The 66,032-nt window shown below is 37.3% G+C and overlaps 1 protein-coding gene, 1 non-coding gene and 1 pseudogene across 7 annotated transcripts; 1 reads left to right on the plus strand and 2 right to left on the minus strand.

Annotated features, from left to right (window-relative positions):
- Positions 1 to 866: 866 nt before the first annotated feature.
- On the minus strand, positions 867 to 58,059 carry UBE2W (ubiquitin conjugating enzyme E2 W). Of its 6 annotated transcripts, none has more exons than XM_037150957.2 (7): positions 57,971 to 58,059; positions 32,010 to 32,101; positions 26,102 to 26,204; positions 16,448 to 16,603; positions 12,547 to 12,622; positions 5,795 to 5,815; positions 867 to 3,742 (listed from the first exon to the last, which is right to left on the minus strand). In XM_037150957.2, the coding sequence occupies exons 1-7, from the start codon at positions 57,983 to 57,985 to the stop codon at positions 3,729 to 3,731; spliced, it is 477 nt and encodes a 158-aa protein (XP_037006852.1). In that variant the 5' UTR covers positions 57,986 to 58,059; the 3' UTR covers positions 867 to 3,728. The 6 variants fall into 6 exon arrangements, with proteins under 6 accessions (XP_037006852.1, XP_037006851.1, XP_037006853.1 ...); XM_037150956.2 differs by having other exon boundaries at positions 5,771 to 5,815; XM_037150950.2 differs by lacking the exon at positions 867 to 3,742 and adding an exon at positions 3,751 to 5,675.
- On the minus strand, positions 40,945 to 41,919 carry LOC119053413 (beta-1,3-N-acetylglucosaminyltransferase manic fringe-like; annotated as a pseudogene).
- Positions 52,308 to 52,442, plus strand: LOC119053424 (U4 spliceosomal RNA). The gene has a single exon (XR_005083296.2). It is a non-coding gene; the product is annotated as a U4 spliceosomal RNA (small nuclear RNA).
- Positions 58,060 to 66,032: the final 7,973 nt, after the last annotated feature.

Raw genomic sequence — 66,032 nt, forward strand, 5'->3', positions numbered from 1 at the left:
AAGTAAAAACCAAACGAAACAAACAACAAACCCTGACTGCTAAGAGGACTAGGGCCAGTTGGTGCAGATTAAAAGACACCTTCTTCACAAAGCTTCATCATGCAACAGTATTAGCCAAACCGAACACTACAGCAGCTGACTTTGATAATAATGAATCCTCAGAAAAGAAACGTGATTAAGCCTCAGTTCTTGAAATATAAGCAGCAGTAACCATAGAGCCTTAGAACTAGTTACACTGGATTCTTTATTTTAAAAAAAGTTAATATAGTTCCTCCTCTTCTATTTTTAGGAAGAAGCTTCAACAAGTTTTAGATATGTCAATTCTCAAAAACAACAGGCTTTAAAAAAAATAAGACCTGATTACCAGAAACAAGTAATAGGTGGTTACATACCATTTTCATATCACTACTCACTTCTGTTATTTGTCAATTCATCTTTGATGCAATCTGGGAACAATCAAGCAGTCACTAGATACCTATTTTAGAACCTGAAAAAAATTATTACCCACTGCTGCAGGAATCTAACGATATATATATATTTAAAATTTCAGAAGGGAGTAATAAACTATTCTAGTTACTTTATATGAAATATCTGTATACCTAGGTTAATAAGAATTAGGATCTTTGTCCAGGTGAACTGTATAGAAAAACTATTTTTAGCATTTCCCCCATGGGGATTTAAAAAAAGCTTTATTTCCCTGCTAGCTAAAAGGAAGAATTTACACATTACAAGTAAAGTCCTTTAGAGGTGAATATTAAGTTCCTTAAGAGAACATCCATAAAATTTACCTTTAAAAATTTACGTTAAAAAAAAAACGAAAACCATTTCTCTTTAAAATCTATAGTATTAATACCTACTTGACATTATAGTTTTTTTCGAAAGGGCACCAAGTTCCTGATCTAAGCATGCAAAATAAAGAACTGAATGTATCACCTTCTTAACAAAATTTGGCAAATCAGAAGAATGGCCTTAAAATAAATAAATAAATAAAAAACAAGAAAGTACACGTTGCCTGTAAATGAAAATATAATTCTGCAGGCCCACACAGCAGACTGTGTCCACTCAGGGAAGCAGGGAAGAGAGAAATAGTATGTTCCCATGTACATTTTTCTAGGCATCCTGGTTGTCCTTCAACAATGTATCAGATATATTTATTTTATGATTACAAAGCCCTTTACAGGGCAATGCCTCAGGTAAACAAACATTTTTATGTCTTTCAATACTGTAACTTACATTTATAATTAACTTGTTAAATCTAAGTGCAAAGGACTATTCAATGATTCCTAAGTTCAAGGGAGAAATTAAATAAGGTGTTATCTGATTGCAAATTATGAATGGCTGGTGTGTCTGTATTTCAGTATATTTCATCTTAATTTCTTCTCTTTAAACCATAAAATGTACTGAAATTATTTGGTTTTCCTTTACTTTCCTCTGCTTCATTTCAATGTTTATGGTGTTTCTATGTAGAGAGAGGTATGTTAAAATACTGCTATTCATATTTAAAAATTCAACTGAGGCCATATATGACCTATTATCAATAGTATAGCACTGTTAATCTTTGACCTGGTATATCGATTATTTTGGTGAATAAATGTCACAGGTCATTTTTTAATAAAAGGATTTTAGTAAGAGGACCAGCAGAATGAAATCTCCCCTCCCCCAACCCTCAAAATGATCAAGTCAATCAGTAGTTTAGAGCAGTTATGTAAAATATGAAAAATACATAATGCACAGCTGCAATTTTCGTATTAAAACTCAGTTAAAAACTAAGAGTAGTTCAAAGCATCCCAGAAAACATTTTCTATCTTGGTTAAAACAGACCAACAAATAAGACTGATAGAGACTACTGTGAGAACTTACGTATGCCTAGTCAAGACAGAACAAAAAATATTTTTAATTTTAAAAAGTGGTAATTGCTAACTAGCAGTATAAACAGTGTCCACAATTTGGTGGCTGGCTATAGTTTTAATTTTTTTTCAAGTTACTTCTAAAGCAGACATATTTTTGAAGTCTACCCACCCCTGAGTTCAGCAATTATACTTTAGAGTGTAAAATTATATGCCCTTAATTAACGACATGTACAAAGCTACAAAATGTCATCTATACATAGATTAAAAACAAATTTTAAAATATTCTTTGCCAATTACTGATTGGATGGTTTTTCTGGGATACATTATTTCAAACTTTTCAGCCAACTGGCTTTTATTTTAAGCCCAAATCAATTAATAAATTCATTGTAGGATATGTCAAAAAGAGTGCAACAACAGGCATTAGTAAAAATAACATTGTAGTAGAAACAGATTTTGCATATGTGAAAAGGTAATTTATAAAATACATTAATCACTTTTTAAAAAAGAGAACCTACTTGCAGTATCATTAACTTACAGGGTTCTGAGAATTGGACCTTTCAACAATTTTCTCCTAGAAAAATTTTATCTAGCTGTAAGCAAAGTCTTTTAAACAAGAAAACAAAACAAATCTCTCCATGAATAACTGTATGGTTGTGTGAAACAAATAAGCAAACATACCATTCATTCTATAGTGCACCTTTGCCTAAATTTTAAAATAAAAAATGTCCACACTCTTTTGTTAAAACATTAAGCCTCTGTCAAAAATGTATTTCTTATTTTAGGGTACAGGATTAAAGGACAAAAAGATACTTACAAGTAAAGAAAATTTACATGAAAAACAACAGAACTTTTCCGATTAAATTTGTAACATTCAAACTTGACTTAAAACATAATGAAAGAAACAAAATTGCAAACAAAAATGTTTATGGATTTTCTGAACATAAATAAATGAAATAGTGTTTAGGCAGCAGGGCTCATGCTGATGGCTAGCACGAAACAACAACGTGTACTCTACTTGGAAAAATCATTAATGTACAAACAAGCCCAAATTACGGACTGCAGCAGTTTAATCACCACTGCCATTTTACTTCCAAAATAAAGCATTGATTAAATCACTCATACCCTATATTACTCATACCTTTACTTCAACAATTAAGGAACTATATACAATGAATGAATTTATTTTCACCATAGGGATAACATATTGTACCTCTCTGCCAATGTTACTTGAAAACCTTCCATGTCAAAACAATTTGACAGCAGATATAAACAATTCAATAAATATGCAATGATCTTTCATTACAGTCCTTTAAAGATGCATGTTAATTCATGCTGTTAACCTTAGGATCACAGTGCATAGAATCCAAATAGAAATGAGTTGGGGTGACTTTCAAAGTAATGTTGGATCCCTCACTTTATTTATAATCCCACTAGAACCATTAAGTTCATTTCATAGGCCCTATCATGCATTAATCACTGGGTGGCAGGAGTTAATTAAAATTTTTCCTGTTACGACATCCATTGCCGGCAATGAATGTCCCCAAACCGCCAAGGAAATCATTGTTATTGCACAATACATGAGGACCTGGAACTTTTCCAAAAGCTTAAAAAAATAAAAATAAAAAATGGAATTATATTTGACATTTCCTGACACCTGCATTAATACTGTATGACTAATAAAAGCATGTCAGTTGCCTGGACTGAACCAGCGATCAACATGCGCCCAGAATGCACACGAGTAAAAATGCAGTAAAAGGAAGTAGTCTTCATTGCCTATAGGTCACTTCCAGTCAAAGGTTAAAGTTCAAAGACTGAATGATCAAAGTGCTCATTTTCTCAGTAGGACTATCTTCTGCTAGGAGGATGATAATAGTGGCATCAACAGGTATCATCTTAAAGAAAAGGAGAAAAAATATAATTAAAAAAGTCATGCATGTGTTAGTAAAATCTGTAAGATAGTCTACCATAAAAATAATTTAAAGTAGCAAGAACAACATGGTTTACAGGTCTGACTTGCCTCCCCCAATCCCTGCAAATAAAAAGTCCAATTTGTGTTCAATTATACAGTTACAAACAAATCAAGTCCTATTCTTTCAGGGAACTAGTAGTTCACACAAATCTTAAAATGATGTATTATTAGTATGTTATTTTTATTTAAAAGTAAATTAATATATGTTAGCACATTTTCAGATTTATCAGTCTTAAAAGAATTCTTTTATGGGAAACAATTTAAAATGGTAATGAGATAGAAAGTAAACTCCTGAGCCACGGTGTCATGCTATTTAACACAGAATGACCCAAGTCATGCCTTTAATCTTTGGAAGGTAGTAACTTCACAAATGACATACAACCTCCAAATCAAATTGTTATTAATGTCTCTAATTTAGAAGATGTTCTTTAGCAAGTACAGATCATATGCAAAGAAGGTCATTAAAATAATCCTACCAAATTACTTAGCAACACCTTCTGGTAGCCTCAATGCATATTTAATGTAACATGTAATATAATCTTCTGTGTTCATGACTTATTTTACAAAACTTATTTCACAAAGCATACCTTAAGGATTTGTTTTGAAAACTGGTTATTGTTCAGAAAGAAGTTAGACTAGTGGCACCTACTCAGAAGTTGTTAAAGCTCTATAAAATTCTAAAAAACTTGCCAAAATATTTTACAAGCCATCCTATGTTGGGATCAACATATTGCTAATAACATTCCCACTCATAAAGACTCAATGAGAGCTAAAAACCAGTAAACTGATTTCTATGTTGGGCAAACTGATGGAATATTCGGTGATCCTGCAACTTAAGGATAACCTAAAGGGTAAAATAACCTAGATTTTTAAAGTAAATCATATTTAAATCATTAGAATCCACTAAATAAATAATCTTTAAGAAAGCAAGTCAATAGTTTATAGCCTCTAAGTGTCACATGAAACTGTTTCTTAAAATACCATGAAAATGAAAAAAGAGGGTATATTATTAGTAATGGATGTAGAACAAACTTAAGAATATGAATAAGTTCCTTAAAATATCACTTCTTCAGTACTACATTTCTTAACACTAGTGTCCTTGAAATCAGTATCAAAACTAATCACACCTAAATCTCCAAGCTAAGAGGTGGCACTAAACTCTACCTAACATGTCAAACTACTGAGGATAAACTTTAGTATCATGCCACATGACAATGTATACACTAGGTGACAGATAAAAGTCAACTCAAACATAAAGTTACCCAGCAATAAGCTTTTATCTAAAAAAATGTCATGTTTGACAGGTGGTACCATAAATATATCTTTATCAGGTTATTCATTATGGAAATTTTCCAGGACAGTAGGCTGTTGCAGAATGTGCTATGAACATCCCAAATGACTGAGATATCTATGTGAAGCTATTCTCCCTACCAATTCTCACTTCAGGTCAGATGTTAAAAGAAATTAGTACAATACTATCTTCCTTAAAGAAGTATTCTCACAAAATAAAGTTATGAAGATGGAGTTCAATTAAACATTACAAATGCATGACAGCTATATGTACTCAAGAGTCTATGAGCACACAGGTAAGTATGGAGATAGGTATGAGCAAAGCCATGGCCACCTTTTCCTTAAAAAAAAAGGCCATCACCAAGAAGCAAAAAAACTCATCTGTTTTCAGAAGGAACAGTTTCCTGGCTAAATGAAAGGATTATTAGATATCAGAACTGGCTTACCAAAAAAAGTTGTTACAGTAAATCCATCTTGGATCAAGACCAAAATAAGTTTACAAAAGGTCCTGAAAAAACTCAATGTATTTAATCTCCTGGCTAAAGTATTTGTGGCAAGATGATGGCCTGGAAAAAAAACAATCTATTAACCATTTAAACTTTTCCTGAAACTGCAGAAGCCCCTACTAAAATTATACCCTCAAACAGAATATAGAAATTACCAGTTCCAAAGAGGTGGCACCTACCATGGCTAACTTCACTGGGTTCTGGGAAAAGTGAATGAGAGAGAACTATATTAGAAGAAGGTCATTTAGTTTAACCCAGAGTATAAGAACCATCACATTATATTGGAAACCATCTCCCTGGATATTCCCAGGGACAGAAGACTAGAAGAAAAGGAACGCAGTATAAGGTCAGTAGGTATGAAGTGGAATGCTACCTAGAAGGACAAAAATCAATCTCTACAGTTAGATTTGTCTCTCAAAAGTTTAAGGAATTAAGGTTTTCCTTTAATGAACAGATTCAAGAAAGACTTCAGCACAGATAACAGAATTGTTATAAAAAGCAAAAGACTGTTAAACTGAGTATAAAAGTTAGGACTCATGAATTTAGAAAATGGTTTTATAACCCTAAAAGGTAGTACAAATAAAAAGGTTCACAACTAACGGAGATAAGGAGAAAAGAAGTTTGTTATCCTATACTAGTCTGAAATAATTTTAGGTTCCTATCCCCTTATAATCCCAGAGGGAATGTTTCGGCTGAACGAAACCTGAATGCAGTATTACAACTGCAGAAGATATTCCTCTACCCCTCCCCAAATTGCAAACTCATCAGTTTACTGAATATACATCTACATATATGAGAACTTAGTTCCTATAAGCCTAGTTTTTTGGAGCCAATACTCAAGAGTAGCCTTAGGCTAATTGTTGTTCAATTCTCTACCACCTTAAGAAAAATGCTTCAGGAACCAGAGAACTGTACTCTCATCTGTGGAAAGCAGTAACTTATGAAACTTAGTTGTAAATGTTTAATATTTACAGAAAATATGTGGATATTATTAATGCATTCTAGCTGGCTATGTTATTGAAATAGGCTTATAATCTCAAAGACTTAAAAAAATCTTTTTCAAGAGCAATCATGTCTGCTTTAAAATAGAACTCTGAGGCTCAGTCATTCATTCACTTGTGCACTGAACTGGACACAGATCTGTTTTCTAAGGAAGATTCTAGCTCTAAACCACAGGTAAATCCTGCAGCCCACCCAGTATGCTGAGATAAACTGTCTGTCCAAATACCTATTGTGGTTCCCTTTAGTTTTTGAACCCTACTCTCTCAACTCAATTGTTTTTTCAAAGCATATGGAACCCTGCTTTAACTGGCAACACAGAATATCTGCATCCCAATGCAGTTATGACCTTAGTCAACTTCAAGTAAGCAACAGTAAAATATGTATGTTCACATATTAATATTAATGACTTTTACAGTGCATACCTAGGCCATCTGGTATAGCTATTGCTCTGGGCTACAAACAAGTATGGCATGTTACAGTCTGAACACTGTAGGCAACTATAACATAAGGGTATTATCTAAACATAGAAAAAGTATACAGTAAAAATATGGTATTAAAGATTATAATCTTATGGGAACATGGTTGACTGAAACATCATTATGTGGCACAAAACCGTCTAAGATATAATGTGTACAAAAGATGAAACAGTAGGGTAGTAGTAGTGACTGGTCTAACTTTTAAGGTATATTAAAAAAGATCACAAATTTAAGCTGAGAGAGAGGCTTTATTTCCCCCAAGAACCCGACACTGGTAGGATCTGGCAGCTCAATTCTGGTGTGTCAGCTGAGACCTGTTTTTTTTAAATCAAGAGATAAACTAAATTTTCCTTAATAGTGCCTGCATCTTGCATCCAGAAACCCCCTTTGAAGTACACATATATTACCAACCTAAATCCAAAACCTCTCCTGCCTCTCTGATTACACTTGACAAACACTCTAACCCATGCTGGTCCACGATGCTGGTTAGTACTGCCAAGCAGGACTGTGGAGCTCCATACCCGAGGGCTACAATTCTGCATGGTTTCTAGAAACTGAAATGTTACGTGTTTCAGGGAGTTTATCCAATTCCAAGCAAGTCTTTATTCAGTCTTTGACCTTTTTGTTTAGTTTTGCAGGTCACACTTTGTAATCCTATCAAAATTAGATGATACTAAGAAATAAAAAGACCATTATTTCTTGGTAACTTGGTGTTACAAAAAGAATATGGTCAATGAAAATCTTTTGGAACTACAGCAGCTAAGCAGAAAAACAACAACTGCAAAACTCTAAAACCTCATGTGTTCTGCTTTACAAGTGAGTATGATTACCTTTTAGGTAAGATTTTTGAACTTCAACTACAGTGCCAGGATGGGCTATTTTTCACATTGCCTATAACTATTCTTCTGAAATGTATAAAGAAGACAATATATGCCATAAAGTTAAAGATGAAGAAAAAGTTCAAAGATTTTCTGCACATACCTACCCACATTTATGGCAAAGCAGTTGCTCTATCATCTCCAAGTAGACACTAACATTACCCTTCCTTGATTTTGTATCAGGCTCACTCGTGGAGCAAAACTGTTTATTTAAGGGAGAATGTGGGTAAAGAATAGTTTAAGCATGCAGGGTTCAAGCAGGAACAAAGAACATATTAAGGTAAAAATGGTCACTGTCGGTTAATGAACTGAGGATGTTTTAAAGAGAATTATCTGTATATGAAACAACATCTGGCCCTCACTGGTATGGGTAAGTGGATTGAGTACTGGCCCATGAACTGAATCAGCTACTTTGATTCCCAGTCAGGGAACATGCCTGTTTCTGGCCAGGTCCCTGGTGTGGGATGTGCGAGAGGAAGCCAATCAATTTACCTTTTGCACATTGATGTTTGTCTCCTTCACTTTCTCCCTCCCTTCCCCTTTCTCTAAAAATAAGTAAAATCTAAAAAAAGGGGAAAAAAAGTTCTGTACCTGGGGCCAGGTTACAGTCCCAGGACTGAAACTGGACAATTTGTATTTCGGGGGAAGGAGAGGAAGAATGTATATTTTTAATCTGTTTATTAGGAAAATTAATTCTTATACAAACCCTAGACTATTTTTACATTTAGTAAAAGGTCAATTTTGTTTGAAAAGCTCCTTTTCTTGGCACTTTTTGACTAAATTGGAGATGATCCATCCTTAAACTATCAACAGACTTTTCTGGTTTAGTCATGAAAGTATGGATTTCTCAGTAATAGATAAAAACTATTAACTATCAAAATAATTCCTACCATTAAGTGTATTTTGTTTTAAAGAATTAACTTTTATATTTCTATTATCACTACGTGACTTTTCTCCATCTCTTATTCAAAAAGGCAGGTAATACGGAACTCTGGAAGTTATCTTAGATAAAGTACTTCTCCTAAGTCCGTTCAACTATATAAGGCACCATTAGAGAGGTTAAAAGATGATTCTCTTTTTTTTCAATCCTTGCATAAGGATATGCCTACTGATTTTAGAGAGAGAAAAGGAGAGGGGGAGGCAGGGACAGAGAGAGAAACATTGATGTGAAAAAGAAACACTGATCAGTTGCCTTCTGTACTACCCCAACTGAGGATTGAACTTGCAATGTTTTGGTGCATGGGACAGTGATCCAACCAACTGAGCCACCAGCCAGAGTGAAAGATGATGCTCTTTTTGAAAATTCCCTGCCAGGGAGTAAGGATGATAAAAATAGAAATATACCATCTAACACTGGGATGGAATACAGTGGTAGAGAGAGTTACACTTTGAAAACAGATATATTTTTAAAATTCATCACTCTAATACAATTTCCTCTCAAATTTTAAAACTTAGTTTAAAACATTAGAAAAGACAATGGAATTCTTCTATTATTAGTGAGGATAAGTCTGAAATAAAGTGACCACTATCTTAGGAGCTTAGACACTTTAAAGGCACAGAAGAAAGTGGCAGCACAGTGTTTGGTCCTAAAAGGCAAGAGGATGTAAAAGAATGAGAGGTCAGCCATGTAAATTGAAGGGCTGTTTAATTAAAGTGGGGTCTTGTTAAAGTTTTAGTGGAACTTCAGTGCTCAGAAAGAATTCCTTAAGTCTGATTATCAGTCTATCTTATTTGAAAAGTTGTCCTTTTATAACTAAGAATCTCTGAAACAACTTCTCCAGTGACCTGCTGTATCAGAATGACCTGGGGCTATCTTAAAAACTAAAACAAAACCTGCATTCTAGTCTCAGTAATAAAGTTTATTAGATTCCTTAAAGGGGGAGCAATCAACAAGGCTCTGGTGAAGGAGTTCCCAAGAAGACAGGGGTGCGTGGAAGGGTTCATTCCCGGCAAATAGCACCTGTAGAGACAACAACGTGGAGGATACGGGACAAGGTGTATATTATAACTAATGCTCCACAGAACACTTCATGTATAAAATGTTTTCTTTGTATTAAAGATGATTGTCTTAGGAAGAAATCTCAGAGGTTCAGAAGCTTTGTAACAATGACTTTCCTGGGAAGAAATCTCAGAAGTATGTGAGACAAAAGGTTGATCTTAAACTTCAAGCTTGTTTAAAGTGCTGAACTATTTCCTTAAAGGACTACATTAAGTTGCTGTGCCACCAGCAAGTAAGAAAATACTATTTTATTCTACCCAATACTCTATTAGAGCACCGCACTCATTTACAAAACTGCCAATTCAACAAGTTTCAAATATTAAATTTGTAATTATTTCAGTGTGTTGAATTTATCCACCCATGCTTTTATTATATGTATGCTTAAGCAACTTTCATAAATCATCTTTATTTTTAACAATCTATGTTTAACTTTAACTACATTTAACAATTCTTTTAGCTCTATAGTAACTGTGACTTGAAGTTTTTTGGTGCTTTTATAAAAGGTTTTACATTTCAGACAACTAAATGTTTAATTTTATTATAATTCCCTTTAATTTCAGATATTTTTCCTCCCTCCAGAGATAATACCCAACTTAAAAAAAATACTTTTTCGCCCTGGCTGGTATAGCTCAGTGGATTGATTGAGCCTGGGCCTGCAAACCAGAGTATCGCAGTTCGATTCCCAGTCAGGGCACATGCCTGGGTTGCAGGCCAGTTCCCAGCAAGGGATGCATGAGAGGCAACCATACATTGATATTTCTCTCCCTCTCTCCTTCTCTTCCCCTCTAAAGATAAATACAGTATTAAAATACACACACACACACACACACACACACACACACACATACATACCCCCCTTTTCTACTGTTGCATTAAAAATTGCTTAATTTAATCCACAGGAAATATTCCATACATGAAATAAAAATGTAAGTCTTTCTTTCCCAAAATGATTACCAATTTTCTAACAAGGTTACTTACAAAACAATTTTTTCTCTTTTCACTGATTTGTGTGACACCTTATTCATCATATAAACACATATTATTACGTAAAAAGGCCTACAAAAGAGTAATTGCATTTCAATGTCTATTCTTGCACCAATATTTTGGTGTCTGGTAGATTAATTCTCCACTATCTTTTAGTGCAAAATTCAAGCTGATTTTTTCAAAACTTTTAAAACACCCATCCCATCATTCCACTGGATTTTCACTGACTTACATTAAACCTTTAATTTGTAAAGAATATACATTTTTTAGCCCTGGATGGTGCAGCTCAGTGGATTGAGCACGGGCCAGTGAAGCAAAGGGTCGCTGGTTCAATTCCCAGTCAGGGCACATGCCTGGGTTGCAGGCCAGGTCCCCAGTGGGGGACACATGAGAGGCATCCACACACTGATGTTTCTTTCCCACTCTTTCTCCTTCCCTTCCCCTCTCTCTAAAAATAAATAAATAAAATACTTGTTAAAATTTAAAAAAAAAAAGACTATACATTAAAAAAATAATACTGGTTTCTCATCAAAGTTTTTTTTTTTAAATATAGCTCTTAAAAGTTTTGTTAGTTATTTCTTCTTCTGGGTCACCTGCATTTCTCATTAACATTATCCCAAATATGCATATTTTGGCAGCTCTTGGGAATAGCTTTCTTCTTTCACAGTATTTACTAACTTGTGACTGCTGGAACAGTGCTATTCTATTGCACTGACTCCAGTCACGTTTCATCTCAACACCTAGAGAACTCCTATACTTTAAAGAAGTTTTTAATTGACTCACTAAGATAACAGGTTTCATAATAGAAAGAAAGATAAGAGGGAAAGGCTCCATTCCTATTAATTTGTTTTGTCAGTTTTAATTTCTTATTAAAATAATGTTTAAAAAAACAGAGGAAATGCTCTTATGTATACAAAATCACAGGGGGTGAGTTTTGTACAGCTGTTTTAAAAAGTACATAGAGGAATATAAACTTTTTGTTTTTAATATTAAACATCTCTTTGGTGATGTGGTAAGGTCAGTTAAGAAAAGATGCTAGCACCTTTATAAAAGTTACCATTCCCCTACCAACAAACAACAACAGAAATTTAAAATTATTTAGAGTACTGTTTATATAAACTACAATCAGCAGAACCTCAATTTTTTGAGGAATAACTATTAGAATAAGAAGAGCTTTCTTTAATGGGTCATCTGTAAACAATGGGGTTTCCCCCTCTGAAAGAACAGTATCAGAAATAAGTGAGTATGTTAAGGTATAAAAACTTCTATTTTAAACAATAGGTTATCCAATAACAAGCTCTAATTAGATCTAAAGACTATTATTAAGGACTTCTTTTTTGTAATAAAATGGTAGAGTCTCAAAATATTAAAGCAATTTCAGGTTTTTACTTGTATGATGATTATGGTTTTATATGCCCCATTAAGAAGCTATAACTTACCCATAAAATGTCTTAAAGTATTTTAAAGACTTTCTCCATATTACAAAAATTTAACATTAGTTATATTCCCTTCTTTTCCTCAAGCAAACAGATATATATAATCTTTCAAGCTAAAATGCTGAAAGTTTATTATTCTAAAATAAAACTGCTTACCATGATACCACCACTTTGTTTTCTTTGGATTCTTGTTACATGTTCGAACATAAAAAGAATTATCAGGTGGTCGTCTCTGAAACCAAAAAAAGTTTAAATAGATAAGTAGTTGTAAAATAGAAAAACATAAGGGAGAGATAGTTTTAATAAAAGCTTTAGTAAAACTATTATAACATGAATAAAAAAGCAATATAAATGATGATAGCATAACTAAAAGAAATTCTAGGGAACACAGATTCTTTTTCGAAAATATGTTTTATTGATTATGCTATTGGGAACACAGACTCTTGGCATTGAAACTGTTTTTAAAAAATAGGGGCAGGGTAGTTTGGGTTAGGCTCCAACAGGATTACTAGAAAATAACTATTAACCAAAAGTAGCAGCATTAGGTTATAAAAAAATTTGGTTTCATTTCTTATCTCACTAGAAATAATTTAATAATTTGTGAGCTAATTAAAACAGAAAAGTCTACCTAACTAGATTTGTCTAAGAAACTAATGCAACTCCACAAAGGATTATTGTTTTTCTGTAAGATAGTATCAGCAAGGACAGACCAAAGTATAAAAGTCCTGACTAGCACTATATTACAAATACATGGCAGCTCTGTAAGGGAGATACTCAGAAACAGTGATGCCAACACAGTAAAAGATAGATTATAGAATAGAATTTTTCCGAAAACTATTGTACATTTATGAGACACAAGAAACATGTGACACTACAAAGATCTGGAAACACATCGATCTGTAGTAAAGCCACTGACAGTAGGTTTGTAAATAATATGTTAGGTCCAACCAGAAAGCAGTGAGAAGAGAGCAGCACTACCTAGATAGCAGGAAGGAAAAACAGGCAGTCTACTTGGCATATCTAAAACTCACGTGACTATGAGGCTCTTAGTTGAGTCTCATAATGTCCCTCTGAGTTAGTTAGTAATTTAACAAAAGGGAAGAGAAGAGAGCATAAGATGTTCAACAATTATCCCAAGTTTACCCTGTTAATAACGTTTGAGGAAATTCCTGAAAAATTAGTATTATGAAATAGGATACCTGGCTACTTCAAAAAATAGATGATCTACTGTTGTTTATCCTGCAAAGTCATAAGCAGTGTTCATATGAAATAAACTGCTACTGTTTTGGCAAATAATTTCATAAATTACTTTTATGTGTGTATTTATTAGAACTCAATCAGGAAAAAACATTCTAAAAAGAAAAACACCACTTATATATACTTAAGTCAAGAATATAACCAAACTGGTAAGTGATCAAGGAGATAGGGTTCTTAGAAAAACTAAACTATATGATAAGGTAGATTATCAAAATTGACTGAAATGGAATATAGGCTGGGAATTTGGACTATCTATATTTTAAGGGCACTGAGAATAAAGGGTAGATTATTGAAAATTTTAAAACCTCTGGTCTCAATATCAGAAATTATCTTTAATCTACTGAAATATACTGACATAATATATTTAAATGCCTTTAGTTTAGGGAACCATTCTTGACTATGAAAAGGGAAACTGGAATAAAAGAATTATGACTAAGCCTTGGCTGGTGTAGCTCAGTGGATTGAGCGTGGGCCTGCGAACCACACAATTGAGGTTCAATTCCCAGTCAGGGCACATGCCTGGGTTGCAGGCCAGCTCCCAGCAGGGGACTCACGAGAGGCAACCATACATTGATGTTTCTTTCCTTCTCTCCTTCCCTTCCCCCCTCTAAAGATAAATAAATAAAATATTAAAAAAAAAAGAATTATGACTAAATCAAAGTTCTCAAATACCTATAGTAAAAATTAAAATGTATATTGAAAAAAGACTCTACTAGTAAAGTGACACTCATACAAACATGTCTACTATAGAATAAAATTTTGGTGAGAATATAAGACCTTTTAAAGTTTATTTGTAGCTAGGTCCCCTCAATGGGAAAGTTTCCTGTTTGTCTTTGTATCCTAGTACTTGACACAGTAAAAATAACCTAAATAATTACCAAAGAAATGTTTGCTGGATTTTATATTTCACAGAACTAATGCTGCCATAATTCTGACTTCCAGATAACTTATATTATACAATACAAATTATCAATAATTTAAATTAGTCATACTAAGTATGCAAGAAATAGCAAATAACTAGAATGTAAGGGAAATAGTAAAGCATAGAAAAGAATGAAGGAGGTAAAAAAGACAGTGATTTTCTAGTTTTTAAAAGTAAATCATTATATTTAAATGTAAACAAAGGTTAAAAACCATCAGGGCAATGCAAGAGCTATGTGCAGACTTCACTGTTATTCATCTCTTAACTTTTCCTATTCAATTCTGTTACTGCCTCACCTTTCTATAGACATTTAACATTAGCAGGGACATAGAAGCCCGTGTCACTGCAAACTGCTTTGCTCTACACTTGAAAGTTTAAAACTGGAATGTGTGCAGAGGGGCAGGGGGTTAAGGGGGGGGGAGGAGAAAATATGGAAGCAATAAATAAGACTTGTTTCCAAATTACTTGGAGTTAACAAAAACTCAAGTGTAGTCTTAAAATGCAGCTTAGAAAAGCCAACAGCAAAGAGGAAAGGGAAGTTAAAATGTGAGACTTACATTGGATATTACCACATTTCATCCCTTCTAAGATGTACATTTTTTCCTGAACATTTTAATGTTCCTGAATGGAGATATACACCTTTTTCATTTTTATTTTTAAAAAATATTTTATTGTTTATGCCATTACAGTTGTCCCAATTGTTCCCTTTGCCCCTTCTCCACCCAGTCTGCCCCTACTCTCCCCAGGAGACACATGTCTTTTAACTAATGGTGTGTCACAAGTTTAACTGTCAGCGTTACTTTCCTTTCTTATATGGTATGTAATACTGCATATTAAGGGCTCTTAACGTTATACTTTGAAAATATATAATTTAACCCATTATTTCCCATGACTAATTAAACAAAAACCACTCTCCCCCATTTTTAAAACTAACACCAAGAAACCTTTCACGAACTAATATTCTAAGAGACTTACTTTGCAAACAGTGATTTAAAGTATTTGAGTCTAGATAACCTACCATTTAAAAATAAGGTACTATATTAGAAGTTCTCTAAATACTAATTTAATAAAAAGGACAGTTCAATCTGGGGAATACAGAGGAAAAAAACCCTTCTAAAATAAGTAACTTCTCAGCTCTCTAATCTCAAAGGTCAGTTAGTTTCTTCTTTTAAAAAGAATTCAGAAGGAAATCCTTATGGAAAAGTGAGGCTTTAAAAAATGTAGAAAGAACTACATGAGCATTGTGTTACACTAAACCCTGAAGCAGGAATGACAAGAGGGTCAGGAATGCAGAGGATATAGGTACTTTTAAAAGGATATCCTAAATTTAACTCATGTGATTTTTCTTCTTGGTCTTTTTTTTCCTCTTCATCAGACAAAGAATCTGTGGATTTAGAAGGGAGAATAAGGAAATGCCCTAAAAATTGTACTAGTAATCTAGTCTTCCTTCTTCAACCTAACCATTATGATAGCAAAGCTCAGGTTCCCGGGAAATGCCCGGGAAGACAGTGACAGGGCGAGACTCAGCAGACAGGAAAGGGGAGGGGAAAAGGAAGAAACCCATGACTCTTGGTTTCTGGGACTTTCCACTGTGAAATCTAGAAACGAGAATTTCTTAAGACACTTTTATCCTGTGCATGTTTACAGAAATAAAATTCAGATTAATTAAGAACATCTGCAGAAATTTCCTGTTTAAGAAATATAAAATAATGACTTCTATTTGGAATGAAAACTTGTCAAAATAATTTCTTAATCTATTATTAAATAGATTGAGAAAAAGCACTGTGTTCTTCCTTTAAATAAAATGTACATTAAAATAGTTTGTCTACCTAAACTGAAAGAAGAGATATTACCTAGAATAAATCTGAAAAGTCCTACCTTTTCTTTGCAGCTGGAAAGCATGCTAATAATGCTAAGACAAACTGACTGGACAGAGAGCGCTGGGGACCAGTCTTCTGTTAGAATGGATAAACAGATATGACCATTGCTATAAACATGAGGATGAACGGGAATATTTTCACCAGTAAACATGACCTAAGAAAGAATAAAATTCCATTAACACTCAAATATTCTGTATTAACAAAAAAATAAAATATTCTCCATATAACTTAGTATTTTTAAAACCAAATACAAAACAAACATAATCAGTGCCACGAACAAGAAAAACAACTGCTTGTTTATTCTCATCAACTTATTAAGTATAGCTTTCACCGTACGGATGTGCGTGTTGTAGGAAAAAAATCCAAATCATCTGTTTTATATTTCAGCTATTTTTCACACATCCTTTAAAAAAATTTCCAAATTACCAAGCATTTTCAGACTAATAAAAAACAACTCTCCACTTACTAAAATGGTTTTTCAAATTCTACTCATTGCTCTCTATAGAAATCAAATACAATAAAATTCTAAACAGAAAGTACTCCATTTTGAGATGTGAGTTACAGCTGGTAGGAACACCCCTTCCACCTGTAACCACGTTATCACTCCAGGTGCTACATGCAAAAGGACATGATTGCTACGTATCCCACCTCCTCTACACTCACACATCCATTGTGATGGGCACAAATTACTAATTATTAATCAGTAAATAACTATGTGCCCAGTTGAATGAATCTCAATTTCTTGCTATTATCTCTGCCCTTCCTTTTACTAAATTCTTCTAACAGTTTTTCCTTTCTTCATCTTGCTTCAGCACTGTTTTAAAAGATAATAAATCTATTATTTCCATCCTTTGCCCTAATAATTCAACAAATATCCTAGTAGTAGTGTTTCTTATGTGTATGTACCTACATATCTGAATAGGTAGGAGAGTGAATTCACATATTATAAGGAATCTGTAAGCGTAGCCCAAAGTAGGTCATAGAAAGTATAAGTCTTATTTAAGAATATTTATTTCATAAAAATTATTTATTTTGATATAAAAATTAATTTACTGATCTTTAACCGAACTTTATATTGCGGTATAAAGTATTATTTTTATTGTTGTTTAGTATTAATTCCTAATTCCTGACCTTGTCCTAAAAAAATTACCTGAAGATCTGGCTAAAAATACAAATTCAAGGACCCCACTTTCAGATTCTGAATCAGTAGTTATAGTGGGATTTTTTATAAAACTCATCAAATACAAATCAGTGGTTCCCCAACACGACTTACAGTATCTTTCTCAATCCTGCAAAATGCCTCACACTTGAATATAACAGAATCTTAGAAAAATAAACTTTACCTTCAGTTAAAATAGAAATTGATGAAATATATATCACTCAAGACATACCTTTCCCTCTCTTAGTAAGAGAAGAGAGCCAAGTGAAGTTAACTGTGGCCAGAGTAAAGTATGCCATAGATTTAATATGGGACATGTTATGAAAAATGACCATAACCTAGGCTTTTGCTTTTATTTTTAAATAGCTACCTACATAGCTAATTTTATTACAATTTTACAAACCACTCTTTACATTTTAGTACATTAGTATCTACATTTTAACAAACCACTCTTTCATACAAGTAGGAGTTCTCTAATATTTCAAATACACTAACATATGGCACTCACTTTCTTCACCAAAGCTAATGTAAGACAGCAAAAAGGATTTTTTTCTCAAAGGAACGACTTCCTATACATTATTTTTTTCCATTAAATTCTAGCCATCCACCCTCTATTCACACTAAAGAGAACTAAAATAAAGCTAAAAAACAAACGTAAAGTCTCAAAATAAGACAGTCAATTATTTTCCTTGACTTGCCCTATTGCAGAAAACCCCTTTAAAGACTTTGGCGCACAGCTGTATTAGAAGCATGTCATTTATCTCAACAATATCTATCTAACAAAAAGGCTAATGCCTTTTTCATCACTTTTTAAACAATACTTAAAAAAACTGATTTTAGAGAAAGAGGAAGAGGGTGTGAAGGAAGGGGAAGGGGAGGGGGAGAGGGAGAACAATGAATATTAAACATTAACGTGTTGCTCTACTTATTTATGCATTCACTGGTTGATTCTTATATGTGTAAGATCAAATCTGCAACCTTAGCTCATCAGGACGACCCTCTACCCAAGTCCCAGGAGAGCCTTTTTCACCACTTTTTGCTAAAAGAAGTGCTGCTCTGCAAAAGGAAATGACTGCTTAAATGTTCTTACAGTTCCACACTTTGAGTTTATCCACAGTTAAGTTAAAATCTATTTTTATAAATATAAACTATAGTCTATTACCAAATGCATTTAACATTTCTACAATGTGTCATAGATGTTTACAGTGGATGTTAACAAACTTCACAAAATATGCTTCTGCTTTGGGGTATTCATTTTGCCAGAAAATGTCATTTGACCAGTAGGATATATTTATTAAGAACACAGCAATGCCCAAGAGTTTATTCCCTCTACCACAATTATTTTTTAAAGAATATTTCTTTTTCAGAAACATCTCTTTTTTAAGAAGTCAAATAAATAGTGCTCTTTAAGTAACAAAAAATGAAGAACTGCCAAATTACCTTCTTTGGTAAAAAAGAATCAATGCACTATCAACCATCAAGGAAAATACACAGATGGCCAAATACAATGGTTACCCTGGCATGCTTTGACCAGCTAATTCACAGAGCAGAAGGAAAGCAGTATTCCTAGAGAAATATGATGATCAAACTAAATCACTTGGCCTGGGAGCCAAGAAGAATGTACAAACCAAAAGGATATCAGAAGAGAAAGAAAAGGGACAAGTAGCAGTAGACACCTACAGCACAAGCAGCACACAGTCTACAAGCAGAGTCAGAAGTCAACAGAACAGCTTTGAAATCTGAGGGGACTGAAATAAAAAATCAGATTTCAATAACCCTATTTAAAGAAAAAAAAAAAGGCAGGGGGGCTTTTTAACATGCTACATGCAGGGCATATGCAGCCAGTCTGAAACTTTTAGCAACCATAAAAAAGGGGGAATGAATTAGTTGTACATAGTATAGGTAACTCTTTGGGTCTAACCTGCCAGATACAGAATTTTAGAAGTTTGTCTAAACATGGAAAGACTGAGTTTACATGTTAATGACGATGAATTCCCGATATTAAAAAAAAAAACAAAAACACACACACACACACAACTTTTCAACAGTTTATTCATGTAAAAGGCTGGTAAGTAGTTTCCACAGACTGTTTTAATGTAAACTTTCCTATTCTGGCCTCTGCATGTGATGAGGAGAGTAATCAAGGCTGAATTTCTTCAAGATCACTCTCTTAATCATCCTTATTTACTTAACCTGAAGAACAAGCCAAAGGAAGAAACGAACATTTTCAGTTATTTTAATGTAGTCATCTAGGTTCTGAAAACTTAAGAGATGAAGTTATTTTCAGAGTTCAAAAACTTTTTATTCGGAGTCCCAAGTACCTGACAAAACTATCTAAAACAAATCTGACAAGACAACTGAATACAATGAATTGGAAACCAAAAGGAATACATAAGAACAATTTATTTATTTTTAAAATAATTTATTCGGATACATATAGATTAAACAGCAGCTGGAGACTGTACACTAAACCAAACGACTAAACTGGAATCACAGATGTTTAAGAGCAAGCTATTTGATGGAAATAAAAGTTACAATTTAAAAAAAGGGTCTCAGCTCTAATGCATGTGAACAACACCTGAAGTTCTGAATCTGCTTTAGAAATAGTCCTCAGATGTATCTAAACTTCCAAACACCTCCCTATCAGCCTGGCTCATTTTCAAGAGCAGGTGATACCTAAGACAGAACTATGCTCAGGATCCATATAATTTTGTTAAGTATGCACATTCCACACACAACCTGAAATTTTTTCTTTTTTTTTTTTTAAAGATTTATTCATTTTGAGAGAGAGGAGAGGAAGGGACAAAGAGAAGGAGAGAAGTGCTGATGTGTGGTTGCCTCTCCAATGCCCCTAATTGGGGACCCAGCCCACAAACCAAGCGTGCGCCCTAACTTGGAATGGAACTGGCAACCCTTTGGTTTGCAGGCTGGCACTCAATCCACTGAGCTACAATAGTCAGGGCACAACTTGAAATTTTAAGCAAGCTAATCTCTGGGTAACTTTTAGGTACTGCATATACTGCCATAAAACTACTACAATCTAAACTGAAAGCCACCAATAGCGACAAAATAAAAGGAGTTTAGATAACTCCTCCCTAACATGAAATTAATGGTACTCATATGTAAGATTTCTAAAAATCAAGTTCAACTTCCCAATATTGATGACAAGGAAGGAGTACTACTCTGTTCAAACTAGTGCTCTAGAAGTAACTATAAAGTCAGATACCTAATTTCTTGTCAGGCTACTTTAAAACACAGCATATACAGAATGAATAGTACAAAACAGGCTATAATTATAAAAGCCAACTGATAACATAAGTACCAAGAATTCTCCAGGGACAATATGATTTTTTTCCCTGATGAAAATTATAAGATGACAATACTTAATGTGTAACTATAAAGCTGAACATATGAGTAAAGAGTTTACTGTACAAACTAAATCAAGTATCTAATTATGAATAGTATGTGATAAAAGGCAAGTCTAATATAAATGGCATATCTTTGACAAAAGTGACTAAGGATTAGAATTTTAATAGTTTTCAATTAATTCAATTCTTTCCTTTTGGTCATCTAGTATGAATTAGCAGCATCAATATTAATAGTTTTCCCAGTCTTTCATAACTGCCATGACCACAGAGCTATATATGTACTGCAAAGACAAAACTTCTGGATATAATGAAACTAAACTTGGGTTCTCATTCTCTCTGTTATGCCCTGTGTTGTTCTAGCCTAACAGTCTTCTCCTATATCTTCCCTCCACTTTACCTCCAAGGTTTTAATGAACAGGATGCACCATCCACTTTCACATGTCCTAGATACTAGGCAACTTAAGGCAATAGAAGTTGTTATTAAGACTTTGAAATGCTTAACCACCATAATATGAAAGAGCAGGGTGAATTAGACCACAAATGAAAGGATATAGACACTATAAAAATAAGTTCTGGATCTCTGAGTGAGGGAGTTTTTGAGCAACGAAACAAAAAAAGATCTATGTTAAGGGGGAATGCACAGGAGGGGAAATATGGGTGAGGGGCAAATGATTACTCTTTTTTAAAAGTTTGTAAAACTTAATCACAGCAAGTGTATTTTCAGCTCTGCTCTTAGCATTAATATGATTTCAAAATTAAATACGCAGTATCCTCTTCCTCCTAAAAACATATTTCCCTTCCTATTTCTAAAATGCCTAAAATTTCTTCAACAAAATTATTTGAAAGCTTAACAACAAGTATAATTGGAATAGTTACAAGACAATGTAGAGGTGTTTCAGATGTTTGTTTCCAGGTTGGATGCTCTGACAGAGGAAGAGGGTCTAAGATAGTGGATTTTTGCAGGAAGCAAAAGCTATGATGTGAACAAAGAGGTAAAAAGGAAAAGAAATACTAGGCTTGAAGACTATATAGTTTTGATGTAGACTGACTGTACCACCTAATTCCTTTGAGATGAATTTCCAACTCCTTCACATTACTGTTTTGATAGGTCCCCAGATATGCTCTCCCTTTCATCCCCTGTTGTAGTCCTCCATGATCTACACACAAAACTATAATATATGCTCACAAATCTCAGTAACAACCATGTTCTCTCATGCTTTGTCCCACTTCTGACATCAGCAAATCCTGTTCACTCAATGTTTAAAACAGATATAAAATATGGTGCCTTCCATGACCTCCACTGCTATCCTTCCTGGACTTCGGACTTCTTCAATAGTTTATCTGGTTTCCCTGTCAGTCAATCTGCCCCCAGCAGTCAATCTGCCACACAACAGCCAGCTTTTTACCTTTTAATTTCAAGTAGGATATCATTTCTCTGCTGAAAATCTTCAAATGTTTTCCATGTCATTCAGAGTAAAATTCAAAATTATTACCAATGGGCTATAAATGCCCTATACAACCTGTGATGAATCCTCCAGGCCAAATTACCTCTGACCTATACCCATCCCCTCTAGTTTATGGACCACTCTGGGGACCACTCCAGGAGCACCAGATTCAGGGCCTCTGGATTTTGTAGTTACTTGGTCTTCCTCTCTCATCTTTCACAGGGCTCACTCACTACTTTCAGATCTCTCTCCAATGTCACCCTTTTTTCCGTTTTTCATACTGTATTTTACTTACTGTTTATTGTCTGTTTCTTTCTACAAGAATGCAAAGTACACAAAAGCAGGCTTTTTTTTTTTTCCCAGTTTTGTTCACCAATGAATCACCAATACCTAGGTACAAGGTCTATTCTATGCTATGTGCTCAATAAATACTTTAAAATGAATGAATAAATGTCTACCTATCCAAATACTACACAGATTACAAGGCAGAACCAATGCTTTTATTTTTATTTTTGAGAGAGAAAGAGAGAGATCGATTTGTTGTTCCAATTATTTATACATTCACTGGTTGATTCTTGTAGGTGTCCTGACTGGGGCTCAAACCTGCAACCTCGATGTACAAGGACAACACTCTAACCAACTAAGCTACCCAGCCAGGGTGGAAGAACCAATGCTTTTTAATTTCTGTACTCTCTCCAATCTCTAAAGTACAGATTACTGGCACACAATTCATGCTCAATACATGTTAAATTAGCCAACCATTTACCTGATTCCTAACACAGAAAAGCAGCATGTGAGTTTATAAAAATTTTATTTTCTGCCCTGGCTGGTGTGGCTCAGTGGATTGAGCGTGGGCCTGCAAACTAAAGGATCGAGGTTCGATTCCCAGTAAGGGCACATGCCTGGGTTGCAAGCCAGTTCCCCGCAGGGGACGCATGAGAGGCAGCCAGGCAACCATACATTGTTATTTCTCTCCCTCTCTCCTTCCTTTCTCCTCTAAAATGATGGATGATCATCAGTGCACATTAGTAGAAACCAGTAATGAAAAGGTGTCTCATCTTGGTTCCTGTATTGACTGAAAAAGGTTTTCCTTGTTGTTATTGCTTCTTTTAGAGTAAATGGCTGAGCAAAACACCATATTTTAGATAGGTAGCTTTTTCACAATGAAGTGAAACAATGTGATTAATTAATTATAACTAGTAGGGGAAATAACACAGCAAACTATAAAGTTTATATATGGTCTTACAAATCTCACAGATACAAAAGTAATAATTTTATAATGAGATGAATCTATTCTAGGCACATTTTTCCAAATTCTTCTTTTGTAAACAGTGGTAAATTTAGCACTGCACAGGAGAATGAAAGACTATCTAACCAGTGCCAGGGCTGCCAAGTCTCATCAAATACTGCTCCACAGTGGTTCCGATCATTGCCCCAGAGCAATGGACCTCTGGAAAGTTTGTTATTGCAAAAATCTTTAAATCTACATGCATATCAAGCATTTCGTTAAACCCGTTATTAATTACAATATAACCACACAGATGGTGTGATTAAAAATAATTTTAAAATATTACTGGACTCAGAGTAGCTCTGTCATGTTCTTAACCATGAATATTAAAGTGTCCTTCTATGACATGGGAGAGACTATAGAATTAACTGATGTTAAAAAAAGAATTCTCATAGTCCAAAAGATTGGGAACAAGTGCCCCAGAGCTTTCAAAGGCATCATTCTACATATGATCTTTGTCTTCCAGAGGTAACAGTAATGAATGGATAAAGAGGCATTTTCCCCATGCTGGCATTCACTCCTAACTGGCAGTATAAGAGAGAAGTAGCATGGGTCTGAGTCATGACTATTCTACTAGCTAGCTTTTAAACCACAGACAAAACACTTCACTTCTATAAGTTTCAATTTCTTCACTTACAAAATGAGGGTGAACCCATCTCCTCCTAACCTCTTCATTAAGAGTTGTTACAAGATAAAAATCAAGGTGGATGTTCCATTATAATGTATGATATAAACATTACTGTATAGTAGAACGCATGGAAGTAATATGTGACTGAAATGATTAAATTTTGACTTGACCATGAAGGGACCTAAATGCTAAGTTAAAGAGCTTTTAGACCTGACAGGAAATAATGAACCATTAGAGGTTTTAGTGAGGAAGGTGTGGGATGGTGGTTCTGTGTGTACATGTGAAAACCAATGAGGTAATTTGCAATTTCCAAGAAATCAGATGACACTGTAAAAGGATGGCTAGGAGTAAAGAGAACTAAGCTATTCTGTAATAGTCCAAATGAAAGATAAAGACTTGGACTAGGGCACTGACAGTAAGATAAGAAATGACTGCAAAAAAATCCGAAAGACTGCATTCAAGAGTGAGAAAAAGGGACAATTTTTAACACCAGCAGAGAGGTGGACAGTAAAACAAGAAAACAAATTTCCCTTTATCTTGTAATTGAAAAAGATGTATTAAATTTGAGACATCTGGAGTTATTCAAATGAAGTTGTTCAAGAAGGGTGTGAAATTAAACCTCAGAAAGAACAGGTTGTACACAGAACTCTAGATCTGGGAGTCAGCTACTTAAGACAGTTGAAGAAGTTAGAGAAGAGAAAGATGAGTGAGAAGAGTGAGGGAGACCTAAATAAAGAACTTGGAGAACTCAAAAATCAGAAGGGTGGGCGTGATCACAAATGCCCATACTTACAGAATTATTAAAGATGAAATACAAAAGATGCTTAATTTGGAGACTTGATTTAGATATAAATACTAAAGATCAGAAAACCTTTTGGCTTACTTTTATGTTGAGAAAAAATAGTATTTTCCTCTGGTGAAACATGTATGAGCTCCCACAGTAAGCCTCCAATATCTCCCTAGTCAAAACCTTCCAAGTTGGTTAGTTGTATTTTTCCTTCATATAACTGAGACTCTGTTGTCTTTAAACATTAACAGTCAAAAATGATGCTAATAAGCCAAAAGGCAACACCAGAATATGAAGATCATCTTCTGGAGAGAAAGAAGACATTTACTTTTGTTTTTGATTATGTCTAATTCTACTAGTCTATGGTATATTCTATTTAAAGTGGTGATGAGATATGATTTTCCTTAAAAATAGCTTATTTTAGCATGCAACAAGTTTAATTTCAAGTATTTGGGAAATTTCATCATCCAGAAAACCTCATTACCTAGCAACACTAGACAAGAGTTGGCATTAACTCTTGTCATTTTGCCACTAACAAGTAACTCATTTACCTTTACCAAGCCAGAAATTCAGAAGTCAACCTGGAGCTTCCCATTCTCTAACCTCCAACGACTGATCATTTACCACAATTAAACAGCTCTCAATCTTATTTAGGAACAAGTGCCTAGTTATTCCAGAATGCTAAATTCTTCTACAACCCATGAGCTTGAGTTAGATTTCCATCCCCCTTTTTACTAACGTCTATGGATAAGAAAGTCTTAAGTTCTTAGAAATACAAAAGCGGCAAAGCCTTCATCTCAATAATGTACTGATAAAATGTTCATAAGATCTTGATTATATTACAATAAGATAAATAAATTTGTTTACATAATTATAATGAATTTATTTTGCAAAGTTTTTCTTAGTCGAAAATCACTAATTGAGCATTTTGCTATAATCTAAAAATACAATGAAATTTAAAAAAGCAAGGCAATTACCTGAGGAGAGTCAAAAGGATATCGACTACTAAACTTAAATAGAAGTTGAAATTTTTCCCCTTCATATAAGGTACCTGGGGCACCTTCCATGTCTACAATCCACCTAGAATAGAAACAACAACAACAACAAATTAAAAACTTCAGATAAAAGAAATTGGGGTGAGAAGGACAAAAGGGAACACCAGAAACTTCCTCTGTGCCAGGCACTGGGATAGGTGCCATTCATGTGTAGCAGCACACTCCTTCCTCCCAACAATCATAAAAGAAGGCATTCACACACCTGGCCATATTCCCTTCTCTGCCACGCAGGGGTTAAATAACGAGATCAAGGTTGGACAGCTAGCAAAGGACAGAGCCAAATTTTAACCCAGGTCTGGAAAAAACAAAATAAATAATGAAAAATGAAAAACAAAACAAACAAACAAAAAGCAAAATAAAACCCCAACTCAGGGATCTGACACAAAAGACTGTGATCTTCGTACTTAATTTATACTAACTTATTTTTTTTAGACTGTTTCTACAATGACTAAAAAGATTTTATAAATAACATCAAACTAATCAACTGCCATTCTAGTATTCATTACTGTAGAAGCAATGGGGGAAGTAGGTATCAGCAATGACTAAAGAGAATTGCAGTGATCAGTATACTAAGGAAGACTAGGAAAAAGAAAGCTAAGCTGATATGGGTCCACTTACTCTGACAGGTATTCAAACATCTGTATGACATTTCCTTTGTCTCCCGTTATATTTCAGTTGTTTAATAAAACCCTGAATAGATTTCTATGGCATCTATGCAAGCTTATTCTGTTTCCATACATAAAAACCATGAATATAAAATTGAGATATAATTAGGAACTCATTCTTATGACTATGGTCCACTTTGCTTCCAAATGCTACCCAATCATCTCTGCCATCATAATCTCTATTTCTCTGCTCCCAACTTCCTCATTTTTGTAAAGTAAGAGGGTAGTGTACAGAATATACTTATATTTCTCCCAGTTATAGTAATTATTGTATACATGGCAACTTCCTTTAATCTTATGCTTTTCAGGTATTAAAAATGTATTATTCTGAATACCAAGAAACAAAAGGAAGTAAGATGAGAATACAGTTTGGGGGTTCTTACCCCTTATAGTATGTTAAGAGTATATAAAATAATAAATGTTCCAAATCTCTGAAAGCAAAGGTAGCTAATGCAAACAGACTCTTTCTTAAGAGCTTGACTATTCATTTTCAGAATGCAAGCTGAATACCATAGGTGGTAAAAAACATATGACCACAGACCCGAGAGGCAGTATTTTACAGTGAAATTAGATAGACTTGTCCCTTAACTACCTGTGTGGCCAAAAGAAAGCTGTTCTACTTCTCCCATTTTAAATATTTCATTTGTAAAGCAGCTATTTCCAAAAAAGGATATTCATTCCTAAGTGTTGTTGGAAAGATACATACCATTACATATGAAAAAACCCCCAGCATATTCCTGACATCAAAGCAAGAACACAGCAAATTATATACAATGCAAAAGCTGCATTGAAAAACAAAATATAAAACCTATTCTCTTTTCAAACTAGGTAGGTCCTTCCTGGTCATCAAAATTCCTTTTTACTCCTGCAGAGAGATATTCTGAGGAAAACTCAGGACTTCCTGGTGCCTTTTCATTTTGTTTATTAGGCAATTTTTTGAACATACAACATACCACAAATTTTCATGTGATCTACCTAAGTACAGCTTTTAAATAGCTAAGTAAACACCTCAGTAATCCTTCCAATAGCTGGGTGAGAAACAGGTAAAAAAGGGCATAATTTTAATTGTGCAGTATAATTTTAAATAACATTTTACTAATTAAAAAGTAGAACATGTTCACTACAGAAAACTTAGAAAAAGTACAAATAAAACAAAAATCACCCATAGATAATTATTACTGTTAAAAGTTTTGGGGGTACATTTCATACTAGTCATTTAGCAGTTTCTTTATCAATTCAAATCATCAATGTTTATGATTTTAATCACAAGCACACACCCCAGAGTAAGGATGAAATGGGAGAATTTTCAGTTCTTGAACTTATGAGTAGCTATTGCTCTATGATCCTAATTTTAAATGTATATTTTTTCCCACACATTTATGACTCCTAATCAAAGAAACAGCCAACTCTATTCCTCTCTGAAGGGAAAACTAGCTTAGTTGAGTATATTAAGACGGGATACATACCGATATGGCCTAAGGGATTTTCAAGAGCAATTATGACTACACCAAATTTTTGCCTTACTTGAGGACTACAGACTAAAACTCCAGGGGTGCTGTTTCACTATACTACCTCGAGAAACCATTTCCCTATTATCGACATTTACATTGCTTTCAAATTGCCCCTAGAAATAATGTTGAAATGAGTAGAGTTGACCCTGGAACAACATGGGTTTGAAATGTGCATATTATACGTAAAGATTTTTCAATAAAAATGTATAGTACTGTATAATATGTTCTTTTCCTAATGATTCTCGTAATAATTTTTTCTCTAGCTTACTTTAATGTAAGAATATAGTATATAATACATATAACATACAAAATGTGTGTTAATTATTTACACTATTGATAAGGCTTCCAGTCAACAACAGGCTATCAATAGTTAAGATTTTGGGGAGGCAAAATTTTTATGTGAATTTCTGACTACATGGGTGCTGGTACTCCTAACCCCCACACTGGTCAAACATAAACTGTAGTTAGTTCTAAAGTCAGTCTATCTCTCTGTTCCTTCCTTAAAATAGCATAAAGGTTTATTAGGTCAAAGGATAAAATACACATTTTTAATGGTCTTAACACATGCTACCATAATGTCTTCCAAAAAGCTTAATATGCTTTCATCATCTTCCTTATCCATATCTACATCCCATACAATCCCATTTAACTGTTTTAAGTTCTGATATTTATAAGACTATTTTTATATACTGGATAATGGGCCAAAGATAATAACACTTTTGTGATTCATTTACAATATTATTTAAAAATAAAATTACTGCCTGACAAAATCCCTAAATGACAGGTTTATTCTAGGATAATGCTGTTCTCAAAAGAAACATCAACAAAATGCCAACCAACTAATGGGAAAAGATATTTGCAAATGATAGCTCTGACAAGGGGTTAATATACAAAATATATAAAGAACTCACAACTCAATAATGAAAGAATAAACAATCCAATTAAAAAATGGGCAAAGGACCTGAGCATACACTTTTCCCAAGAAGACATATGGATGGCCAACAGACATATGAAAAGATGTTCAACTTCACTAGCTATTAGGGAAATGCAAATTAAGAACCATGATGATACACTACCTCACACGTATTAGAATGCCAATTGTCAATAAGACAAGAAGTAAGTGCAGGTTGTGGAGAAAAAGGAACTGTCATACACTGCTGGTGGGAATGTAAATTGGAGCAGCCTCTATGGAAAACGGTACAGAGCTTCTTCAAAAAATTAAAAATAGAGTTACCACCCTGACCAGTATGGCTCAGTTGATTGGGAGTGCTTCTGTAAAGCGCAAGGTTGCTGGTTCGATTCCCAGTCAGGCCAGATGCCTGGGTTGTGAGTTTGGTCCCCAGTTGGGGCACATACAAGAGACAACCAATTGATGTTTCTCTCTCATGTTGTATTTCTCTCCCTCGCTTCCCCTCTCTCTAAAAATAAATAAAAAAAATATTTTTATAAAGAGCATAGTTACCACTTGACCAGCAACCCCCCTTCTTAGGTATCTAAACAAATTATTTGTAAAGATATATGTACCTCTATGTTCACTGCAGCATTATCCACAGTGGCCAAGACATGGAAACAACCTAAGTGTCCTTCGTCGAATGACTGGATAAAGAAAATGTGGTGTGTATGTACAATGGAATACTAGCCACAAGAAGATGAAAAACTGCCATTTGAGACAACATGGATAGATCTTGAGAGCATCATGCTAAGTGAAATAAGTCAGATGGAAAAGGACAAGAACCATATTATTCCACTCATATGTGGGGTATAAAACAAAAAGCAACAAAACAAACAAACAAAGAAACAAACAAACAAACTCACAGACAGACAACAGCATGGTGTTACCAGAGGGGAATTGGGATGAAGCAGGATGAAGAAGGTAAAAGGGTCAAATATTTGGTGACACAAAGAGACTAGATTTTGGGTGGGGGAATATATAGATGTTTTATTATAAAGTTGTATACATGAAATGCACATGATGCTATTAACCAATGTTACCCCAATAAAACTGATTTTTTAAAAAAGGTAATGCCATTTTGGGAGTTATACTTTGTAGTTATTATTTGTGAAAACGCAAACCATTCCTTTAACTCTGTATAAATCACTATGTTGTGTGGTTCCCCTCCACCCCCCAAAAAAGTATAGTTGAAAGAGAAAGGAATAGATTAATACCAATTTCCTTGAGAACTGTAAGGCTAGCTGTTATAGGATATTCTGAAGTAGCTTAACAAAGGAAGACAAGAAAAAGATGAAAGCAGAGTATAATCCATTTGTTTAATTACATAGAACAAAAAAAATCCCTTGTTTAATTATATAGAAGAAATGTACATACACATGAAATATGTGTTTCATTCCCAACTTTTGATATAAATGAAAAATGAGAGCCATAAAACACATGGAAGAACCTTAAATACATATTACTAAGTGAAAGAAGTCAATCTGAAAAGGCAACATATTATGCAATTCCAACTATATGACATCTTGGAAAGGGAAAACTATAGAAACAATCAAAAGATCAGTGGTTGCCAGGGGTTTGCGGAGCCAGAGAGAGGGAAGGATGAATATGTGGTAAACAGATAATTTTTAGGGCAGTGGAAATACTCTGTATGATACCATAATGACATACATGTCATTATACATTTGTCCAAATCCACATAAAGTTTAACACCAAGGGTGAATCCCAATGTAAAGTTATAGACTTTGAGTGATTACGGTGCATCAATGTAGATTCATCAATTTTAACAAATGTACCACTCTGGTGGGGGTTGTTGATAATGGGTGCATGTGTGGGAGCAGAGGGTAAATGGGAAATTTCGCTACCTTCTGCTCAATTTTGCAGTGAGTCTAAAAATGCTCAATCAACTGAGAATCCAGGAATGTTTAAAAAAATTGTTACAAAACTAGAGATGCATTATTACATTTTCAAACATCAATATATCTATCCAAACATCAACATTATTCATTCTCTGTATTCCTGTTCTTAAAGCTTGACTACTGTATTAACGACGCAAATGTCAATGTGAAAGGCAACCAAAATTGTTTCTTCTGAAAGGATGAGTATGTCCTCCCACTGTATAAATTTAGGTCACTTTTACTCTCTGGAACTAGACTATCACTGTATTTGAATGGTTATATTTGTCCTACAAGTAGGTGTATAGTAAATTTCTATCTTGTTGGCTCCTCTCCATTTTATGTTTTTGGAAGTTTATTTGTTTAAGGCTATGGTCAATTATTTAAAAATTTCCCCTATTTCAGAACATTTACTCTTATCTAACAGAATTATTAAATCAAAGGAATGGTGAAGAACTGACCATACTGGGCTATGAGATCTTAGAATGATATTCTTGAAAACATTTCAAACTAATTCAAACTCACTTTTAAGAATAGGGACCTGAATCTCTATTCTTCTTAGTATCCTACCTGGGAAAAGCCTTCTACTCCACTCCCAAGGAAGGAGCTGAACTGGAACACTTGTGTTCCCTTCCACCCTTCATTTTTTCATGCACAGAGTAAGTTAAGGTCTGTTAACTATATTTACCCCTTAGCGGAAAAAGAATGTGATGGAATATGAAAATAATTCTGTATTAAAAAAAATAAGTATACATTCATACAGAACATTGGTGAAGAAACAAATAAGTACTTTAAAAATTAAATACTTACTGTGTAATTGAATTTTGAACACTCTTTTCATTTAAAGTCATCCCAGGAGGTGGGTCATTTTGCAAAGCCAACAGTTCTTTCTGCAGTCGTTTCTAGAAAAAAATATCAGTAACTTGTACTTTTTTGTTATAATAGTCTCCTAGTGATAGTCTAAAATCCTCGATTAAATTTCCTCCAAATACTCCTACCTTTTCCTTTATAAACCACCTTATATCTTCTAGTATATATATGCCTAATATTCAAATTTTCAATTGCCTGTATTATTAATTCACAACCTACTGTCAAAGTGTTTCTAAATATATTTATAAAAATTGGTACTGTAAAGTCGTTATGAAGACCAGCTACCTACCTACAAAACTTCACAGCTCCTTCAGAACTGAAGTTATGAGGTCTCAGCCTAGGTTGTAAATGCTGAGTTTCAGTAGTGCTTCTTTTACTGCTTTTCAATGATAAATACCATAGTTCCCCATAACACTTAAAGAACATGTCAATTCAGACACACGAGCTTTCCAGAGGAACTATACAAGTAACTTGTCATGAAAAAGCCTTTTGAAAAAGTTTTTAATAGTTTTAGCTTATAATTTACAGACCATATTTGTTTTAAGTATGATCGTCTACACATAATTTAATCTTTCAACAGCAGAATGTAACATATCAGAGCCCAAGATATACAGACTTATTTTCCCACATACTAGATACCCCAAAATTATTATGTATTTGGCATTTTTGTTTGTACAGCCTTTACTGTCCACTCTCCCATTAGTGGACATTATTTGTTAGTATACAACAAAAAAAACACAGATCATAATTTATGCCTTTAAAAACCAAATAATCAGTACTATTAGAATTGTATGCAACATTATACATACATACATACAAAAATACATATATATATATATATATATGATTCTGAATAAATGTCTTTTCTTGGATTAAACTAAACAAGCATGAACATCTGTTTAGAACTCAAGAATTCGCTGCTTAAAAGCTAGTATCTGCTTTTTCTGGACAGTCAAATATTACTATCAGTATAGCAATGTTTCTACATCTTTTCAATAGATGACACCTTTATATAAGCTCATCATCATCCAACACCACGACAGCTTAGAAACTCCTCCCCTTCTTTGTTGAGAAATAACAGAACTTGAATAAATGGCTCTTTAAGTTGTTAAGAATGAAAACTTTTCCTCAGATCTTACACTACCGTAATTGCTAGTAACAATGAAAATGAGCTATCAACTATTTACAATTTCTCACTCCTCACATTCTGACCCAACCCCACATTACCCAGCAACAGGGTTTACCTATTTTGCTGAATATATCACATTATTTTGGTATAACAAACCCCAACTCATCTTCAGTGCTGGCATTATTTTGGCTAACATTTCCTGCTTCATGTGCTCTTAAACCATCTTATATAACACCTCATTGAAACCAACTTAAAAACTTAAGAACCAATTTCTCCAAGTTCTCATAAAATAAAAGCATGGCCCAATAATAGGTCTGCAGACACTTTGCATAGCACAGTGCTAAATCATGCCATTTCATACCAATGATGTGATCTTTGCCTCTTTGGCTGCTTTTTCAGACAGCTGAAGATGATAAATATGACAATAAAAAATGTACTAAGATGATTTTTTTATAGTGAACATCACAGTTTAAGTTGAAGAATACCATATCAAATAAAATACTATTTATTTTTAAAAATTTAAATAGCATCCTGCCCTGGCCCATGGGGCTCAGTTGTTTAGACACCATGCTATAACTAAAGGTTGTGAGTTTGATCCCTGGTCGGGGTGCAGAGGGGAGGCAACCAACTGGTGCTTCTCTCTTGCATCAATGTCTCTCTCCCTCTTCCTTCCGCTCTATCTAAAAGCAATGAAAAAATGTCCTCGGGTGAGGGTTAAAAAAAAAAAGTTAAAAGAAGCACCCTAACAAGGCCATTCATACCTAAACAAGTTCAGCTTCTAAACTAATGCATTTCTCTAAGTATTACCCCACATTAATATGTGTTAAAACCAAGGCACAAGAAAACTAAATGATTCTCCTGTGGTTATAAATCAGAGTCCAGAGTGCTACCTAGTACACTATGGAACCTCTGGTGGTTATAAATTAAAATTAGAACAGAATATATCCCTCTTAGACAGTAATAATGGTAATACATAAAAGGACATACTGACAAGATTTCTGGACTTGTAAAGCTTAAATTCTAGTGAGGGAAAAGACAGTCAATAAGTAATAACAAAACAAGTACATGGTATATTAAAATTTGATGGGAAATGGATAAGTTAAATGGGTAGAGAGGCCTCACATCTTGGGAAGTTTTATCTCAAAGTGACAATTTGAGAAACTATTCTAAAAGACAGAAATGCTTGTTTAGCATAAGGAGAGATAGAAATGAGGAATAAACATCAAGAATGTAGAGCTATGGCCCTGGCTGGTGTGGCTTAGTGGATTGAGTGCTGCTGGCCTACGAACCAAAGGGTCACAGGTTTGATTCTCAGAGCATGTGCCTGGGTAGCAGGCCAGGTCTCCAGTTGGGGGTGAGCAAACGGCAACCACACATTGATGTTTCCCTCTCTTTCTCCCTCCCTTCCCTCTGTCTAAACATAAATAAATAAAATCTTTTTAAAAAGGCAGAGCTATGTATATGATGTAACAATACATAAAACAGCCAACAATGTTTTTCTCCAATTTCATCTAACCCAACAAACTACAAGTGAAAGTTTAACAAACAGGGCAGCATGGCAGAGAAAAAAGTTTGGTACATATTAGTATCATGACACTAACAACCACCATTTTCCCAATATTAAGAAATGAGCCCTGGCTGGTATAGCTCAGTGGACTGAGCACAGGCCTGTGAACCAAAAAATCTCGGTTAGATTCCCCATCAGGGCACATGCCTGGGTTGCAGGCCAGTTCCCAGTAGGGGCACATGAGAAGCAACCAGACACTGATATTTCTCTCCTTCTCTTCTTCCCTTCCCCTCTAAAGATAAATAAATAAAATCTTTAAAAAAGAAATATTATAATAATAGCCATTTGTTTCTCTTTGTTCAGAGTGGAATGATAAGGAATAAATTTTTATTTTAAAATACTGATTCATGTGTATTAAGGAAAGATTTTCTTTCGTACTGAATTCTAAGTATGCTTCCATAGGCCTTAACTCCTAATAGTAACTTACTGAAACTTTTCCCCCTTAGGAAATAGAAGCCTTCAGTAAATAGAGGTATCCATTCTTACTTTAAATTGACATCTTCAAGAATCAGATCGAGATACACAAAGTGAAATGACTAAATGATTAGTGTTTTTTTATGAGACTGTAGTCTAAAAAGAGAGACAAATGCATAAATCACTTCTACATGCTTTCAGGGTATAGTGGTGCCCAAAAGGAGAAAAACCAGGCCTGTGCTATAGGGAAAGCCAAAGAATGTGTTTCAAAGACTAAGAATTTAATTTCCAGCATGGTGGCAGAGAACACATTCTAAATAATTTTATAGCAAACAAAAACAAAGTGAAGGCAGGAACTCTGAAATTTTGCCTTGGGGGTTTCTACCAAACCAAAGGGGGGGGGCAGGGAGGGAAAACCAAAAAGTGAGGAATCTAACAGAAGACCAACATAAAACTATAACCCCTCAGTGTAAGGGTGCAGGAAGCAACAATGAAATCTGCCTGTTGTGAACTCAGCAATGAGTAGAAGAAAAATAATTCTTCCATGAAATGTCATATCCTCAAGTGGATACCTACAGGGTTTGGCAGTCTGCATTCCTTCTACCAGAAAACCTTAGGCAAAAAAAAAAAAAGTCAATCAAAACTGGTCCAAGAAACAATGTGTCAGGCCAGAATACAACTTCTAGTTCTATCTTTTGAAGCAACAATTTCAATTCTCAGAATCTAGAAAGATACATAAAAGAATTTAAGGATCAAATAAGAAAATATTCAGAAAACAATGGTATGCAACACCTGATGTGATAAAAATCTATCTTCTCTAAATCATCTTTCCTACCTAGAAAAGCTCTAGGTCCCCAATTAATTTACTTAATGTCTTGCAGCATTTATATAACTATGAACAACTCTAAGGCAGAGATTATGATGTATTTTTGTATTCCTAGCATTCAAAACGGTGCCTGGCACATGTTTTTTGCCTCTGTAAATGTTTCAAAAAAATTAATGAAGATGTTGACTGATTCAATGTTTGTAAGAGAAAAACTTGGCAACAATACATGTCCTTCAACAGGTAAGTTATACAAATTATGGCATATGAAAACAAGAGTACTGCAACTATAAAGAATTATGTGGGGTATTCTGGCCAAGATGGAGGTGTAGGTAGATACTGCACACCTCCTCCCACAACCAAAATAAGGATAACCACCAATATGAAAACAAACAAACAAACAAACAAACAAAAAAACCAAACAGAACTTCCAGAAAATTGATCTGTATGGAAGTCCAACAACCACAGAGCTAAAGAAGAAAAATTGATGCAGACTGGTAGGAGGGGTGGGAGATGGGCAGCCAGAGTGCAGAGGAGGCATAGCAAGGCCTCAGCTGGCAGACTGGGAGGGATAGGCGACAACTGGAGGACCAGGGTTCCATATCTGCGTGGGGAAAAAAACAGGAGGAACAACTGGGGAGTGAAGACAGACAGCATAATCCAGGGTTTCAGTCCAAGAAACTGAAGCCCCAAAACCTCTGGCTGTAAAATCCTGTGGGAGTTGTGGTGATTGGAGAAACCTCCAGTCTCACAGAAGAGTCTGTTGGAGGGGCCCATGGGATTCTAGAAAGTACACTAGCCCACCCACCTGGGAATCTGCACCAGGGCAACACCTGAAAGGGAATAATCCACTTGTGGGTAGCAGGGAAAGTGATTGAAAGTGGGTGAGAGCTGAGCAAGCGGTATTGTTCCCTCGCTGACGCTCCCCCATATACAGTGCCACAACACAGCAATGTGGGTTGCCCCACTCTGGCAAATACCTAAGGCTCCTCCCTTTACAATAACAGGTGTGATGAGACAAAGAAATACAGCCCAAATGAAAGAATAGAGCAAAACTCCAGAAAAACAACTAAGTGACAAGAAGATAGCCAATCAATGTATCAGATGCGGAGTTCAATACACTGGTAAGCAGGATGCTCACAGAAATGGTTGAGAACAGCCACAAAATAAAGCAAGTGAAGGCTATACAAAGTGAAGTAAAGGAAAATATACAGGGAACCAACAGTAAAGGGAAGGAAACCAGGGCCCAAATCAATGACTTGGAACAGAAGGAAGAAATAAACATTCAATTGGAACATAATGAAGAAAAAAGAATTCTAAAAAATAAGGACAGGCTTAGGAACCTCTGGGACAACTTTAAACATTCCAACATTGGAATCATAGGGGTGCCAGAAGGAGAAGAGGAAGAGCAAGAAACTGAAAACTTATTTGAACAAATAATGAAGGAAAACTTCCCTAATCAGGCAAAGGAAATAGATTTCCAGGAACTCCAGGAAGTACAGAGTCCCTAAAAAGTTGGATTCAAAGAGGAACACACAAAGACACATAATTAAATTACCAAGATCAAAGAAAATAAGAGAATCTTAAAGGCAGCAAGAGAAAAGGAGAGAGTTACCTACGAAGGAGTGCCCATCAGACTATAAGCTAATTTCTCAAAAGAAACCTTACAGGCAAGAAAGGACTGGATAGTATTCAAAGTCATGAAAGGCAAGGACCTACATCCAAAGCTTTGCTGGTTACTCTACCCAGCAAAGCTTTCATTTAGAATGGGAGGGCAGATAAAGCACTTACTAGATTTGATCAAGTTAAAGGAGTTCATTATCACCAACCCCTGGTGGCAAATATATGAAATGTTGAAGGGACTTATCTAGAAAAAAGAGGACATCAAAACTATGAATCGTAGAATGACAACAAACTCACAACTATCAACAACTGAACCTAATAAACAAAAACAAACTAAGCAAGCAACTAGAACAGAACAGAATCACAGAAGTGGAGATCACATGGAAGGTTAGCAGCGGGAGGGGAAGAAGGGGGAAAAGTTACAGGAATAAAAAGCATAATTGGTAGGTACAAAATAGACAGGGGGAGGTTAAGAATAGTATAGGAAACATAGAAGCCAAAGAACTTATATGTACAACCCATGGACATGTACTAAGGGGGCAGGAGGGAATGCTGGATGGAGGGGTAGGTGCAGGGCAGAGTGGGATAAAGGGGAGAAAAATACAGGACAACTGTAATAGCATAATCAATAAAATATACTTAAAAAGAATTATGTGGATCTACAGGTACTAACAAAAGAATGGCAAACAAAATAAGAAAAAGCAAGCCTCAAAGACCTATAATCACTTTATGTTAAAAGAGATTTATTTATACAAATGTTATATAATGCATACAAAAGAGATCAGAAAAGAAGCATATCCAACTATTTGACAGTACTTCCCTACTAGTAGTGGAAATGGAGAAAGAGGACATCTCTATTTGCACTATATGCTTTTATAATATTATGACTCTTTTATAACAAGAAAGTAGAAGGGTATTTGTTGTGTGATTAGAAAACAGATTTAAGGGCTCAACAGATGATAAAAACATGTACCCAAACATTCACGGCAACATTATTCATAATAGCCAAAATGTGGAAGCAACCCAAATATCCACGAACTGATGAATGGAGTAAACAATCTATACTGTGTATCTATAAATGGGAATATTATTTGACCATAAAAGAGAATAAAGTACTAATACATGCAGTAATATGGATGAACCTCATCAAATACATCATGCTAAATACGTCAGTCACAAAAGACCAAATATATGATATCATTTATATGAAATGTCCGGAACAGAAAAATCTAGACATACCGAAAGGAGACTGTTATCTGCCAAAGACTGGTGGGAATAGGAAGTAGACTGATGGAGAATGCATGCTGATGGGCAAAAGGTTCTCTTGGGAATGATGAAACTATTCTAATATTAGACTATGGGGATGGCTGCACATCTGACTGTATACTCTAAATGGGTGAATTTAATGGCATATAAATTACATGTAAATAATACTTAAAAAATACCCTCAATGACAGATTAATTACGCAGCAGATGATCTGGTTAATTTATCCAAGATGTAAGAGAGAGAGAGAAAAATGAGAAGGAAACACAAAAGAGAATGGGATGCAACATTTACATGGATAATGTCTGAGAATTTCTCAGAACTGTTGAAGACATCAATCCTCAGGTCCAAAAGCCCAATGAATTCCAAAAAGCATTAATAAAAAGAATTCCAAACACACTGTTGTGAAAGTATAGAACACCAATTAAAATAGACCTAATTCTAAAACCAGAGAGAAAACATAGATTCCCTACAAAGATAAAAATCAGAGTAATGGTTGTAATTTTTTAAAGCATTTTTCTTTTTCTTTAATTGTTGTTCAAGTACAATTGTCTCCAATCCCCACCCCACCCCAGCCATCCCCAACTCCCGCCCTCAATCCTACCCCACTTTTTGGCTTTGTCCATGTGTCCTTTATATATGTTCCTCAACAACCCTACCCACTTTCACCTGCCATTATCCCATCCTACCTCCCCTCTGGTTATTGTAAAAAAATGTTTTTGAAGATTTTATTTATTTATTTTAGACAGAGGGGAAGGAAGGGAGAAAGAGAGGGAGAGAAACATCAGTGTGTGGTTGCCTCTCCCAAGCCCCCTAACTGGGAATCTGACCTGGACCACTACCCAGGCATGTGCCCTGACTGGGAGTCAAATTGGCAACCCTTTGGTTCCCAGGCCAGCACTCAATCCACTAAGCCACACCAGCAGGCTGGTTAACATTCTTTAATTTAAAAAAAATTTTCAATGACAGTTGACACAGTATTAGTTTCAGGTGTACAACATAGTAGACATTTATACAACTTGTAAGTGATTGCGCTTCAATTAGTACCCACTGCACACCATGCAGAGTTATTACAAAATTATTGACTATTGACCATATTCCCTATGCTGTACTTTATATCCCAGTGTCTGTTTTCTTTCTTTTTCTTTGGTTTGAACAAATAAGGGTTTAATTTTCTTACAGGCCCAGATGCTAAACAAGACAGGTGTGGATGATGGTCATGGCCTTTCCTTCATGGCAGCAAGGTGGCTGCCTCAGGTCCAGATGTCACACCCACAACCATGGCAGGAAGACGGAGCACAGGGCTGCAGAACTATCCCAGAATCCTCTCTAGTGGCTCTGCTTAGTTCACACTAACAGGCAGCTCTGATTCCAGGCAGAGCTGGGGTACATGGTAACTCTTAACAGCAAAGGAAGCTGAGGAAGTGAGCAAAAGGAGCATCAGGTTAGCCAGGACATGTCAGTGATCCATGGTCTGATCTGGGCAGGCCGACATTCCAAACAACCCTTAGCAAGATGTGGGGAGCAAGGAGCTGGAGTCCCATCAGTAACAACAGTACCTGCCACAAGCTCTGCCTTCTGCCCATTCCACATACATCCCCTCAGTTCTTGGGGACCCAGCCAAGGGATTCAGGAGTCGGTGGCCCATATAATTCTCTGAGCATTAGGACACCTGAACCATCTATCCTGTTCATTTTAACTACCCAAGGCCCATGGGAGCCCAGGCCCTGGGGCCTCTCTGGCCTTCACCTGATCCCTGGTCCCCACCTCCCAGGAGTCTGGGATGCCTCCCCCCACCGTCACCATCCAATCCTGGGCTTGGAGGCCCATCCCACCACTTGGAGGCCCTGCCAGGGACTACCCAGCCCTGGGCACTTGCCATTGGCCCTCAGGGGTGCTTTGGGAGATGAATGACAACCTGAGGCCTCAGCTCCACACCAGCAGGCTGGTTAACATTCTTTAATTAAAATAATTTTTCAATGACAGTTGACACAGTATTAGTTTCAGGTGTACAACATAGTGTACACCATCCACAATGGTCCAGCAGTTCAGGACTCATCGAGCCACCAGCTATGGGCATCAAAGAGTGTCTGGGTAGAGGGGACAATGTAGGGATCAGAACCCGGAAGGATCCTCCTCAGGGGAGAAGGGGCCCTGTAGCTTAATGATGTTGAGCTTCTCAAATACATCATAGTTGAGGGTGAGCTGCTCTGGGAGCTGGACAGCCCCCAGCAGCTACAAGGTTTCCAGGTGGGAGTAGAAGAGTGGGCTGGGCCACAGGCAGACCCACAGCTTGAACTCAATTTTACAGCCCACAGTGCAGTCATCAGGCAGCCAGATGAGTGCAGATGTGTCCACGAAGCAGCAGCTGCTGGCCCACGGGGCCATCTTTAAAGCCAGTTTGTGGATGATGCAGAAGCTGGCACCCCTGGTGGCAAACTAGAATTGTACCAGCCTCATGGGATAGTGAGACTGCGGCACAGAAGCATGAATAGGCCAGTTTAGGCTTGGCTGGCCTATGCAGACATCAAGGGCCTGCGGGAGGGCTCTTAGCAGCTTCAGCAGCTTCCCTGTGTTCACAAAGTTGTCATCATCTCCATGGCAGAACCACCTCAGCCCACTGGCCAAGAAGGTGTCAAACTCAGCAGCTATTTTTCAAGACAGAGCTGGATGGCTGTGCTCCACAGAGCAGTTGGTGACCATGAGATGGGCTCCCAGTCTCTCCCAGAGGCCTTCATCCAGGCTGTCAGTGAAGACAAATGTCTGTTCCCTGGTCCTGGAGACCCACGTGTCCAGCAGCAGTTCCAGGTGAGAACGGTGGAAGGCACTGGTTGTGTTGACTGAAATGAAGACATCCTGCAGCTGCAGCTCAAGGGGCTGAGGGCTTGGTGGGCTCAGCCTGGGGGCCTTCACACTCTTCGGGGACAGACTCAAATGACACTGAAGGGAGAAGAGCCCCATGCACAGAAGTGTGAGGAGGGCTCCTGCCAGACCCCTGAGGAGCCAGTACTGCATTGGCTCTGGGACCCTCCACAGCTCAGCCCCCAAATCCCAACTAGATGGGGTGAGGAGGCTGGTCAGGCAGGGGCCCCAGCAAACTCAATAGTCTGGCAGGCATCAGGAGCCAGCAAAGAGGGGAGAGGTAGGAACTGGTGCTCTAGCCTGAGGCCAAGCAATTGCAGTACCTCCACCTCTGCCCACCAGCTCTCCACCCGCTCTCCTGTGTCTGTTTTCTTATCTGGCAATTTGTACATCTTAATCCCTTCCTCCTTTTCACTCAACTACCCCTACGCCCACGTGGCAACCATCAATTTGCTCTCCGTACCTAAGTATTTGTTTTGTGTTCATTTATTTTGTAGATTCCATATTATAATTATATGGTATTTATCTTTCTCTGTTTGACCTATTTCACTTAGCATAGTATCCTTTAGGTCTATCTGTGTTGTCACAAAAGGCAAGATTTCATTCTTTTTTTTTTATGGCTGAGTAATAATCCACTGAATATATGTACCACATCTTCTTAATCTAAAGCTGTAGGTATGTTTAAAGGTAAAAAGGCTGTCAAAAGAAAGCCTGCATTTCATAGACATCAAGAAATAGTCTGTCCTCTACAACATCTGGAAGAACCAATCACAAATCCCTATAGCAAACATCCCCACCCAAAACATCCTACATACCTCCTCTTCCCACAAGCAAACACAGGCAACTTATACCCAGACACACCCTAAGAATAAAACATCTGAAAAGCAACAGAACATCAAGAATGTGAAGTATCCTGAGACAAAATATTTTTGTGTTTGGGGAGAAAACAATCACACAATTTTAGTATCAAGAAGCAAGATCTAAAATTATTTGCTATCAAGGTTTTAAAGGTGGTGTACTGGAAGCTTAAGAAAAAAAAAAACCCAAGGTCAGACAAAAAGGGGAATTCATTGAAGTATTATCTATAGAGTGAAAGAATCACCAACCAAATATTAATCTAATTAAAAGAGATGCATATAATTAACAGGAAATTTACACCGATTTAAAAGTACTACATACTTTTTCCTATTCAACTCAATGCTTTAGTTTCTTTAATTGGGCCAGACAGAAGACGAAGCAAAAGGCATCAAAGGAATCAAACATAGGGCAAGAAAGCAATGTTTACATATTGTTTATAATCTATTTTGAAAGAAAAGTATTTACTTAAGTCTCTATTTACTTACTCAGGAAACATTTGAGTGCTCACTACCAGTAGAGCACTGCCCTCAGGGAGTTAAAAATCTAATAAAGACAAAGTGGCTGTAAGTGTAAGGCAGAAATGAAAAATTCTGACTTCCGCCAAGATGGAGGCATAGGTGGATGTGCAGTGCCTTCTCACACAACCAAGTTTAGAGACAACTAAATATTAGCAACAGAAAATACAGCCAGAACACGGAAAATTGAACTTTTCGGAAGTCCGTTAACAACAAATTCTTCAGCCTGACCGGTAAGGGGCGAAACCAGCGGCTGGTAAGGGGTTGCACAGGAGGTACTCGGTCAGACGGACTCAGGCGCGGAATCCAGATGCGCTGAATCCAGGCGCAGGGTTGGACCTAGTGAGCGACCCAGCAAGCCACCAGGCGAGCGACCACGGAGGAGACAGCGGGGAAGCGGTGCTGTGTGTTGACTGTGGTCGCCCATTTGTGCGCGAGCGGACAGGCGAGGAGGGAGTGGGTGGTTGGACCAGGGCCCAGTGGGTCCCCGCGGCAAGCGGCAGTAGAGGGCGCCGCCATTTCCCCGCTCTGACCACGCCCTCACATACAGCGTCACAACCCAGCCACCTGGGAGTCCAAGGCACTGCTTCTCACACTTAAAGGGCCAGAACAGACCAAAAATGTCTCAAGATCTCAAAGCCCCACAGCCCATAGATCTAAGCGATGAAGAAATAGCAAAACTCTCAGACACACAGTTTAAAACACTGGTCATCAGGATCCTCACAGAGCTGGTTGATTATAGCCACAAATTAGACAAATATATGAAGGCAAAACTAATTGAAATGAATGGAATTGCACAGGACACCAATAGCAATGAAAAGGAAACTGGGACTCAAATCAATGGAGTGGACCAGAAGAAAGCAAATAATGGCCAAACAGAAAAGAAGCAAGAATTCAAAGAAATGAGGAGAGTCTTAGGAACCTCCAGGACATCTTTAAACGCTCCAACATCCTAATTATAGGGGTACCAGAAGGGGGAAAGGCACAGCCACCAGTGGAAAACTTATTTGAACAAATAATAAAGGAGAATTTCCCCAATCTGGCAAAGGAAATAGACTTCCAGGAAATCCAGGAAGCTCAGAGAGTCCCAAACAAGTTGGACCCAAGAAGGAACACACCAAGGCACATCATAATTACATTAGCCAAAAGTAAAATGAAGGAGAGAATCCTAGAAGCAGCAAGAGCTAAGGGGACAGTCACCTACAAAGGAGTCCCCATCAGACTGTCAGCAGTATTCTCAAAAGAGACCTTACAGGCAAGAAGGGGCTGGAAAGAGGTATTCCAAGTCATGAAATCCAAAGACCTACAACCAAGATTGCTCTATCCAGCAAAACTTTCATTTAGAATGGAAGGACAGATAAGGTGCTTCTCAGATAAGACCAAATTCAAGGAGTTCATCATCACCAAGCCCTTATTATATGAAATGTTAAAGGGACTTATCTAAGAAAAAGAAGTTAAAGAAACATGAACAGTGAAAGGACAGCAAACTCACAGTTATTAACAACCACACCTAAAACGAAAGCAAACTAAAAGGACAGCTAGATCAGGAGTGGAAACATAGAAATGAAGATCTCAAGGAGGGTTAGCAACAGGGGAGTGGGAGGAGGAGAAAGGGGGAGAAGGTACAGAAAATAAGTAGCATAGACAGTAGATAGAAAACAGATGGGGGGGGCAAGAATAGCATGGGAAATATAGAATCTAAAGGGCTTGAGACACTTGGTCATAAACTAAAGGGAGGGTGATGGGGGGGTAGGGTGGAGGGGAATGAAGGGGGGAATAGAACAACTGTAACAGCATAATCAATAAAAAAATAAAAAAAGAAAAGAAATAAATAAAAAATAAAAATCTATAAATAACATTAAAAAAAAGAAATGAAAAATTCTGAGAGAGGTAAAAGGGCACACAAGCTGTGTACAGCTGTGAGGACTGAGGCTAAGTTTGGTGGGTTCATGATGTCAGATATAAAGCTGTAAAAACTAAAATAGATTTTGAGTAAAATATGAATCAGAAAGATATACAAAGAGTGGAAAGGCTAACTAAACAACCTGCTAAATACATTTTTTTAAAAAAATTCCCAGGAACAAGGAAAAGACAAGGGTACTACCAAACTAGCCAGAATTCAAAATAGAATTTTGATATAAAGTGACTAAAAAGTGTTCCTAAGTATTCCTAACAAATAAATGGGTAACAACAGAATGTACACATTTGCAGTAATGTCCACTTCAACCCAAGAACAGAGAAGATAGACCCAGGATACAGAATCATAAACAACCCAACTCTCAGGGATTTTAATGGACTAAAAAAAGGTTCAGCATAGGCTTTATAAAAGGGAGAAGCAAGGACCAGCAACAATGGTCCTATAAAGGGCCAACAGACTTTAAAGAAGGGCTATTTACATTTTAATCCAGGGCTGACCCTGTATTAAATTTAAAGATTATTTAAAAAATAATATAAACTTGAGGTTGTAATTATTCAACTCCAAAGAGTCACAATATAAAATTTGCAGGTTTGTCTTGGGTACACAACTGGTACAGAAGAATCACTTAGCTCATAACTGAGCCCACAGGAGCACCTAGCAGCCATGTCTTTTTTTTTTTAAAGATGTTATTTACATTTATTTTTAGAGAGAGGTGAAGGGAGGGAGAAAGAAGAGAAGCATCAATCAGTTGCCTCCCATATGCAGCCCCCCCCCCCACAGGGGATGAATCTGCAACCAAGGCATGTGCCCTGACTGGGAATGGAAATTGCCACCTTTCACACACAACCAACTGAGCTACATCAGCCAGGGCTTGTTTTTCCCCAGCAGCCATATCTTAATGTACTTTGTTCACTAATCCTCCTTCACAAAGAGCTCTCATGGCAGATTCTTTGTTTCTTTGCATAAAAGAGCCACCAAATGAGATCTCACTAAAATTCTGAGGCAGTCAACATTCGTTCTCATATTAACTTTGGGAAATGAATATTCTTTTATAGAAATGTGATTATGAAGACAACCAGGAACATGTATAAATATTTTCATTGTGTCTTAGAAGTCTCTCCAGATGTATCAACTTTCATATGTCTGGTCATCCAATTTACAAAATCTGCACACTTAAATTACCCTATCATAGTGAAGCTGAGCTCTAAACTTAGGGTACACATTAGCTGAGAAAAATTCCAATACCCAAGACACATGTGAGACCAAATAGTTTTGTTTTTTAAGCTTCCAAGGTGATTTAAAATATAATACCAGAATTGAAAACCATTAACTTGAATTGTGTGGATAACTCAAAAAAAAAAAAAAACAAAAAAAAAACAAAAAAAAAAAACTGGGAGGAAAGTATTGACCTACAGTAGAAAATAGAAAAAAGCAAAGAAGGACTCTGAATGAAGCAATATTACTTTTCACCAGTTTTAATTTGGCCTCAATACATTTCAAATCAAAGACATAATGATAATTTAAATCAAAATACTGTCATTTCTCATTATTCACAGTTGGTGTGTTTTATAAAGTCATAGCAAATATTGAACCACAGTTCCTATGGGAAATACAGGGTTAGGTTCCTACAATCCTCTGGCCACATTCAACCAAAAATAATAACGGCGTTTGTGTGTTTCTGTTTTAAGATGCCTTAATACAGAACACTGAACCCAAGGACAATGGCACATGCCTGAACAAAGGTTACCTAGTACACACAGCCTTCCTGCAATTAAGAGCACTTCAATACTCAACCTGGGGACATTTTTAACACAAAAAATGTGGAAACAGTGGCACTAAATAGACTAAGTAAAGGACACTTGTTTAGAGTATGACAGCTGAAACAAGACATAGATAGCATCACCTTGTTTGACCTCAGCTGGGAACAACTCTAGCAACTCAACATTTTGTGTTGGTTTTTTTGCCAATCAGTTCTGTAAAGCACTACAAAAGAACCATAAATATCTTTTTTTAGGGTTACAAATAAATTTTACTGAGTAGGCAAATTCATGAATACAGAACCCATGAATAAGGATGGACTATAGCAGTATCAAATCAAGGCAATCCAAACTAATTATCATAAAGACATAAATTTTATCAAGTTTCTACTAAGCAACGTCAAGAGCAAAGATGACACCAACACGTCCAGCTATGTAATTTTCTCCACTGGAGTCCTTAAATTGGTTTTCCTAAGAATGTAACATTTTTTTCTCATGTCAAAATCTATATACTGAAAAAATCTATATACTCAATTTCCTTAATATATCTTCCTTTCATACAATAAAAAAGTAAATAAGTTATATTTTATCAACTATCGCTAATCAGAAAATGCAGCAATGATTTTAAAGAAAAGGTATGATGAGTAGACCACACGACCTCTAAAATGCCCTATGGCTCAAAGTTTTCTGTAAGTTTAAAAGTTAAAGTTGGTATGTCTATTTTAATTGCAGTAAAAGTCATATATGAATACAAAAATATTCTCGGTAATAGTTATTAGGATTACGATTGGAGTTTGTTTAGTAGTTAGGGCTGCAATATAAATTCTCATCTGAAAAACAGCTAACAGCTCCACTCACCTAGAGAAATAAGTTGAATCCAGCAGGATACTATCAAACCTGATGGACTCTCCGCTTGGACCTATACAGCTTCTAAAAGAAAACAAGCTGCCATATTATTGCTATAAAACTAAATGTGCCTCATACCCTATAACAAAAATGTATCAAATATCTAAATCTAACAGTTAAAACTCTAACACTCTCATAGGAAAACATAGATGTTGTAAGTGCACATCTTTGTGACCTTGGATCAGGTAATGATTTCTTAGCTATGACACCAAAAGCACAAATGACAAAAGAAAATACACAAACTGAAATTCCTAAAAATTTAGAAATGTTGTGCTTCAAACGAACACCATCAAAAAATGTGGTAACATAGCTTGCAGAATACAAAATATCTGCAAATCACTCCAAGCAGAGGAAACAATAGAGGCAAATGCAGAGAAAAATAGCAAGGAGGTCAGTGAGGCTATAGAAAGTGGTAGTGGTGGGGGGGGGGGGGGGGGGGGGGGCGTGGGTGTTGGGGAAAATACCAGGCTATAGAAAACCTAAGGCTTTCTAGACCATAGAATGGATTTTTGGATTATCTTCTGGGTAAAACTGGGAAGTCACAGAAAGGATGTGAGTACAGTGATATTTGACTTTAATTTTTGAAAGAATCAAAGTAGTGGGTTGAGAAAAGACAGTAAGGGAACAAGGGCAGAAGCTAGGAAATCAGTTATAAAGCTGTTGCTACAATCCAGATGGGGGAATGATAATTATTTACATCAGGGAGTAATTCAGGGAAGAAGACAAACAGTTGGATTCTGGATATACTTTGAAGGTAGAGCTGGAGAGAATTTGCCTGTGGTCTGAATACGGAGTGGAATGAAACCAAGGTCTCAGGCTGAACAAATGAAGAATGAAGTTGCCATGTACCAACATGAAGAATACCATGAAGAAACAAGTTGGAGAAGGAAAATTAAAAAAGCAGTTCTATACATGTTTACTTCTCTGTTAATCTATTTTTAACAACTATACTACAGATTTTTGAACAACAGCTGTTAAGCAGTGAAACAGAACCTGAATTTAGGCCTCTTGATTCCAGATTGTTTTTTTTTCCCTAATGAAGTTTTACAAAAGCAAATAAATGAAATTAAAGAGTTTTTCTCAGACCACAGTAATTCAAAGTAATGCACCATTTGTTGGTGATCCAAAAACTGCATTCACAAATAAAAGCTAACAAGTGAGGACATTTTTAAAACACCTGACAAATGTGAACAAGTATTTTGTAGATAAAATTCATAGTAAAGAAGACAGCAATGTTACAAAGATGCAACAAAATTCATTTAGCACATGCTCAATGTAGATAAATATTATGCAGAAGTAAATTTTCAGAAAGATGCCAAATCACTCCTACTTTTAAAACTCGTCTTGATAATAAACACTACCTTTAAACTTTGAACAGTAAAGATTTGGCATTGTAATTTCACTCATTGCATAGGCATAAGCATAAAGAACCTTTTTGCCCTGGTCAGTGTGGCTCAATTGGTTGGAGCACTGTCCCATAACCAAAAGGTTGTGGATTCGATTCCTGGTGAGGGCATGCACCTAAGATGCAGGTCTGATTCCTGGTCTGGGCATGTATGGGAGGCAAGCCATCTATGTTTTTCTCTCACATCGATGTTTCTCCCTCTCCGATCCTTGCTCTCTAAAAGGAATGAAAAGAAACGTCCTCATTGAGGATTAAAAAAAACTCAAAAATCTGATGATAAAATAACTTTACACTGACTTCTGGCCAAGATGGAGGCGGAAGTGGAAGCACTGTACTTCCTCGCACAACCAAGTTTATGAACAACAAAGATTTAAAAACCAGAATGCAACCAAAACAGAGAGAAAATCGAATTGTACCGAAGTCTGACAACGAACCATTCATCCAGACCGGTATAAGGGGCAGAGTCAGCGGCTGGCTGAGAGGGGTCACGGCAGGAAACAGCAGCTGGACTGACCCAGGCACACAGCAGTCAGCAGATCCCAGGCGTGGGGTGGCAACGGGCAGACCCTAGAGGGCGTGGGGTGGCTGGCTGACCACGGTTACACATTCACACTCAGATAAACCAGGCAAAGGAGAGAGCAGTGAGACAGACTGCGCAAATCAGGGCCCCAGCACCAGAAAATAAAGGCTAAAAGCACCAACTAGAAAAACTTTCGGGGGTCAAGGTGCCAGGAGAGGCTCCCAGAAAGTTCATTGTACCAACATGAACTCTCCCTGTGGGAGAGACCCACAGGGTCCTGGAGAGTGCACAAGCCCACCCATCCAGGAACCAGCACAAGAAGGGCCCAGTTTGCTTGTGGGAAGTGGCAGAGGGGACCGAAATCTGAGAAAGCAGAAAAAACACCATTGCCCCTCTCTGACCCCGCTCCCACATTTTACAGCATCACAACCCAGCAACCTGGGATGCCCTGCCCTGGTGAACACCTAAGGCTCCACCCCTCATACATAACAGGCGCAAACAGACCAAAATATTATGGCTCAAGAAAAACAACAGCTCAAAGCTCCAGAGCCAATACTTCTAAGCGACCAAGAGATAGCCAACCTATCAGATGCACAGTTCAAAACATTGGTGATCAGGATGCTCACAGAACTGGTTCATTTTAGATGAGAAAAATGAAGGCTACGCTAAGTGAAATGAAGCAAAATACACAGGGAACCAATAGTGATGGGAAGGAAACTGAGACTAAAATCAATCGAGTGGACCAGAAGGAAGAAAAAACCGAACAAACAGAAAAGAATGAAGAAGCAAGAATTCAAAAAAAAATGAGAAGGCTTAGGAACCTCCAAGACATCTTTAAACGCTCAAACATCCGAATTATAGGGGTGACAGAAGGGGAAGAAGAGGGACTTCCACCAAGATGAAAGTGTAGGTGGAAACACTTTGCTTCCTCGCACAACCAAACCTAAAAACAACAAAGTTTTAACAACAATAAACACAACCAAATCACAGAAAAATCGAACAGTACGGAGCTCGAAAACAACAAACCACTCAGCTAAACTGGTGAGAGGGGCGAAGCCAGCAGCGAAGCAGGTCAGGCAAAAAAGATCCCCTGACCTGGGTGGTGCGCAGGCAGCTGAGGGTATGGATCCCAGGTGCGGGCTAGCTATGGGCGGAACCGGGGAAGGCGCGGCTGGCTGTCTGCGGTCACCCATTTGCGCGCAGATAAACCAGTGAAGAGATGAGCATTGAGAAAGACCGCACAGGCCCCAGTGCAGGACGGCGGGCTCACACATTTGTGCTCAGATAAACAGGCAGGGGTGAGCAGTGAGACAGACCGCCATTGCTCCCTCTCTGACCCAGCCCCCAAATACAGTGTCACAAACCAGCAACCTGGGTGGCCCCGCCCTGGTGAACACCTAAGGCTCCTTTCCTCATACAAAACTGGCACAAACAGATCAAAACATAGCTCAAGAACAACTCAGAGCCCCTGAGCCAATAAATCTAAGTGATAAAGAAACAGCCAAACTTTCAGATGCACAGTTCAAAACACTGGTGATCAGGATGCTCACAGAACTGGTTGATTTTAGTCACAAATTAAAGGAACAAATAAAAGCTAAACTAAGTGAAATGAAGGGAAATGTACAAGAAACCAATAGTGATGGAAAGGAAACTGGGACTCAAATCAAGGGAGTGGACCAGAAGGAAGGAAAAAATGACCAAACAGAAAAGGATGAAGAAATAAGAATTCAAAAAAATGAGGAGAGGCTTAGGAACCTCCAGGACATCTTTAAACGTTCCAACATCCAAACTATAGGGGTACCAGAAGGGGAAGAGGAACAGTCACAAGTGGAAAACTTATTTGAACAAATACTAAAGGAAAACTTCCCCAATCTGGCAAAGGAAATAGACTTCCAGGAAATCCAAGAAGCTCAGAGAGTCCCAAAGAAGTTGGACCCAAGAAGGAACACACCAAGGCACATCATCATTACATTAGCCAAGATTCAAATGAAGGAGAGAATCCTAGAAGCAGCAAGAGATAAGGGGACAGTCACCTACAAAGGAGTTCCCATCAGACTGTCAGCGGATTTCTCAAAAGAGACTTTACAGGCAAGAAGGGGCTGGAAAGAAATATTCCAAGTCATGAAACCCAAAGACCTACATCCAAGATTGATCTATCCAGCAAAGCTTTCATTTAGAGTGGAAGGACAGATAAAGTGCTTCTCAGATAAGGTCAAGTTCAAGGAGTTCATCATCACCAAGCCATTATTATATGAAATGTTAAAGGGACTTATCTAAGAAAAAAAGATAAAAAATATGAACAGTGAAAGGACAGTAAACTCACAGTTATTAACAACCATCCGTAAAACAAAAGCAAACTAAGCAGACAGATAAATCAGGAGCAGAACCATAGAAATGGAGATCACATGGAGGGTTAGCAACAGTGGAGTGGGAGGAAAAGAAGGGGGGAGAAGGTACAGAGAATAAGTAGCATAGATGGTAGGTAGAAAATAGATGTGGGGAGGACAAGAATAGTATGGAAATATAGAATCTAAAGAACTTGTGACACATGGAAATGAACTAAAGGGGGGGAATGGGGTGTGCAGGGTGGAAGGGAATGAAGGGGGGGAAATGGGACAACTGTAATGGCATAATCAATAAAACATACTTAAAAAATAACTTTATATTATAAAGTATAAGCTTTGCGCAGTGGCAGTATTGTAGCCAACAAGGTTTATCTGAGGCACAATTATTGCTAATTAAAGTATAAGGAATATTATCCTCTCATTTTCTTAGCTACAAAAGCAGTATTATTTTAGAAACAGTAAATGTTTAATTCTCCCAACTGAAAAGTTAAATAATTATCCCAATGATTTCTCTACAATGCTAAACTTATTAATATGCTCATTACCTACAATTTCACAGCATTAGTGGATTTCAGAGCTTGGTTTTTAATCACAGCTTCAGAACCTCACTACTATAGAATTGTTTAATAGGTTCCTCTAAAATAGAATTAAACTGATTTAGAATTTGCAATTTAGGAATGTTGTTAAAATTTTTAATTTTTTAGACAGAGGGAGAGATGGAGAGAGAGGAAGAGTTTGATTTGTTGTTCCACTTATTCATGAATTCATTGGTTGTTTCTTATATGTACCCTGACCTAAGATGGAACCCGAAACCTTGGCCTATCTGACAATGCTCTTACCTAGTGAGCTACATGGGCAGGGCATGGAATGCTTTTTGAAGTGTCAAGTGATGGACATTTACCGTAGACACTATGAGGGCATTTAAGGGACGAAGAGAAAGCATGTTTCCTATTCTCATGGCATCTATGGCCCAAGGAAATGGAAGAGTTAAATAAAATATCCCAACACACACTTTGGTACAAAAATAGAAGGCATTTCATAAAGAAGAAACTGATTAATGGCAAAAGAAAAAAAAGTAGCACAATGACTATGTTAAGCAACAATGATTATCCTAGCTTTATGCTTTTGTTCACCTATGTGAACATCAGTGGATCAGTGTGACTGTTCCTCTTTTCCTGGGGCACTTGCTCCTGAACAGCCCTGCTTCCAACCAGAATCTCCAGGCAAACTTCTCAAATACAGTCACAACTCCATCTTAGTTCTTGACCAAGTTTTTAATGGGGAAAAAAAAGTCTCGATTATCTAATAAAACTTCAGGGGTCTTGAGTCTCAATCCAACAACCCTTTAATGCTGATACCTGTATAATCGGCCACACATCTCTCAGGCAACAAAGGAGATTCTGTTTTCAAACAAATCCACTTCTTGAAAAGTTTTCCAGAATGAATTAAGTTCCAAAACTGAGGTTCTACTGTAATATAATTTTAGCTGTATTCCCCAAGTTCCCAATGCCCAGTAAGCCTCAGTATCGAAGATGGCAGTCAATTTTCTAACTTCCGGATTATGCTGTAGCCCTTCCTAAGATCAACAGTCACAAAGAATCCAACTGTCAAGGCAACATGACTACAATAATAGTGAATGCCAGTAAGCCCATATTCCAACTCTCTCAATCACTACAGTTAATTACTCGAGTAAAGAGCAATAAATAATCCAAAATAATTTATTTCTAAGTCAACTGAAAATAAGCACACATTCATAATCCATCTTTTGTTACTAAATGTCAATCTCCTTCCATCTAGCTAAATCAACAGTCAAGAGTCTAACATTTGATTAGGTAACAGAAAGAGTATGCAGGAAATCTGCAAGAGTAACTCAAATGACCATTTCTCGCAATTAGATCCGTTTTTAGAGCTGAAAAATATCAACTACATGTACTGACTTTCTAAGATCTTAGACACAGCATAAGGGGAGTTCACACCTGAAATTAATAAATAAATATACATGGTCAAATTAGAAAAGCATACCAAGTATACTTAAAAACTTCCAACATAAGTCTGAAAGAGCTGTATAAAAGCAAAAGAAACACACACACACACACACATATATAATCAGGAGGCCAAATCAACTAAATATTTCATAATACATATTTGTGAATAAGACAACGCGGAAAGAAAAAATATTAAATACAAAATGAAACATAATGCATAGTACAATTTTATACTTTAACTGAAAACAGAATATCCCAATACTGCTACACTTTTAGGAATGTTTAGAAACACATAAAAATTCACTTTAATAGTGCTTTTGCAAGTCTGGGAAAAGAAGTTTGTACAAAAAAAAAAATCAAAGTCCCTAAAGTGCTAAATCTAAAAATTTGTTACAAAGAACTTTCATTTAACATTTTGATTTCTAGAATTATCAAAGTTAAATATAGATATATTTCTTTAACTCCTACCAATTTTAAGTACTGTCATGAGCCCACCATTCTCTAAGGATAGTTTCTTAAAACAAAATCCAATCATAATCTTATGATGGGTGACTTTGTTCCAAAAACAAAAAACTGGGAAACAATGTCTCAAAGGGCTCATATGAATTTGCAAACCACAATCTTGAACTGTATGTTAAAGAACAACTCTAGCATTATATGGTGGAGCTTTCCCAGAATCACAGATGTTACAGAATACTGATCCTCATCCTCACAATTTCACACAGAGCTGCCTAGATACATACTCTTGCCCTGGCTGGTGTGGCCCAGTGGATTGAGCACTGGACTACAAACCAAGGGGTTGTCAATTTGATTCCGTCAGGGCACTTGCCTGGATTTCAGGCCAGGTGTCCAGCAGGGGGCACTCCAGAGGCAACAACACTGGTGTTTCTCTCTCTCCCTCTTTTCCCCTCTCTAAAAATAAATAAATAAAATCTTAAAAAAAACATACTCTCCAAGGAGAAATTCAAAGTCTACACTTAGTTACTGACCCTAAAGTCTATTTCATTTTAATCAATTCAAGTAATCAAATCCTATGTTAGATTTGTATAACATGCATGGTTTAGAAATATAGTTCTTCTTATTGCTTAAGTAACCTCTCCAACAGCCATAATCCTGGTGTGGGTAAGATAAAGAAATCTGAAAACCCCCTTTTCCTCCCTAGTTTAATTTTTAGAGAGAGGGGAAGGGAAAAGGGGGGGGGGGGAAACATCCATGTGTGTGAGAGAAATATCAATAGGCTGCCTCCTGCACACTGCTAACTGGGGACATGGCCTGTGTCCAGACAGGAAATCACAGAGAGACTCTGGTTCATAGGCTGATGCTCAATCCACTGAACCATACCAGCCAGGGTGAAATATCAAAACATATTAGGTAATGACCTGGTCAGAGCAACATTCTAATATGCTACATTTTCCCCTAAGCACTCTAATGAAATCTCTAAAATATCTATTTCCTAACCCCTTCCCATGCTTTCTCCACAACATTATCACCTAATACATAATTAACTTAAATATTTTGTTTTTATCTGTGTTCCACAATCAGGCTTTCTATATACGAAAAGGCAGAAATCTTGTCTGTTCACTGATGTGTCCCCAGAACCTAGATGAGTACCTTACACATAATGGGCCCTCAAAAAAATAATTGATGAGTTCATGAACAAATTTTATAATCTGGCTGCAGTTTTTTAAAAAGATTTTATTTATTTATCTTTTGAGGGGAAGGGAAGGAGAGAGGGAGAGAAATATCAATGTATGGTTGCCTCTTGTGCATCCCTTGCTGGGAACTGGCCTGCAACCCAGGCATGTGCCCTGACTAGGAATCAAACCACATTTGTTTGGTTCACAGGCCTGCACTCAATCCACTGAGCTACACACAGCCAGGGCTGGTTGCAGTTTTATGAGTAAATTAACTTTGCTATTAAGATGGTCAAGAAAAAAAACTGTTCACCAAACACACACTGAATAACCACACAGAAAGTCATGTTGTTTGAAAAAGTTTATCTACATTAAAATAAGTTGAGACACTACTAGAAAATCTGTATGTTTTAAAAATACAGATAAAAAGGAAAAGGTTTAGTTTCATTTTAATTAAAATAGGGCACATCAGTTTTCCATTCCTCTCAGAAAACACAAAGGAATAAAGGGTGATAAGACAATCGAAGGTAGCACTTGGGACACAGAAAAATTCAGTATTACAATGGCAAGTATTTTTTTTCATTGCCTAAATTGCCACGTAAAATTCATGATTATGAATATTAAGTTCTGTGCTGACTCATTTTTCTCTTAAAAACAAAACCTGTCTTTTCCAGACATGTGAAGCCTAAACCTAAACAGCTAATTAGTTATTCCCATAATTCTCTTGTGAAATATCATCACAAGTACTATATTAATTTTCAGCCTTAAACACTTTAAATCTTAATACAAATCATCTTAAATTGGTCACACAGCCCAACCGTTCAACTAGAGTTCCAGTTCCTTTTAGCCTTTTAGGGCCTCAAATGAGGGAACTTCTCTAACGTCTCTGGGGAAATTGGTGTAAAGTATATCTCCTGAAGTCGTTCTTGTTTTTCCCCTGGATCATTTCATGACATCTCCTCAACTAAGAATGTTATATATTTTTCCTATTCTGCAGTAAAGTCCAGACAGCAAGCAAAAGTAAAATACTGTATGAAAAACAGGCTGAAAGGGTATAACACAAAAGCACAGAAGAAAATGTGAACCAAAAAGAGGAAGATGATGAAAAATAGAGAAGAGATCCAAGAAAACCACTGTTTTGGCCTAGAGAGGATTAAAATCCAGAGGGGGAATACGGAAACTTGATTATTCCAGAAACAAAAGCACAAAATCCTTAGAGAAAATGTAGTCTCTTTATTTGAGGAGTCCTTGTTAAAACTCTAAAAAGCGCTCAGCTGACACTAGAAACGAGTATTCTACCTTCTCTTCCTGTATGTTTCGATACAGGTAGTCTTCATCGGTCAATTAAATGCAGGCTATAGATAATGCGGAATCAATCGCTACAAAATTGCAATTGTGGTTGCCATCTTTGCCAGAAAAAAAACTCCCTGGATTCGGAGGGAAAAAAGGTTATATTAAATTTGGAAAGCCAGAAAACCACGCATTTTCAAGTCAAGTGGATGTGACAAGGGTTAACAGACACCTCCTACCAAACTAACGATCAGGGGATTCAGGGGAAGAGGAAGGGCAAAGGTCTGTAGCCTGGCCGCGGATACAAGGGTGGGGCGCCATAGGGAAAAAAGAAATAGAAGCACAGCTATCCTGGGAGGTCTAAGGGGGCCCGGTGGCTCGGCTCTCGGGGATATCAAATATTAGGCGGTAAGTGATGTCGACGGTCTAATGGCAGCTTTGGGAGAAAGCGGCAGGCTGCTGCTGCTCACTGAGAGTACAGAGGCTGATAGAAGAAGGTACTCAAGAAGCAAAAGAGTAAGAAGCAAAGAGAGAGCTGAGGGCCGCGCAGTCGGGGAGGCCAAGCGTGGGAGGCCTGGCAGAGGCCGCCTAGCGCCCTCGCAGCCAGCCGCTCTCCGCGGGAACGCCTTTACAGTTCCCTCACACTTAGCCCCGGTCGGAGCCGTCCCTGTCCTGGGGAGGACAGCTAGAGCAGCTGTTTCCGCCGGACCGGGGACTGCGGGGGGACAAGGCATCCTTGGGGCAGCAGGCAAGCCAGCAGCGGCTGACTGTGCGAGCTGGAAATGACTCCGAGACAACTGCCGCCAAGCCAACGCCAAACTTCGCCCTTTCCTCCCTTTCGTATTCTTTATTCCCCTAACTTCCCAGCCGGCTGTGTCCGCTTCGACCGACCGAACCCGCCCCCCCCCCCGCCCTTCTTTTCGTCGCCTCGCTCCTCCCAGACCCCAAAGACTAGGGAAGCACTGGCCACCAAGGCCACTCCTGAGCCCGCCCGGTGCCCTCGAGTCCCAGACACCGCCCCCGACGGAACACTCGCATCCTCTCGGAGGCTCCCTAGCCCGCCCAGATGCTGCAAACTCCTCTCACCTGCATTGACGCCATGATGGAACCATCCCCCAAAGGCCGGCGAGGCCTGAGACGCAGGGGGCGGAGCCGCCGTGCTCGCGTCAATCCGCCGGGGCGCTGCAATCGGGCGCGGGGGCGTGGCCTCCGATGGAAGGAAATGGCACGGAGGGATTGGCTGGCGCACTGTGCCCGCGGGGCGGGGTGGGGTGCGGTAAACCGTGTTGTCAGAATCTTCTGCCCTATTCTGCTGTCCAGCGTCCGAGACCAGCACACCAGCTTCCTCGAGTGTTTTGAGGAATGCGACTCTGGTTTTGACCTTGTCTGTTGCTTTTTTCCTGACTATATCTGTAGAATCCGATGATGTCGGACCGGTGGGTTTTTTTTTTTCCAACCACAGGTGTATGGTTTACAGATTTCCCTTTCGGATGTTTTTCCCCACTATTGTGCCCACTTTGGGGTCGGATAAAACTTTTCGAGGGGCTGGTTTTTGGCCTTTTCGACCTTGGAAGGCAACGGGATGAGAACTGAAAGCAGAACAGCACTTTGCTTTAAGGACAAGGGTGGATTTTGTACAGCTGAAACTTGCCCAGAAGGGAAGAGAAAATGTTTTTGTTTGGTTTTGGTCTGTATGCTATTTACGCCCCTTCCCCCCAGCTTTTCGATTTAAAAACTTCACGTGTATAAGTAATAGTTACGGTTGTTACATCATTGACATATGATTAGACAGTTGAACCTAGACATGAATTTCTTTTAAAAAGTGTATCAGTGTCAGGTTATAATATACACATATCTTTTACCACATCAAGACTTGTTTTCAACGTTTCACGGTGGACAGTTCGTGGTCATTCTACCTGTGGATGTATTTCAATAGGGAAAGCTGCGCATATGGAATTTTCTGGGGATGCACCAGATCTGCCAAAATTTACCAGATGCCACCTTTTATAAAGCTAAACCAGAACTGAAAATGCCATTGGTTTATAAGAGGAAAATGGAAGCCAAAGGCTTGTACCTCACATTCTATCTCCAAAAAATTAAAGTGGCTGATATAATGAGTTGAAGGCTCTTCTTACATTACCAGAATGAAAGCTTAAAATCTGTCACTTTAGCCCTGGTTGGTGTAGCTCAATAGGTTATGCGCTGGCCTGTGAACCTCACGATCGCAGTTCGATTCCCAGTTAAGGCACATGCTTGGGTTGTAGGAGAGTTCCCAGCAGGGACTCCCCTCTCAGGGACCCAGAGAGGTAACCATACACTGATATTTCTCTCCTTCTCTCCTTCCCTTCCCCTCTAAAGATAAATAAGTCTTTTTAAAAAATCTGTCACTTTATTAACTTGGAGGTATTTTAGAAATTTCTATAAGATTTAAATAATGCAGGATTTCATCCTCTCCACTCTTAAGATGAATTTTGTTTTTTTGGAAAATTCCCTAATGTAAAATATGTTGTTCAAAATGAAAAAGATATTTAAAATGTATTTATTCTTGTGTGGTATAATAATAAACATTATTCATCACTAGAGAGGAAGTTACTATATTGGCATTCTTTTTTTTTCTCTCAGACTTCCGCCCTAACTGCCACAAATGGGCTGGTTTTCTCGTTGTGCAAAAACATTATGTCCCTGAGGAATGTTTGGAGGTTCTAGACAACCATGAATAACCCAGAAGCACATCAAATGTTAGGTAACCCAGTGTGTTGTCAACATTTCAACTGTGAATAAAACCCATATATACCAATGACAGAGGAAAGCTTTTCCAGATTTTTTTTTTAGATTTTATTTATTTATCTTTAGAGGGGAAGGGAAGGAGAGAGGGAGAGAAACATCAATGTATGGTTGCCTCTAGTGCGTCCTCTGTTGGGAACTGGCCGGGAACTGGCCTACAGAGGCCCGGCCTGCAACCCAGGCATGTGCCCTGACTAGGAATCGAACCACGATTGTCTGGTTCGCAGGCCCACACTCAATCCACTGAGCTACACCAGCCAGGGCTTCCAGATTCATTTTTTCTGGAGATCTTTATCCCTATGATCTCAGAAAATTGCTCCAGAAGATCATGTTTTACCATCTAAGGTTCACATTTTTTAAAAGCTGATTCTCCCTAAAGTGTAAGTGACATCAGATGACCCCACAAAGCATTATGACATCACCACAGCCAAAACCACCTACACAAACTGATAAGAAAAGGGGTTATAAGAATCTTGACATGCCTCATAGTAAAATCAACATCTGGTCCTTTGGGTTTTATATGTGTTAAAAAGGATCTTTATAGGAGGGAAAAGTCAGTATCCACCATATCTTTCCTAGGAAATATTAAATAGCTTATAATGACCTCACTAGTTTATCTATGACAGATCTTGATATTCTCAGGACTTAAAACAGTGACTTTCAGATTGGGTGAGGGAATATAATTATCTGAAGGGAACAGGAAATTTTTATATCTAAAACACTTTATTATATAAGGTTCAAAGATTAGGTTCACATTTCTCTTCAGAATACAGCTTATCAGATAGGCAAAGAGGTAAAATGCCTGACAATCCCAAAGGTGGGAGAGGAGGTGGAGCTCCCAAACTCTATGGGAGTAGAATTGCACAATCACTTTGTAAACAATTCAGCAATAATAAATTTAATTTCCCATACCCTGAATCTTTTTAATAGCATAAATTGCAAAAAAAAGAAAAAAGAGATAGATATATTAATGTTAAACTTATTTGGTTCCTGATTCCAACACTCTAGTGTAAGAAAAATATTTTTGTGACAACTGGAGAAATTTAAATATAACATGCATATTAGATAATATAAAGTAATAATTTTTGTTAGATTTAATAATGATACTCATTTTTTAATATCCACAGCAATGAGGAAGGGTTCAAGGAAGACATTCTCATCTCACCTCTCTGAAAGGAAAAACAGAAACAAAACGGGACTGACACAAGTTGTCCATGTGCCAAGGTCTTCCCTTCCAAGGGAAAGGCAGAGCATGGGACAGAACTAAAAGCAGCTGGACTTTCTGGCAGAGAAGGGAACTATGGGAAACCAAATAGCCTAGTAACCAGAAGGACCCACAAAGGGGATCCACTGGGCAAATGCTGCAATATTATTTAGGAATCCTTGGGTTTTAGTAATTCACTAGACTGGAGAGCTAAGAGCAGTCCTTAGAAGTGTTTGTGGGTGCATGAAGAGGCAGCATGAATGAGTCCTTGCTTGAAACCATGACTCCACAGAGTGCCCTGTTATTAGCCTCCTACTGGCTGATCTCGTCAGAGAAATTAAGGCCATTCAGCTACCAACAACTTATTAGTTGGGTGTTGAAAAAGGCACCAAGCTAGGAATCCAAGGCTTGTATTCTTGTCCTAGTTTTGTCATTAGCAAGCTGGGACAAGGCTCCTAATCTCTCTGGGTTTATTATCAATCGAATGAGCAAGTCAGACTGCATGATCTTCGCGGTTTCTTCCAGATTTCAAATTCCATGCACTTTATAGAGTCAAAATTTTAAATGAAGTGTCTAAAATGCCATTTAAAAAAATCTTAAGCTAAAATGCAATAGGAATGATACACTACACTATATGAGATAAAAATCACTTTTATAAATATAGTAAGAAATGAATTTAGCTCTGTTATCATTTATGTATACAGCCCTGGCTGGTGTAGCTCAGTGGATTGAGCGCAGGCCCTGTGAAGCAAAGGATCATGGTTTGATTCTCAGTCAGGGCACATGCCTGGGTTGCAGGCCAGTTTCCAGTGGGGGACACATGAGAGGCAACCACACATTGATATTTCTCTCTCTCTCTTTCTCCTTCCCATCCCCTCTCTCTGGAAATAAATAATTATTTAAAAAATAATTTATGTATACATACTTGGGGTTTTAGTTAACAATTTAAAAATGCTAATATAATCCAATTGAGCTATAGATGGGATTTCATAAAGAGGCAGAAACTTTAAATTCACAAGTTAGAGTAATACTTTAAGAAAAGCATATCAACAAAAGTACATAATTTTTATTCATTCTGAACTGGAACTAGTCATTTCAGGTGAATCCACAAAGGAAAAAGAAAATTAACATAGTAACAAATGGTTTATATGAGAGAACTATCTGTATGACTTATTTTACATGTCAAATAGTTGATTTATACACATAACAGGTTTGTCAATAAAACTGTGAATCAGAACTTTGTCTTTAGCAAGAATTCTTTTAACCACGTCTGCAATCTTTCAGTATATTACCTGCTTGCTCCTCCCTTAGACTTCTTACTAAATATGTTCTTAGCAAGTTATTCTTTTCTTTTTCTTTCTCTCTCTCTCCCTCTCTCCCCCACCCCTTCCCTCCCTTCCTTCCTTTTTTCTTTTTAGCCTTAGACCCACTTAAAATTCAAACAAAAGCCATGGACACACATACTTATGAAACTTTGTATTTCAGCGAGTTACCTGACCCTCACAAGTCCATCCATTGGCAGAGGTGTGTAAACCTCAAGAATACCTTTCCTAAAGAGGTGACAGTGGAGATCAGCTCAATCTCTTGCCCTTCAAAACATATCTTATATACAGATATAGTTTCATAGTGCTTCTTTTCCTCACATTTGTTTATATTCCAGTCTTCCTGAAAAGCAGGGTGCCGTATAGAAAGCTCTAGATTGGGAACCAGAAGATTTGAGCGCTTGCACTGATCCTTCCCAAGGTGATACTAAACTTATTTAAGAATAGATATGGCACAGATGTGGCAGAGGACCTAACTATGCGGAACAGAAGCTGCTCAGTGCTGGGGGCAGGGGCCTTGGTGCTCCCTGCCTGGTGGACCCAGGTATCTATAATTGGCTCATGGGGAGCTCTGTGGGAATTCGGAGGCCATTGAAGGGAGATTCTTTGTGGGAGCCACAAGGGGATGGTTTAAGGGCATTGGCTATTTACTAATCTCTATAGAAGTTATTTTATTTTCTTCTGGAGGGGTGACAGAAATGTTCCAAAGGCAGATTATGGTGATGGTTCTCCAACTATATAAATTTACTCAGAATTACTGAGCCATTATTAAGGGTGAATTTTATGGTATAAAAATTATACCATAATAAAGATGTTCAAAAAAAGAGAAAGTTATTGCAATATTTAACACAGCCATTACCACTAAGGCCTCAGTGGCCCTCAAACTGGCTCTCCCATTAATGGTATGAGAGAATGGTATGGTCAGTTATCTCCCTGGATCTGCATTTCTTCAAAGTTTTCCAGATTACTTTCCTTGTCAAAAAATTCCATAATTGTGTCATCACAATTCCTATTTTCTTTCATCTGCTCATCAGGCCTTCATTGCCCGAGCACAGAGTTATTTGCTGTTCAGCAGGGCAGCAGCCCTAGTCAATTTTGCTCCTGCCAGACAGTTCTTTCTCACCTTCTGACCTTACCTGCTGCCTAGCTTTCCCATCCTATTTTTGTGAGAATTTTTGCCTGATCTTGCTTACACATAATAGGAAAGGTACTAAATTTGAAATCAAAAGGTCTAGACTTGAATCCTAACTCAGCTTCTCTTAGTTCTGTGATCTGGAGTTGGTCACTTAAACATCTTTGGACTTACTTTCGTCCTCTGTAAAATGGGGTAAAAGAGCCCACATTTTTTGTGGTGTTTGTGGTGGAGCTTTGATGAGATGATGTGAAAGAGCTCTATGAACTCACGGCACCACATGGATAATAGATGATACCTGGTTTTTCTTCTACATTACTCTGTTCTCTCTCCATTGGGCAGATGAGATGTTGGCTAGAGATAAGGAGTGGGGTATATGGCAGTGACTGAGAAATATACCAAATTTCATATCATTGTGAACACAGACGAGTCTGGGCAGACACTCTCTGAACTGAGCTTGCCAGAGAGAAACTTTTCAAGGTTGGGATGTTGCTTCTCCCCACCCCACCCCATGTCCTTGCCCACATGTGGCATTCTCCCAGACCAGCCCTTATTAATGATAATAATGACAACAGCTACCTTGGATTGAGTATTTGCATATGCCACATAGGCACTGTGAGAGGCACTTGTATTCCGTGTATTATTTAAACTGTGAAATTTACGAGATACATAAACCCCCATTTTTTCCAGGTAAAAAAAAGAGGCTTAGAGAGGCTAGGTAATTTGCCAAGTCACCCAGCATATGAACAGCAGAACCTTAGAAATGCTAACTCCATGACTCTGCAGGCTGAATTCTTTAACGAGTATACAGCATTGCCCTTCCAGCTCCATTCTCTTAAAGACCCACATTAATCAGGTTTTAAAATAAAAGTAACTAATCATATGGATTCATTTTAAACTATGAACTTAATAGGCAAGGTGGGTTTTACATTTCACCAAGAGTATCTGATGCCCCCAAATATATCTAATTGAATTTTCAGTTTGACAAAACAAAAAAAAAAGTGTCAATTTTGACCAAAGAGCATATACTAAATGCTAGACACTAGAGATATTAACAATGAGTGATACAGTTCCCATATTTTCATTGCTTATAATCAGGAAAACAGAGGAAGGGATTTTGATAGAGTAAGGAAAAAGCTACTTTTTCCATATGATGGGATCATAAGTGAGGCTCACATAGTCTTGCCTAGGAGCTGAAGACAGTTTCCCAGATGAGACAAGGCCTAAGCCAAGGTGACAAGGGGTAGAAGAAAGCTGTATGACCCCCTCAAGGGGGAGGGAGCATGACCCATGCTACTGGTGTTTACAGGGGAAGACAGTTTGCTATTCCCCAATGAAAACTAATAGAAGAAGGTAGGGGACAAGAGGCAGGCAAGATCTGGTTGTGAAAGGTTTGCTGGCTGAGGAGGAGGTTGGACCTTATCTTAGAAAGCATTTGGCAAATTTGAGGTATTATCAAATTGGAAGTGATGAGGCCGGATTTGTATTTTGGAATGACTGCTCTGGTGGCCAAACATTTGATCAGGTAAGATCAGACAATAACAGAGGAGGAGGCTACTGTGAAGGTCTGACAAAGGATGAGGGCTTGGACTAGGGGATTTAGAGGAAAGAAATGAAGGACTCTAGGGATATTTAGGGAGGGGAATGAACACACAGGACTGAGATTAGTACGTAGGGGGCAAGGAAAGAGTTGAATGCCAGGTTTCTGATTCAAAAACACAGTTCTTAGAAATAAAGGGAATGAAAGTAAAGGGGGGAAATATAATTCAGTTGTGGATATGTTTGGGGAGTTTAAACTTCCTATAGGACATCTGTCATATCTTTTTCTAGTGGAAGTTATAAAATCTCAAATGCATTCACTTGGAGATCCTGGAAATAGAGGTTCAACTGACGTGGAGGGCTTTTTTTTCCTATCAGTCTCTTTGGTGAACAACAGTATGGCCTCTCGCTCCCAGACTGTCATCCATCCAAATCCAACTTAAACCCAGCTCAGCAACCTCAGTTGATAGTTCTGACAGCAAAGATGTGGGAGGAGTTGATTGGCTAAGCTTTAATCAGCTTCATCTCTCAACCAATCAGTGATGAAAGTGGTGTGTTACTGTGATCGGTAGGTCCTGGGCTGTCTCTTGCAGCATGGGTGGGTGTGGGGTTAGCCCCACTCAAATCATATGTAATGAGAGCACCCATTACTAACAAGCTGTTTATACTAGAATGGGGAAAGTGGAGAGATCCCAGAGAAACAAAAAGTACAGAAGTCCACTACTACATCTGAAGGGTTTATATTCAACATGCAATTCTGCATCACGGGCCTTAAGTTAGAGAGGGTAGGGAAAAACTTTCATTTAAGTGTAGCTTGGGATTTTAACATTAGATGGTCTGAAATATGTAATGACTAATAAAACTGTCCTTATGACAGAGAGGCTGGAGAAGTTCTGGTACCACTGTGAGATTCACTCAGAGCAAAGAAAGCCCATGAAACAGGTTTGAAAGGACAGTGGGACACAGCCCAACAAGGAGTCCAACTTATTCAGTAAAATGATTATATCTGCAAGCACGAAAATAAAGAGAGCACCCCACCAGAGCGTTTTAGGGGAAAGAAGAATATGATCCTGAGGTCAGAGGTTAGAGGAACGCTAACATTTAAGGAGAGTAGCCTAGAAGCCAAAAGAGGGTGGAGGAGGGTGTAAATTATCAGTAATGTAAATT

The sequence above is a fragment of the Artibeus jamaicensis genome, unplaced genomic scaffold (genome assembly GCF_021234435.1).
Source record: "Artibeus jamaicensis isolate MK-2021 breed Jamaican fruit bat unplaced genomic scaffold, CSHL_Jam_final scaffold_916, whole genome shotgun sequence".
In the NCBI taxonomy this organism is placed as follows: Eukaryota; Metazoa; Chordata; class Mammalia; order Chiroptera; family Phyllostomidae; genus Artibeus; species Artibeus jamaicensis.

What these genes read in the sequence shown, in the direction of transcription:
- UBE2W (XM_037150950.2), bottom strand. An exon ending in ATCCTTTTGACTCTCCTCAG is followed by an intron (nt 16,604 to 26,101) that starts GTAATTGCCTTG and finishes ATTCTTTCTTAG; the next exon opens with GTCATGTTTACTGGTGAAAA. An exon ending in ACCCAGTGAAGTTAGCCATG is followed by an intron (nt 5,676 to 5,794) that starts GTAGGTGCCACC and finishes TTTTTTTTCCAG; the next exon opens with GCCATCATCTTGCCACAAAT.